Genomic DNA, 60,948 nt, shown 5'->3' with positions numbered 1-60,948 from the left:
GAAGCAGCTCTCCTTTAGCACTACCCAGCCCCATCTTGTGGCAAGGATCAGCAAAACCTCCAAGATCGGAAGGGACGTTCTGCTCGCCGTGTGGACACTGGCTGAATTGCCAGCAGCACTAGGGACGTGGTATCTGGGGCTGTCTTCCCCCGCCCTGGGTCCTTGCTGAATCATAGAATCATTCAGGTTGGAAAAGACCTCTAAGATCGTCTAGTCCAGCCGTCAACCCATCCCCATCATGCCCACTAAACTAAGTCCGTAAGGGCCACATCTCCATGTTTCTTGAACACCCCCAGGGATGGTGACACCATCACTTCCCTGGGCAGTCCGTTCCAGTGCCCAGCCTCTTTTTTGGAGAAATTTTTCCTAATATCCAACCTGAAGATGTCCTCTCTCCTCATGCAGCCCCTGTTCCAGCTTCCTGGCACGTGGTGTCCCTCAGCAACAATTTCTCAGGAGCAAGCCCACCGAGGGCTTGGTGATGCAGCACCTGCAAGCACTGCTGGCTACAAGTTTGGTGGCTGAGGAGGTGCCTGCACACTGAACAGGGAGTGGGAGATGCTGGTGCCTAAGCTGTTTTGCTCTTTCCTCCTATCCGCTCCTGTCCTCATGGGTCTCCTGTGCACGGCTGAAGCCTAGGAAGGTTCAACCCACTGCCATACCACCAATATCCACCTCTGATGTGTGGGCCAGCTTATGCAGGCAGGAGGCATTGCAACTGGGACAGCCCTCGTAACACATACAGTATAATTAAGATGCAAGTAACAAAACATTCTAATTTTTAATATTTTTCTTGCAGCATTCCGGTACCCCGCACAGCACCACGTCCAACCCTCCCCCCGCAGCCACCACACAGCCGCGCAGCCCGCGCCTCCCGCCCCGCCGTGACGTCATCTCTGCGCGCCCGCAGCTCCGGCTCTGTCGGCGCCGCCATGTCCTTGTGGCGGACCCGCCTGGGCCCGGCCGCCGCCGCTACCCTCAGCTCTGCTGCCCGCGGCCGCCTGCGGAGCGCCGTCTTGCCTGCGGTGAGCGGGAATCCGGGGACGGCAGGGCCTCGGGGGGGCGGAGGGAACAGGAGAAGGGAGGGGGAGGTGACCTTCAGCGCCGAGCTTGCTGCGTGACCCCTGCGCTGGATGTGCGCCTGTGGAAAATACGCCCGGTTTGGCTTAAGAGCGCTGTCAGCTTTTAATCGTATTGCTGTGTTGTCTTTCAGGCAGGCGTTCACATCAGCTCCCAGCGCCCTTTGCAGTATGGCTGGCTGGCTTACATACTGGGAGAGAGAACCTCTAAAAAATTCAGCAAATACAGTAAAATCTTCACAGTGGATGGCAACCTGTCGTCTGGGAAGGGCAAACTGGCACAGTATATTGCAGATAAATTAGGTATGGCTCTTTAGGTATGGCTTTATTTTCCCTGTAGTGTGCAGAGTAGCTGGAAGACTTGTGGAAGAAATGGACCTGAGGGTGTTGGTCAGCATCAGGCTGACCGTGAGCCAGCAGTGTGCCCAGGTGGCCAAGAGAGCCAATGGCATCCTGGCTGGTGTCAGAAATGGTGCAGCCAGCAGTAGCGGGTGGTGATTGTCCTTCTGTACCCAGCTCTGGTGAGGCCACACCTTGAGTTTTCTGTTCAGTGTTGGGCCCTTCACTGCAAGAAAGACATTGCAGCCCTGAAGCGTGTCCAGAAAATGTCAATGAGGTCTTATAGGGAGCAGCTGAGGGATCGGGGGTTGTTCAGTCTGGCATAGAGGAAGTTCATGGGAGGCTTTATCGCTCTCTGCAGCTCCCTGAAAGGAGGCTGTGGTGAAGTGGGGTCTGCCTCTCTCTCGTATAACTAACAATAGGGCAGAGGTGACAGCTTCAAGTTGTGCGGGTAGAGATTCGGATTGGATGTTAGGAACAATTTCTTCTCTGAAAGAATGGTCAGGCACTGGAACCAGCTGACCAGGGAGGTGGCTGAGTCACTGTCCGTGGAGATGTTCAAGAAATGTTTAGATGTTGTACTGAGGGACATGACTTACTGTGGAAATGGGTAGGTAGATGGTTGCACTGGATGATTTCAGAGATCTTTTCCAAACTTGTTGATTCTACGAGTCTATGATTTCAATATTTACTGGAATTTAACAGTGTCATTGTGATTGCATAGAAGAAGTTAACCAGAACATCAACTCTTGGCTAGCAAATTGTTAGATGGTGTCACAGTTAATATTAATGGCGTATAGATAGAGGCAGACTAAAGTGCTGATGAAACTTGAGGTGACAGGGATGTTGCCAGGTCATTGTAAATGACATTTTGATTCCAGTAATGTCCATTTACAGCTTCCGACTGTCATGAAGTCACCGAGGACTTTAAGAGGTTTTTGGGAGATGTTTTCTGTGATGTGCTCAGAGCATCCACGTTAATGGAGAACTAGTATGATAAAAGTTCTGCTTAAAACAAATGTTCAACTCACATCATAGAGCTGGAGCAATAAAACCTAATAATTGGGTTCCATCAGCTTTCTGTGAGGTGATAGGACAGAGGGCTTTGTGTGCTGTCTTCAGATGTTAGAGTAGACCTTCATACATAAATGAGAATAGGAGATGCTAATAGTAAGCAAGTACAACTCACTATTCTGATTGGTGTTCTCTTTTGAGTTTCTGCCTTTCTTGTCAGGAATGAAATATTTCCCAGAAGCTGATATCCATTATCAAGACAGGATCACAGGAGATGGACTGCTGCTGGATGAGAGGTTTAATGGCTTCTGTAACCTAGAGAGATTTTACAATGATCCAAAATGCCCTGATGGACACTCTTACAGGCTGCAAGCTTGGCTGTTTGGTAACCGTGTTTTACAGTACTCTGATGCATTGGAACATCTGCTCACCACAGGTTAGATTTCACACTGGATACGTTTAATTTCTGTGTTGAGTGAAAATTCTTCAGGTGTTTTTAAGTGTTTTGCTAGAATCTGTGTTTTGAAATTAAGACCCTTTTAGTGAGTGTGGTTGTATAACACATTTAGAAGAATACCTTGCACGTTTTGTGTTAGGACAGTGTCTTGTATTGTTTCTAATGAAGGAAATGCATACTGTTATCAGTTTCATTGGCTTTAAATGATAGAACCATATCAAAAAGGCCATCTTAAACATACCAACACAGCTGAGAGTTCTGTAGCCTTTTTAAAACTCCCTAAAACTTTCCTGATGACATCTTTTGTTCTGTCATTTTGATTTCACTAAGTACTGCTTTATGCTGGTGATTATAACAATAAATTTCTGAGTGTCTTCTGGTGTGAAAAGCTTTTCTCAATCAACACTGATTTACCTGTTGTTTGTGCTTTAGTAGAAGTGTTTTCCAAAAAATGATGAAGTGTGAGTACCAGAAAGCATCTTGAATGCAAAAATAAGTGCGCTGCTTAAATATATTAATCCTTACTTGCTGCAGTGCTAGGCAGAGTATGAGTGTATATATATTAGGCAGGCATATTTAACATGCACATCTTTGTTTGTGTGAACAGAAAACTCTTGCTCTTTTGTTTTATTTAAAATCTCTTAGGCAAGTTTTCAGAAAATTGTCTTCAAGAACAGCGCCGTCTGTAAATTTGAATGCTGCTGCCAGGGGTCTTTCTGAGCCCAGTCTGACTGGAGTCTGCTTTCAATTGCAGGTCAAGGTGTGGTGATGGAGCGCTCCCCCTACAGCGACTTTGTGTTTTTGGATGCAATGTTTAAACAGGGCTATATCCACAAACGATGTAAGTTACCTGCACGAAAAAGGGAAGTTATTTTGTCATAGATGTCATAATGTCATAAATAAATGTCATAAATGAGCCAGAGTTTAAAAAAAAAAAAAAAAAAAGAAGCCTGCTGGAAAGACTGACTACTTTAAATATTTGCTTTTGTTCATGGGGTATTTGGCACCTTGGTCTTTCTTTCATTGAAGACCAGTCTCAATCTGTGGGACTTCCTAATCTTTATTCAAGGCCTCAGTTCTTTTTGTATGTTCTGAGTATTGCTTACTTGTATCTCATCAGCTAGAGAGAGCCTCCCTTAGTAAGCGTGTGAGCATGCTTATGAGGATGAGTTTTCTATGTGAGATTTTGTCTGATATTTTTCCTGTGAATTTTCTATGAGATATCCTTCAGGCAGACCTTGATCTTGCAGCATTAGATGGGAGGTAAATCATGGACTGTTGGGATTTGGCCTGCTTGCCTTAGATTGCCAGTTACCTTTTGAATTTTGAAGTGTGCGGATGCTTTCTTGCCTGCACAAAGTGTAAGGAGGAGAATGCAAGACTTTAACAAGGTAATGGAGCTGTTCCTCCTGGAAGCCATTTTTAACATATTAAGGATGTAAAGGTGATTGCAAATAGTTGTTACGGTTCTATGAAGGAGAAATTGTGCTTAATCACCTAATAGTCAGCTCCATGCGGCAATCTAGCTCAGTGGATGAGAGAGGAGTGCTGGATGTTGTTTGTCTTGACTGGAGCCAAATGTCTGTGATGTAGTTTTGTGGAAACCTGAAGCTTTTGATGCACAGCAGCATGAGCAAACAGTGTGCCTTTGTGGAACAAAAGGCTACCAACAGCCTGGGTGCTGCATGAAGAGTGCTGTCAGCTGCTCACAGGCAGTGATGACCGCATCTGGAGTTTTGTGACCAATTCTAAGCTCTCATTTGAAGACAGACGTGGAATTGCTGGAGTGAGTCCAGAAAAAGGCCGTGAAGAAGGTCATCAGGAGCTTAGAGTGTCTGACAGAAGGAAAGGCTGAGAGCTGGGATGTTTTCATTTTTGCCTGGAGAAGGTTCTGAGGGGATGAGTGTAAATACCTGACAGGGGAGGAGTACAGAGATGGAACCAGGCTTTTCTCAGTGGTATTTAGCAAGAGAACAGAAGGCAAGCAGCACAAATGGGTTACAAAAAGTTCAAGTTAAACATCCATAGAAACCTTTTCTGTTGTGAAGGTGGTCAAATCCTGGAGCAGATTGTGCAGGAAGGCTATGGCAGCTCCATGCTTGGAGATGCTCAGAATCAAACTGGACACAGTCGAGAGCCACTTGCTCTCATTGGTCCTGCTCTGAGGAGAGTGAATGAGCCAGCTGATCTGCAGATATTGCTTCCAACCACAACCATTCTGCAGCTCTCAATTATGGATGCTGAACTTGGGCAAATACATGCAAGTCTGAAGTGTAGAAAATACTGATAAAGGTGAATCTTCATCTGACCCCGAAGTAAAATGCAATTGAGGCTCTTATTTCTGCCATTTCATAGCAAATCTGGCATTTTCCTGAGGTAGAGGTACTCATTCCCTTGTTTCCCTGACTGCCTTGTGCTTCTTGTCCATTTTGGCTTAGATTTGGGATATGTTGTTTTTTTGTTTTGTTTTTTAAACACATGATGTAAATTGCAGCTTTTTGCTGAATGAGTTTGAGGGTGCTTATAATGAACTTTGTCCTATTAATTTGCAAGCAAAGCCCAGTAATCCACAATTTAACATAAAATCTAATCAACAAATACCCAGTTATACCAAAATCCTTAATATTATTGGCAGCTTTTTACTGTGATGATGGGAATGGTAGGCTTTAAATTTTTTCACAGGCTCTTTGTGTTAGAATGCCTGGTGATGTTTTTAGCTGAGCCAGTGAGCTTTGTGGAGAGAAGCTCAGACTGCAGCTAGATTAAATGGAATTTGTGCTATTAATGCCACCTAAATGTTGAATTAAATGTTTCCCCTGACAGGTTCCTAATCACCAAACTATTACCCAAAGAATGCTTTAAGATGTTGATCTGGTAGAAGAATCTGGTTGTCCTGAATCCTCTTTATGGAAAAGCCTACCCTTAAGCTTGGTATATCTACCATGAAGAGGAAACTTCAAATAAAATAGTAGGGGGTACGATTTATTTGGAAATAGAATGTGTTTAGCGAACACAAGAAAAACACTCAAGAAATGATGAGGTATAATTCTCATGCTGTTTCTTTGCACTTGTTCCTCGTTTGGATTAAGTTCTGCTGGCTTTAGCTTTTGTGTTTTCTTTGCTTTTTAATGCAGGTGTTGATCACTACAAGGAGATAAAAGAGATCAGTGTTTGTGAATTCCTGCCGCCTCACTTGGTCATTTATTTAGATGTACCTGTCCCAGATGTGCAGAAGAGGCTTCAAGAGAAAGGAGAGGTAATTCAGGCTCTTAAAAGTTAGTCTTCCTAGCTGCAGTTTCAGGAGCTGCACTCAGGTAGTGTGCTCCTTGCTCTGGGATCTGTGCTTCCTGAGTGCCATAAGCCCCTTCTCCAGCTTCCCCAGATGACTGCTCTTTCAGACCTGTGTCGACATTAATTGCTTGTCAGTTCAAGTAGGGATGACCTGCAAATTCAGTTAGTTTCCTGAAACGAGGGCGGTTTGAAAGCTTGGTGCTTTGATGTTAATATAACAAAACTTTAAGCTAGCTTTTATAGATCTTTCGTGAGATAGAAAAACCATTGAGCTTCCTGGCCAGTCTTATACCTGTGAAGGAGTACAGCTGATTCTTGTCACCAGTGCAACTTCCATGTGAGCTGAGGTTTGATAGGTGACTTTATGTATTGTTATCTTCGACAGTTTATTTTCCAGATCCTCTGGAACTGTTGTAACTCGCATCATCAAGCATCTTTCAAGCTGCTTTTTAAATTCATGGCAGTGGATAGATACTGCTGTTGAAAATAAAAGTAACTGCAGTTCTATAGCGTTACCTCTTAAAATTTCTTATCGCCATATTACGTTACTGGGTTATTGAAATTATTTTTTATCAGAAAAATGGTAGGAGGTTTTTGTGTAATGATTAAATATGATGTTTGGTTTGGATTTTTTCCTTAACCTCCTGTGGTGTTTGGACGCATGCTTGTAACTGTTCTCAGATCCGTTCTGAGGGTTTAATGATGTTTACCTTATGCCTTATTCAATGGCTATAGAAAATTGTATTCAGGTGAGGTATTTAACTGTGGAAAGCCTGATATATTAAAAGAAAGCTTTGATTTATTACAAAAACCATTCTCAGGTCCCTTAAATGCTTGGTGATGTCGGCTTCTTGAAGCAAGTGTGTGTTGGTGTGCTGGGTTTAAGTCAGTAGCGTTTTGTTTCTGCCCATTTAAGAGGGATGCTGATCGTTGCCAAAGGGAAGTGACTTCAGAGCTGTGAAGTGGAAGGCTGCCCTGGCTGCTTTGTGGTCTGTGTAGCCTCAATGGCTTTGCCTGCTGCTCAAGTGGCTCCTTTCCTGCCCTCCAGCAGTTTGGACGCTGACTAAACGCGCCTCTACTCTTTAACGAACAAGGCACTCTTGTGTGAGAGAACTATGGATTTCTTTGTTTTAGCAACTTCAGTTCCAGAAATAGAAACTTAATGTATTGTGGGAACCTGCCCGTTCTTTGCCCCTATGAGCAAAAAGGTCAGCGGTGCTTTTGAGACATTCTGGCACGAATTGCTGGTGTAACAGAACTTCCCTAGGGCAGTGGCACCTGCTGGGCATTGTGGGGCTTGTTTGGGGATAGAACTTTGGGTTCCTGGTGGATGGAGTGTTTGTGGTTGGTATTGAGTACAGTTATTGCAGAGCTCTGGAAGAAGAGAAGCCTTCCAGTTGGCCCGGCTGGCAGAGATGCAGCACCTTCCAATGCGGTGGGCATCTTGGAGGTGTGTTTCCTATTTGAATAGTGGCAGGAATCGTGCCTTGATTTTAGGATTGAATTGAAGGAAGACATTCCGGTTATTTTGCAAACGTGACATTAAGGTAATATGTGTAGGAGATGAGGCTTGTGGTGAACTGTCTAACAGCTGGTAGGATATCCTTTAAATCCCAAAAGAAGATAGAGAAGAAAGTGGTTGTCCATGCAACTGTCTGAAACTAGAGAAATGGGATAACGTTGGCCCTCTTGCTGGAAAGGCAGACTGGGATGATCCTCTCCTTTCTTTTAGGTGATAATATATAATTTCCTGGATTATGCAAGTAGATAACTTTTCAAGGACTGATAAAATTTAAGTTTTGAGATTGTTTGGTTCATGCAAACTCTGGAAAAATGAGAATTCCCAAAAACTGCAATAAATTGTAAGAAAGCTTTTTGTTTTGCTCTTACATCATTCTGTTGAGCCTGTCTTTTCCTTTATTTACTAGATTCACTATCAGATCAGAAGAATCTTGCTCATGTCTAATGATTAAAACCATGGAGATGGCGGGTGTAAAGCAGTGATTACTACATTCTGTGACTCATTCCTTGGGGTACTCTTGATGTTTAAGAAACTCTAAATGCTCTGTATGACTTAACTCTTGAAACTCAAGTATGGTTCACTGAATAGCTGCTAATACAGGAGTGAAGTCTTGATAGATGGTGTAGGACCAACTTCTGCTTAGGCTCCTGTGCTGATGGGGAAAAGAAAATACACTTTCTAATGTTATTCTTCTGTTTTCTGTCTATTTTTAGCCTTATGAGAAAAAGGTGCCTGCTTCGTATCTCCAGAACATTGAGGATGCTTATAAGAAAACCTTCTTACCAGAAATGAGGTTAGCAAACCTAACTGCTCTGTCCACTGAGTCTTTGAGTAAAAAAATGTGTCATGATCCTAAAATCTCTTCAAACAGAAGCAAATAAAACCACATAATGTGAGATAATCCTTTTTCTGCTATGTGCTACAATGTGATGCCCTATTTATATGGTGCTGTATCCGTGGTATGCTGTCTGTGTATACTTGTGCATAGTTATTTCCTGCATCTTAGAAGCTTGATGTCACCACTGCAGTGTTGGAGTACTGAAAGTGAAATGTTTTTAGGAGCAGGTGGGAGGAATGTTGTACAATAGTAAATTCATTGGATATTGTTAGTGGAGCTGAGCCTGGATCTGTTGTGTGCCACACTTGGGATGTTACCTCCCCTAACAACTCTTCTCAGTTGTCACAGCTTTGGCTAATTTCTTGATGGTGATACAGAAGGATAGAGATAAGGGCTTCTCTTTCCCGTTTCTAGTTCAGTTTCTATGCCTTGTGAGGCAGACGCATTGCATCCAGGAGAGGATTCAGTGGACTTTGTTGATACTGTTAAAAGAGTGCACTGCTACCTGCCTTTACAGGCTGAAGTGCTTGTCTTTGAACTTCCCAGCTTTCTCTGGCTGGGAAGTGAGAATGTGTGAACTTGAGACTGTAATAATTTGTCAGCTGTCCCCATTCTTAAGAAATAGCTCTATCAAAAATCAAATTGCCTTACAAATATAAAAACATGTGAGTGTGAGCAGTCTTGCTATTCTGAGCAGGTTACTTTCTGGAAAAAAAGCTGTTAAAGGTTACAGAGTCAGGTCTGCTTTACATCAAAACTGTCTACTCATGCAAGACTTGTTTTGTTCATGAAATTGACTATTGAGTTTCATTTATTTAAGTCATAGAAGATCTTCAGGAATATTGTTGCTTGCTTGCTTCCTTGTTGCTTTCTTGCTTCAGCTCCATGGTAAATCAGTATAATTGTGCAATTGAAGTGGATAACTTAATGTTGAGCTTGTCATTCATACAGGGACAGAAGCTGTTGGTGCAGTATATGGTTAGCTGCCTCTAACCTACACAGATTAACAGCTGCCAGAAGAAAGTGGCAGGGAGGAAGGGTGGGAAATGATGGGACTGTCTTCTGCCCGAGGGCAGAGTAGGTTTGAATTTACTTGCAAGGAGGAAAATGCTGCTTATTCTTTGGATCAAATCTAGCCTCAGAAAAACACTGCGTCGTTCAGTGAGGCTAAACCTAACTGGTCCTGCTGTGATTTCAACTCTTTCCCCTTTGTCTGGATGTGGTCAGTACACTTGTTAAGCAAACACCCTCTACTTGGCATCCTCATCAGTGCCCAGGCTCACAATGGCTTGTCACATCGATCTGCGTGCTCAGGCCTGAAGGGAGATGTCTCCGTTCCCTTGGTGGGAGGAGATCTGCACATGTGAAACTTCAGCTGTGCCTGTCTCTGGACCTTGCTGATGACTTGCATGTTGCATAGATGCACACTGCCTTCAACTGCCTTTAACTGTTTGCTTGCTGACTTGCTCAGTGGTGCACCAAATGATGAGCATGCCTGGCTGTTACAGACTGTAACAAACTAATACCGGATTTCCTGGTACTTCAGTCTTAGAGTGAATATTTGGTGATCATAAAATGTGTGCTTCCTTTCTAGTCTGATATGCCTGAGAATGTCCTTATATGTAACTGTATCCATCTATCTACATATATATAATATTTTTAATGCATTTGTGAGCAGGCTGCTATGAGGCAGGTTCTTGGTGACTATGAACAGACAGCTTTTGTCTTTTGATTGATTTTCTGGTCCAGTGGTCTCAGATCACTGATGCTATCTTTCATATCCAATAGCGCTTCCACTGAGCAGCTGTTTTCACATAATGAAAGCCCTGATAACATGCAGAGTATCAAGTGATTTGATCTGCATTGCTAATGCAGCTGTAGTGTAAGGCTGAGGCCTGGCTTACCTTCTAATTTGTGACAGTTGAAACTGAAGGTGTGTGTTCACATCCTACAGCGGCTCCCTTGAAAGCAAACCACCCGTGTTCTTTTTGTGACTGAGGAGTTCTGTGAGGTTTCTGCTTTTTTTCCCCCCAAGCTGGAAAACAAACCCTCTTCAAACAATCCACTATTGGGAGCACCAGTTGAATGGCTGACAATGTAAAAGTTTGGGGCTTCATGTGAATAAAGGACACCTCGTAAGGAAACTGGTTTTTGTTAGCCAGGGCTGCTCTGGCTGAAAGATGATAATGCAGATGAGGAACCAGCTTGAACTCCTGCAACTTTCTATTTTGTTAGCAGTCCTGCCTCCAGCAGCACTGTTTACACTGCCAGCCTCGATTCTGATTAAACTTAGAAGTGACTTTTCTATGCTGTACAATTAAGAAAACAGCATGTTGCCTGCCTTACATGTTCTTTGTTCTACACATAGACCACACTGCCTCTGTTGCATTGGTTCATTTAGCTCAGACTTAGTAATAATGACGAATGAATGTATTATTTTCTTAAGACTTACCCACAAGTGTTAATGTGCACATAAAAATGGAAGGTCTGCTGAAGCTTTGGGTTGAACAGTTTTATGTTGTCAAGTAGATTGGGCAATTGTGCCGATGGTAACATCAGTGAAATGGAAACAGATTGGTAGGTGGGGTATTTCTATTTTTCTTATTGAACTAAAACTGTAGACATTGTGCAGGTCGTTTGTACAGTTTTATGTCAGGAAAGAAACAACTCACAGATCCAGCAGATCTATTGCAGGCTCTGGAAAAGATAAAAAAAGCTTTTGGTTCTGTTTTTGTGCTTTTTTATGTAATTTCTGCTTCATTTTGATGTAGAGGTGAGAAGATGTTAAAAGCAGTTGTGTCCTGTGAGCTCAACTTCTTTGTATTTTTTTTTTCCATTGCAGTGAGAACAGTGAAATTCTGCAATACACAGCAAGTGAGGCAGAGGATGTGGAGAAGGTAAAGAGTTTGCTGCTTCCAAAACAGAAACATGAAGAAAACACCTTATCTTAGATAACAAACTTAGTTAGCTACTTTATGCAATTAGTGCTTGCTGCTCTGTCAGTATTCTGGGCTGGGACTATGAGTGCTTTGCAGTGATGTTGCATGAGTGATTGCATTTTTGTCAGGAGAATGTACATCCTTCCCCCCATCCCTTTTGCCAGTATACCTGTCTGCCTGAGCAAGTAAGTTCCACTCTATTATTACTGCTAATTTTTTTTCTTCATAAGAATCTTTTGGCTCATTTAAATTATGCCAAGTGTTTCCACATCTGGATTGTTTTTCCAAACAAATCCTGAGGCACTGGAAACAGCATTTCCTGAGTCTCCGGGCTGTACATTATTTGTCTCTTTGGTATCACTCTTTGAAGTGTTGTGGCTGGTGGGATAGGTAAGGTTCTTTATAGCTTAATTTGGGAACTAAAGGCATTAACCAAGAAGTAAGTCACACTCAGCAGCCAGCTGAGATTCTTCCTATAAGCATAAAGTCTATTTCTATTGGCTTTTGCCACTACACAGCTTCTTATGATCCAGATTGGTACACAGGTTCCTTTGCAGTAAAATAGCTGTTGTTTGCGATAAGCCAGTGATGATCAGCTCTGAGAAGACAACTTGATAATCAGAGCTGTTGCAAAGCTGGTAACCCTGGGTTATTCATCTGTGTTGACTAGAGTGTGGTGTCTCTACTGTATCACCTTCTCCAAAGTGTTTTGCATGACACATTAACACTTGCCTTATTTCAACAGATGTTCTTGCTTGTGGAAAATAATAGTGGGGAAGTAGAAACTTTCTTTCTTCTTTTGAAATTTGCCTCTGTAGCTGCGATCCCCTCTGAAAACAGTCATTGGCTTTATGTAATTCTGTACAGATTGTGGTGGTTGTGTTTCATTGTCTGGGATGGAAGCGAATCCCTCAAAGTTCATTTGCACTCTGGAGTAGCAGTAAGGGTCTCAACTTAGCAAAGATCTTGGATAGTGGCCTTACAGTGACTTCCACCAGCCCCCTCTGCACCCACAGGTACATTCCATCAGGTCCCGTGCACTTATGGATGTCCAGATTGCTTAACTGTTCCAACTGTTCCAACAGTCCTCATCATCCAAGGCAAACTCTTCCTTTATCCCGACTTCGTCAGGGGTATGAGGCTCCTCAGGACAGCCTGTAGCAGTATAGACAGACAAAGAAGGCATTTAGTAACTCTACCTTGTCTGTGTCTTCTGTCACCAGGGCACCCACCTCATTCATCAGTGGGCCTGCATTGCCTTTAGTGTTAGTTTTGTCTGCAGTGGATTTGAAGAAGGCCTTTCTGTTGTCCTTGACCCCTCTTGCAAGCTTTAATTAAGATTGTTACTGACAACCTTGGCATTTGCAGTTGAGAGAGGTATCTGACTGCTTGTACCCGTGCTGAGCATATTTGAACATTTTGAAGCCCTGAAGGAGGTAACCTACTACTGCTTTCCTCACTTATGGATGTACTGGTCCAGCTGGGATGGAAGTAATCCTTCATTCCAGCTGTGACAGCTGACCCAAACTGACCAAAGGGGTATTCTGTACCATGTAGCATCACACTCTGCCATGGAGGGAGTTCCAAAGTAGCCTTTGCTTGAGGACTAACAGGGCATCCATCTGCTACTGTGAGCTGGTGAGTGATTGCCTCGGCATCACTGCTTGCTTGTTTTTGCTTTTTCTCTTCCTTTTTGTTTATTAAACTGTCTTTGTCTCGACTTATTAGCTGTTCTTGCTTTTGTCCTTCTAATTCTCTTGCTCTCCCACTTCACTTCCCACTGCCGAGCAGCGAGCAGCTGGGTGGGGGCTTAGCTGCCAGCTGGGATCAGCCCACCACAGCTGTGGAAGACTCTCCACAGCAGCAGTGAAACTTGGAGATCCCGAATTGTGTGTTTTCAGGTTTTCAGAGAGAACTGGTAATGGTTGGGAGTGATAGCTCCCATAGGGCAACAAGTATGTTATGCTGCTGTGGCCAGGCTACAGCTGTGAAATGAGGAGTAGTAAGAGAGGCTTTTTGTTAGGTCTGTAGATAAGAGCAAGTTAGGCTTGACTTCTGTCAAAGGGGCTCTGTTCAGTTGGTAGAGCTCTGACACTCATATCCACCCATGCTGGAGCATATAGTGACAGCATTACTTTTTTTTTTCTTTCACAAAGAAGCATAATGTTATTGTTACTGACTTGCATTTTTTCTCCTAGAGCCAGATGGCAAAGCTTAATCCTATGAGCAAGCGGATGGAAAATCTCTTGGCTCTGTGAGTGTAGTACATGCAGTTGGAGTCAGTGATTTAGTTCAGTTGAATCCTGCAGTAAACTTTACTCTCTAGGGGCTGACTTTGTTTGGAAGCTCAGAGTAGATTCTACTTGTGCAGTGTGCATTACAGTAGCATTCACCTGAGAGCCTTGTGTTTCCATGCATAAAGGTTTTGTAAAGCTGGGAATGTTGGTATGGACTTTGCAGTCCCTAAAATCCTTGAAGTGCAGTTAGTCATATAAAATAGCTGTTTTTGGAGTACTGCAAAAAGGGAAGTTTCTGAAAATGGAATATCTTTATAATTTTTAAATACCAATGGCCTTTCTTTGCCTTTGTTGTGAGATTTGACTTTATTTATGCAGATAGCTAACTGTGATCATTACAGGTGGACAGTTCTGATGTAATTCCTTCTGCAGTGCTTTCAGGAAGAGAAAATGGTTGAAGGGACTAAATGTTCCTATTTTTTCTTAGTCCTGAAATTTTATAATTATTTCTTGAGGGACGAAATTAGACAGGAAAAGGGTGAAATGAATGAAAAAGAAGAGGTCAGCATGTGGATAAGAATATTTGAGCAATTATTGTTAGCTTTTCAGGATATCAGAAGTAGGAGTTGAGAGCTGCGTTTCAAGAAGTGTGGAGGTGTTGGAAGAAATGAGAGCTTGTTTTCTTCTGTTCTTCCTGCACGTGTTCTGAAGTGGTCAGGATAAAGCCATTTGTCTCCTCCCCAGACTTCCTAGAAAAGTCATTGCTAGAGGTTTTATTTTAATCCTGCAGATCAGAGTTTGAAGTCTGTCTAAAGGTCTTATTGCTCAAGTCAAGTCTATGGAGCTCAGCAAATTTGCGTTGTGGCTGAGCGTAACAAGAGTGCACACTGATGATCCTTTTGTTAATTTAGTTGGACACATCTGGGATAGAGGACAGATTATTGAAGTCCAAGTCCAAGATGGGATCATATTCTCATTGTTAGATATTAGTTACAGAAACTAGGATTTTTTTTCCATTTGAAAGAATGACATTGATTCCCTTATGTCTGGGTTCAGTTTACCTTTGAAGTGAAAAGACTGGCGTTTGTAAATAAGGGATAACAGAAGGGAATTGGTTTTTGCTTAAAGGGTTTTTGTGTGTAGGCAGCTATATCCTGCTAATAGAGAGTGATGCTTAACTGTTAGCCAGCTTCCAGCTACAAATTCTTTACTGTGCAATTTGGGAACTTAATTTTGTATGACTTTATAGTGTAATAGTTTTTGAATTGCTTATAGAAAACGTGCAACTTAGAAAGAACTTCTATTTCTGAAGTGTCTTTTAAAAAGATCAGTTGGGGCTTCATATTGTAATTAAGATTGGTTGTAACAATTAAAGGATTTGTAAATGCTCAAGTGATCTTGGTTAGGACATTTCAAACCACATTTACATGAGAACAAAATAGTAAAAAGTTGGCTTTTTGAATTAAAAAAATAATTTCTGTTTTATTTCCCCTTTTTAAAAAAAAGTGGATATGAAGGGTTATGACTTACAAGCAGGACTGGACCAGTTCCAATTCCTCTGTACTTGTAAACAGTGTTTTGTATTATGCATTGATTTTATTCGGTGACCCCACCTTGTGTAAACTGGAGGAAATTGTCTAGGTGGGAGGCTGATGGCAGAGCAGCTCTGTACCACGTCCTTTGCCAGTGTGGAATTGCAAGGATTCCAAGCTAGATGGCATGAAGTTTTTGGTTGCAGCTACTGTTTGTGTGCTGAGCTTCTTCCTGCAAGAGTTCCTGGGGTTGGATCTTGCATTGCTCCTTGCACCCTGCATTTTGCTTAAGGAGAAACCTGATCTGGCTGACAGACCATCCTTTGTCCCATTACTGCGTTGCCTTCTGCTCTCGCTGGAGTTCTTCTAACAACAGAACTCACCAGATCGCCGTGAAAACCAGCTTAGAAATTGTAAGCTGTTTGTATTGGCTTAATTGCAAAGATTATAGAAAGGAGTCTCATTATTGAAAACCGTTTTTTCTGAATCCTACCAAGCTCTGTGGTATATTAAGACCTGATCTCTCCTGGCTATTGTTACGTGTTGTGCTGCTTAGTCAGGCCTAAATCATTTATTTGCTACTAATTCCCAGGAGGTGCCGATGCATTCCCTGTGAATTAAAAAGCTGTTCTTCTGGCCTGGTTGGAGGAGGAGGGCTGATGCCATTGTTAATGAGCTGCTGGTGAAGATTTCTGATGTGGTAATAAGTGTGCAAAACTAATTTGGGCATTAATTTCTTTTTTCCCCTCGACGTGGTCTGAGCCCTTTTGTCAGCAGCTCTATTATTAATCCTGTCATCAGCAGCAGTGGGGCAAGCTCTGCTGTGGAGTAAGGGAGTAATTGCTTTTGCATATCTAATGGGAAGTATGTTGGAAGTTTAACTTCTAAATTAAGAATAATGGACATTTGAACTAACAACATTCGTCTTTTTCTTTTGTAAAAATGATAATCGTACTGCGTCAAGCAGTTTGGTAGGAACAAGCAGTTTCCAAGTGTAATTTTGAAAACTCATCTAGATGCCTGTGGTGCAGCTTTCTGCAGTGTTTTTGAGGCCTGAAACGTGTTGGGTTTTTTTTTTCTGTCTACAGGTGAATTTATTTAACACAAGAAGTACGTTTCCCATGCTCTTAGCTATGATATCTCACTTAAGAACTTAATTATTTGTAAAAGATAAAAGATGGTTGAACAGCATTTTGCTTGCAATTTTAAATACACTTTGATGCTGCCACATATTAACCGTATTTTTCAAGTCTTTAATCAGCTAATTTAGTGTTCAGCAAATATGAAGGCTTCAGTTAAATGATGGTTCAGTTGCTCCTATCTCTAAGCTGCTACTTCTTGCCATAAAAATGTAATAGTGCCAGAATGAACCATTTTAGTTGGGACTCCTTTGTAGTAGTGTGTTTCTATTACCCTTCAGGTGGTAATAAAAGGGAGCTAGTGTTCACTGTGATTGTAGGGAATAGGTTACTATGGATTTGATGTGCAGTAAAGGATAAAAGCTTTTCTGATTACTTTATCACCTTATTACTGGCATCTGCTTTCTTTGTTGTCAGTGGATCAACAATATGTCATGAGGATTTCAGTCCTGACCTCAATAGCTTTTATCCTTTCCTTCTACAAGAGGCATCTGTGAAATGGTAGGAGTTGCCATGATCTATTCTTTCCCAAGTTGCTCTGAGGTTTTGTCTTAAGTGCATTGCCCTGACACTGGTTTGGGTTTCCTTTTAGCAAGTAGGTCATGTGTGATAACCTCAGGCTTGTGTTAAACAATTGCCCAATGGACCAGCAAAGATCCGTTTTCTGATGGAACAAGATTGTAAATGAAGCTCAAATACGGGATTGGAAATTCTGGTGATGCTAGCAGGGTGATTTGCTGAGGTGTTACTTGTTTGAACGGTTCTTGGTGTCAAATAGAGACTTTTGCCCTTCCTTTCTGCTCTGGATGCGTGTGAGCATGGTAGGTTTTCACATCTGATCAAATCCAAAATCTTTGGACTTCTGCTAATTCAAGAGCTACTCTATTCCAGCCTGGAGTGTGCCCCCATTTCTGTCTTGTGAACCGTGCCCAGCAACATCAAGGAACAGTTTCAGCTTTTCTCAGTCAGTAGACTTCTCCTTTTTGAAAGAAAACAGCCCTCCTATGCAGCACTAAGCATAATGATGTTACTTGCAACAGAAAGGGTTAAATTTAGACTCCTTTTCATTCTCTCTTTGATTTGCCTTTGGAGTGAGCTTGTGTTTTTTCCCTTTCAGTCTCAACAGCAGGTTGAAGAAGAAAGTTATAGATGGCGTAAGAACTTGGAAACGTAACACCTCTCCAGCCTACTTAATCCCAGCCAAGGCTTAGGCCAGCAGGCACTGTAGTGCTGGTCACTGTGTGTCTGTGCAATGCTCACAGCAGGGCTGCTACCTCCAGAAATGTGACTTGGAGATCATACTTAGCTTAAAATGTCTGTGTTGTTCGTACAGTTTTACCAGGGAGACCTTTTTACTGCATAAGAGTATATTTCAGTTACTTCATTGCCTGGAGGGGGCTGCTTTGACATTCTCATCAGACCACCTGTTGATATGATTTTTTCCTCTGATTTCAGGTAATTGAAGACATTGAGTACTTGAAATTTGACAAGGGCCCGTGGCTGGAACAAGATGATGTTTCTTTCCATCACTTGAGACTTTTGTAAGTATGATATCTTCCAATATTGTTTAGCACTGGATTTCTGGGAATCGTTAAAGCCTTGACCTTTTATAAGGTATATTTATATTTGCACAGTGCTTCATTTTTTGAAAAGTCAGCAGTGACAGTAGACTTTTTTAATACTGTTGCTGTTGTAAAATGAGTGCGGAGTTCTGTTGCTGCTAACCAGTTGGAGGAGAGACTTCAGGCAAACATCCCTTTCTATTAATGAAGTACAAGAATCATAGAACATTTAGGTTGGAAAAGACCTTCAAGATCGTGTCCAGCTATTAATTAACATTATCAAGTCCACCACTAAGCCACGTCCCTCAGGCCACAGCCATATGTCTCTTAAATGCCTCCAGGGAGGGGGCCTCCATCACCTCTCTGGGCAGCCCCGTCCAGTGTGTGACCACCCTTTCACTGAAAAAATTCTTTCTGATATCCTGTCTAAACCTCTCATGGTGCAACTTGAGGCCATTTCCTCGTGTCCTGTCACTGGTCTCCTGAGGAAACAGCCAGCCACCTCACTGCAACTGGCTTTCAGATAGTTGTAGTGCAGTGAGATCTTCCCTCAGCCTCCTTTTCTCCAGTCTGAACAATCCTACTTCCCTCAACTGGCTCCTCGTGTCTTGTTTTCTAGTCTCTTCACCAATTTTGTTGCTCTTCTCTGAATCTCAGTGTCCTCTTTGTAATAAGAGGCCTAAAGCAGAACACAATATTTAGGGTGTTGGTCTCACTGGTGCTGTGTAAAAGGGTCAATTACAGAATCCTTATAGTTGGAAGAACATCTGAAGGCCATCTAGTCCAGCTCCCCTGCATCAGGTTGCCCAGGGCCTGTTCCAGCCTTTCCTTGAAAGTCTCCAGGGACAGGGCATCATCCAAATGATTAGGCAGCCTGTTCCAGTGCCTCACTATCCTCACTGTAGAAGATTTTTCCCTTATATCTAACCTAGATCTACCCTCTTTGAGCTTGTAACCACTGAAACCATCTCCTCTTGTCCTATTGCCACAGACCCTGCTAAAGAATCTGTCCTTCTTTCATTAGCTCCATTTTAGATACTGAAAGGCTGCCATCAGGTCACCTCGCAGCCTTCTCTAGGCTTCTCGTTTCCCAGTGCTGCTGTTTGCTGATGCAAACCAGGGTGCTGTTGGCCTTCTTGGCCACCTGGCTGTGCTGCTGGCTCATTCAGGTGATTGTCAGCACCTTCAGGTTCTTTTCTGCAGGGCTCCTTTCCAGATAGTTTTTCCAAGCCTACGCTGCTGCATGGGGTTGTTGTGACCCATGTGCAGCACCTAGCATTTAGCTTCGTTGGCTGCCATGCAGTTGGACTCAGATGATTAATCAACCTATGCACGTCACTCTGCAGATCCCTCCTGCCCTCAAGCAGATTGATGCTCTTGCAGCTTGGTGTCTTCTTCAAACTTGTAGAAGGTTCACTTGATTCCATCATCTGTATCACTGATGAGGGAACACTAATTATGATTGACTACCAAACTCTGCTGGCAGCATCTTTTTGGGTCTGACCGTCTGGATAGTTCTTTACCTGGCAATGAGCACATCTGTCCAGGCCACAAGCAGCCAGTTTCTCCAGGCATTTCCCAATTACTGTGACCTGTGGTTCCTACTATTGGAAATGTATTTTGCGAGCTGGCTAAGCACTGTATACAGACAGGCATGCAGTTTTAAAAGACTATTTATGCACTTGACGTGGTGGTGTCACTGCTGCTCTGGCAGCACGGTGTTCTTCATCAGAGCTTGTTGACAGGGCCACCTTGTAGTGAGATTTAGGTGTGGTGCTGTTTAGATTGGCTGTGTTTAGAGTGTTTTTCTGAAAGTAATTTTTCAGCTGTCTGCTTTTTAGTATCTTCACAGCAGTCAAGAAGCTGGCTGTAGGGTAAAAAGGAAACAGCCAAACTTGGAAGACTGTGTGGAAGATAAGTGCTTTTGTGCTCTTTCTGTCTGACTTCCAGAAAATAATCCTAAACCAGAGCTTTATTCTTAATTTGCAGGTTTTTTTCCTTTGTTCTGTGTAATAACAAGCAAAATTGTAACATGCAGTAGTTCAAGGGTAGTGGTTTTTTTTTTTTCTTTTTTTTTTTCCTTAAAGATGTCTGTTTAATTGGGTGTGAAGAAATCAAAATCAGACAGTGGAAAGCTTCTTGCTGAAATAAAGTCAGATTTGATTAAAGGAATTCTTTGCAAGTACTCCATGATGATCTCTGTTCCAATTTAATTGTGGAGTGCTATGGGTAAGGTTGCATATGTCTGCAGAGCAATGTTGAAGGGAGACCTAGCCCTCAAACTTGAAGGGATATGAATCAAATCATTGACATGCATGTAAGCAAGTAAGTCTACATGCATTGCAGATGAAGCATTAGGACTGCCACTCTTGAGTCATGTTGATGAACAAAATGTTCCCTGGATAATGCCACATTAAAGAAAAAAATCTACACTTGGAAGAGTATTAATAGGTTTAGCCTTGACTGAAGTGAGATAAGCTTCTCATTTTGCAGAATAACATCAGACTGCATGTATGGGGTAGCAAGTTCAGTATAGTTGCTGCATTTTTAAAGCAAAGCTTAACAATTTTACAGTTGTGTTAGTTTCAGGTTCTCTCTCACAGGTTGGTGGAAATGCAGGGTTTTAAAGAAGCATACAGTTGAACACTTTTCTCTGAATTTCATAGAATTACAGAAGAGACCTCTGGCTCACTCTGGCACTTCTGCTCCAGCAGGGCACCCACAGTAGGTGGCTTTCAGAGATCTGCGAGGAGGAGACCCCATAACCTCTGTCCTCTCTTTGGTGTTGTGGGTTTTTTTTGTTTGTTTTTTTAAATACGTTGATGAAATCCCTCTGAGCCTCCTCCCCTTCTCCAGGCTGAACAGTCCCAGATTTCTTACTGCTTTTCCTCATAGGAGAGTCGCTCGGTCCTTTCTGCACCTTGGCTGAAATCCTTCAAGTCTGCCCAGTTCTCTCTTGTCCTGGTGGGCAGAACTGAACCCAGCACTCCAGGTGTGGCAGAGCAGAAGGGAAGCATCCCCTCCCTTGTCCTGCTGCCAACACTTGGCTCAGTGCACTCAGGACACGATCAGTCTTTGTCTCAAGGGCACTCTGCTGGCTCCTATGCAGCTTGGTGCCCACCATTCCCATTCCTGCAGAGCTGCTCCCACCTGGGTGCCAGCAGCATGCCCCACTCTTCCTCTTGTTGTGCTTAGAATTTCAGGCTTGATTGTGATACAGGCACTGGAATAGTAAGTTAAATTGATTTATTCTGCGAAAAAGAATCCTGTACATCTCTTTTACTCGTTTGTGCTGTTACTTCAATTGTCTCCTAATATCAGCAATACTGTTGTGCCTTTTGTCTGGCTTTTCTACCAAGGGCTGAAGGTGTATCACAGAAAAGCAGCTTTGAGTGGCATCTAAGAGAAATAAGTCAGGATCTGAGTGCCCTTTAAGCATCTCAGAAGAGTTTTCTGTATGTAGTAGTTAAAAGATACATCTGGTGGCTTACATCCCATGAAGCTATGGAAATCAGATTTCCTTTGAAAGGAGAAAATACTTTTAAGTTACTGTTTTTCCTGTAGCTTCACACTGGTACAGGTATTAAGAAAGGATTATTGTTAATTGTGGAGTGTGGGAGGGAGTTAAAAGAAAGCACACAAAGAGTGCTGTATTAAGATATTGTATGAAAATTGCGCTTTGTAACTGTGGAAAAGAACAAATAGCATTGCTGAGGAGTTAATTTTTCGTTGAACCCCGGGCGATGATGAGAGGGTTTCCTTTACAAGACCTGTCATTGCAGATAATAAGAAATCACTTCTTCTGTTGGCAGCGTGTGGCTATGTTACTGAGCTCTCACAATGCAACAAACTGCTAATTTAAATGTTAATATGGTTTGAGTTTTACTGCTAATGCTTGCCTTCAGAATAACACTGTCAAGATAGTGGTTTTGTGTTCAGAGGTTTGGTGAAAGCAAAACTGTCCAGGAAATGGTGAGCAGCTTCTAACTCCTTGTGAAGATGTACACCAAGTAAGAAAGAACCTGAAATAACCTTGCACAGATGCCCTGTCCCCATTTTAGTTCCTCTTGATGGAAGGAAGCTTTAATGGTGCTGTGCACTCCAGCACACACACCAGCACCTGCTGCCCTCTCGTGTTCCTGTTAGGCTGCAGCAAGGGTTTGGCTCTGCTGCTCTGTGTTCTCTGCTGCAGGGATGCTTTCACTTCTCCCACCTTCAGCTCTCACTTGACACATCTGGACAAAGGGGAGTTGATGGGTATTGTGAGGATGGCTTTTTAATTGCACGTGTATGGGCCCTGGCATATGGAAACCCCCATCAGGGCCTCTCACTTCTTCGGTAATGCAAATAGTAAGCAAGCTAATCAGACCAGGGAGCCGCACCCATATAAATCAGTTGCAAAACACATCTTTTATCTCCTGCCTTGCCCTCAAGTCCTCTCTCCTTTGCCCTAATAGAGAGCAGTTTGATCATGGGATTGAGGCATAAATTGCTAAAAGGTTAAGAACGTGTGTGTGTGTGTGTGTGTGTGTGTGTGTGTGTAAGCTGGAGGGTTCTCCCAGAGAATGCTTTCCATGTCTTTCCTCCCTTCCAGGCTCTGAGTCAGAGGAACAGAAATCATTCTGTTGGCTTTTGGGAACGTCCCAGGGATTTCCCATGTTGCTGCTGCACTGCCTTAAGTCTGTTTTTATCTGTGCCCTTCCTGACAGAATTGTCTGACCGTGTGTGTGCATTGCAAAATAAATAATGTTTTGGAATAAGTAATGTTTTGAAACAAGGAGCTGTAGGTGGTGTGGTGTCACCTGTGTTAATGTGCCAGCAGGTGAGCGAAACACTGCGTTTCACTTGTCCTGTTTACAAGTCCCCAGCTAGATCTGTTACATTACTGCAGCTCCTTCAGAGTTTGTTGTAGCAGAACGTATTTTTAATGACTAAATCTTCAGCCACCATTACTTTCATTAAAAAGGGGTAGGTATCACCATTTCTTTTATCTTGACGAAAAGGAATCAATTGTCATTTGTAAATAATCTATCCAGGAAATAGTTTGTCACTGTCATACGTTCCATTTAGTTCATTAATTACAATTGGTGTGCTACATAACCTGTGTAGTAAATTGCCTGGTATTGTGTTTGGCATTACAGCAGAAATATGTTTTGAAGTTGTTACTGAAAAATCTTGTGCAAGCAGTGATTGGTAATTCTTAAGTTGTGTTAATGTTCCTTTAAGTACTTAAAAGTGTTGCAGACCCAGCTGAAGCTGGGCTTCAGTTTCTTTTCTGTTTGTTTTGCTCTGATGAAATGACATCTTGCAGAGGAGGGAAGAAATGAGGGAAAGCAACTCTTCAGCTCTGTTTCACACCATTAGCAAAGGAAAGGCACATCCATTCTGGATATGTCCATGTGATATCAAATAGGAGCACCTGAAGTGATTGTAAGCAGTGTTTTTATAACTCCTCTGTCACGGAGACCCAAAAAATCTCATAAACCATCCATCACAGAACTTCTGGCACTGCTGGGAACTGCTTCCTTAGCACCTTTTGTCCTTTATGCTTCCACTGGAACAACTCTTCTTTGTCAGTTTTCCTTTGCAGCAGCTTTCTTGTAGGTTGGAAGCATTCTTATTGCACCTTCTCACCTCTCACAGACCTGCTTTTCTTGGAAAGCTCTTTGTTTTTCTTTCCTGGCAGTGATTGTGCCTGTTCACCAGGGAGTGGCCACGGTTCACTTCAGGCAGGGCATGCTGGCACTGCCTGGCCAATGAGTCTGTTGGTCTGAAGGAGATCTGCAACTCATTGCCCTGCCATTGTGAAGGTCTGAAGCGAGTGGGCAAGAAGAAAATGGCACCAAGGGAAAGACAGGGTACAGGGGGACATAACCTGTTGCTGTCCTGTGTGCCTGCTGTGTGAGCTCATCAGCAGAGGAGGTCAGTGCAGTTGGAGCTGGATGCAGGTACCCATGTGGCCATCTCTCCCACCCAGCCAGTGTGCCTATGGCATGAGTCAGGAGTGCTTCTCCTTTCCCCTGCTCTCGCAAGCATGGGCTAAGCTGTGAGCACACCATGCACCTGCTGGCTCTCCCATGTGCTGTGCCCTACCCATTGCTGTGGAAGGTCTGGGGTAATACAGGCATGAGAGCAGAGGAAGGAATGCCACCTGCTCACTCACGTTGTCCCCAAGCAGTTACTGTGTCTCAGATTTGAAGCTGATACCAAGGTGTGTTCAGGAGAGCTTTTTTTCTTTCCTGCTAGCTTCCATCTGCCATTTCTCAAGTTCCATACATAAGCAGAGAACTTAGCTTGGGATGTTTTATGTTGCTGGCTTTAAGCCTTTTAGGCCAGAGAATGCTTTTAGGTATGGAAAGTATGGTTTTCTAATACTGAGTATTGTGTCACTTGCCATCACTTGATGCTTGCGTGCCATCAGGGTTCTGCCAGCGGCCTGAAAAATGTGTGTGTCCTTATTGTGAGCTGCTTTTAAAGGAAACAGAACTTCCTGCTTGGAAAAAAGGCAGGTTTGTATCCATCCTGGCTCCTCAGTGCCACAGGGTGTGCAAAGTAGGTGTATGTAGAGGCTTCTGGAGAAGCTATAGCATAGCTGCACGTGTGATTGCAGTGTAGCCATGGGAAGAACTCTAGCTAATAGGATTCTGGACCATTGTAATGGTGAGCTGAAATCCGGTGTTCCTGTGGTGTTAGCACTGTGCAGTCACTTGCATGCTCACGGTGACAGCTGCAATGTCATGAGTAGGTAAAGTGCACTTTGGTAGCCGTGTTACTGCATTATGCTTTGAGAAGATATGGTTAAGTGCCTGACAACAATAAACAGTGGTGCTTTTGTACTGGGGGACAGAGAACGCTCAGGGAACTTAATAGGTGCTTGTAAATGCTTCCTGCTGAGCAGTGAATTAGTTCTGGCAAGCAGATGTGGTTTTGTGGTTACAGACGTTGTTGTGGCAGGTGTCTTTGGGTGGTGCTTTTATTTAGTATGCCAAAGTATTTCTGAAGGTATAAAGCAGAGATGAACCTGGAGAAGCCATCTTTGGCAGCAACAGGTTTGCGTGTGTTTTCTGTTGTACAGCATTTCCTTTGGAAGCAGCAGTACCAAGAGCAAAGGATTGGTAAGAGCAGCAGGTTTTCTGTCTAGGTCACCAACTAAAATAAATTGTGCCTGGTGATTGTAAAGGGCAGTTCCTATTTGGCTGAGGTTCCTGAGGGAATAGATTAGTCTGCAGGCTGGTTGACTGCTGGACTTGCTTTGTTCCCCTGTCAAAGTATATTTTACATATGCCTGGACAGACTTTATCTGCGTTCTCCTACAGGCTTGTCAGGTCCAGAACATCTGCTGGTGTTTGGCAGGACGCTGATTCTCATATTTCTATAGGACATTTGTGTGGGGAAAAGACATGGAAATGTTTATTCACCAGTAAATAAGTGGGTATTCCACAGGATGTGCTGGTAAGGCTGAGCTGAGAAAGGTATTTAAACAGTGCCTGCAAGTAGTCCTCTTCACTGCTCAGCTCAGTGTCTTCTTTGCTACTTGTCTGTGCTCTCTGCACAGCGAAAGCACATGACATCAGTACTGATCTCAGGCACGGCTGGAGGGTGGACTGTTCCTAAGGAGTGAAGAGTTGATAGCTGAAGGGCTGCTACCTATTCTTTTTTGTTTAGTTAACCATGGGCCTGAGACATAGCTGGTGCACAGGTGCTCTGCTCTAAATATACCAGGACTCTAGAATAAAACCATAATCGGATTGCAGCTCTGGGCGAGCTTTTCCATCCTCAGTTATCCAAGATCTTCTGGAGTGGAAAGGATTGGAGGAGACCGTGGGAGGGCCTGTGTTCACACGTCATGAGAACAGCTTTCTTTGTACTAGTGAGGAAGCAAACGAGGGCTCTTCCTCCTAGGTTTCAGCGTGTTGAATGCCATGGGGTTTGTCAGCTTTGGTTTTCTTCTTCAGCTGAATGCTCCTGCTACTTGTTTCTGTCAGAAAGCTGTCCCTGGTAGGTGCAGTTCGACATCTGCACTGTGCAAAGGGACGACTTAAACGCAACGTGAACCTCACTGGATTTGCCATTTGACTTTTTGTGTCTTACAGTGCAGAGCCACAGATCTCCAGAGTGCTTATGGTCACAGTGTGTCATCCACAGGCTTCAGAATAAATATGAGATGCTTCTGCTTTTGTTTGCCCAGCCAGTTAGAAAATACTAGACTTAATATTTGTGTAGATGCTAGAATAGTTTATAGGGAATATCCTTGGTGTTGGCCCTGTAAATGGGCATTTATCCTTTTATCTCTTCATCTCTTACTGAATTCCTGCATTTCCTTACTGACTGGTCTGCAGCAGAATAGCTCACAGTGTCAGTATGTCTTAGCAGTCTCATTTACTATTTGAAACTGTGAGGTAAATTGCTAAGCTTTGCAATTTAGGGGAAAAAATGCTAGAGGGCAGTTAGTTTCACATTACCTCGGGGCATATGTTTCATTTGTGCCTGTCAGGAAATGCAGTTTACCAGAGACTAACAACACAATTATTTGAATAGTTCTCAAATTCAGAACTTGGTCGTGGCTTGCAGTAGAGGACAGCAGATGTGTTTTTCCCCAGATGCACATAGGTGGCACTGTTGATCTGCAAATTAATAGCAGTATGCAGAAGGTGGCTTTCTAGCAGTTTCTCAGACCCTTAAAATTTGGGATATTTGGAAGTGCTGGCTCTGGGTGCTGTAGATTTTTTGGGGATCCTGCTGTTTGCACCCTTTGTCACTAACTGTCCTACCGGCTGCTGCAGCAAACTTCCCCTGATTGCTCCCAGGTGGGATGCTGGGGATACTGCCTGCTTCCAAACATCTGTTTGTCTCAGTGCCCTTTAAAATGAAAACTTTAGGAAGAAAAGTGCTATCTTCTGATAATCCTTGTGAGGATTCATTTGTGAAAGCAACTGAAACAGGAAAGGTAATTAAATGAAGTTACTGTAGATTGTGGACTTTCGTAGCACCAGCATTTTCACCTTGTTCAGGTATGAAGGCAAAAAGGTGTCTAAGAGGAGGTTCTCAGGTGTGGCAGAGCCTCTCTGGGGAAGGTAAAACCTTGGGGAGGAACTGGAAAAGGAAGAAGGTGGAGCAGAAACAAGCTGGGGGCAAGGAGGGACGGGGCTACGTGTACATCGTATGCTGAAAAGAGGGAAAAGCTGTCAGAGAACTGCTGAACAGCGAAACAGTTCTTTGTTATTCGGTCAAACTCAGAACTGTTGTTGCAGAATCTGGACTAACAGTATTTTTCTTATCCTTGTTGCCCCTCAGTGTTCAGGACAAAGACGGAGTGCTGGATCCTGTAGCTATCCCTCGGTTCATTCCAGAAATCACAATCGGAGGCGCTGAGTACGATAAAATCTATTACGAATTTCGATCGGTGAGTAACCCTGGAAAGGGAGCACCTGTCCAACAGCCAAACGACAGTGCCTGCAAAAGTGTGAGTGCATTCACCACTGTCCTGTGCACAGCCTGCGTGTTAATCTCACGTACACAGATGCACGTTTCAAAGAGAGAGTTCTGGATTTTGCCTGGGTCCCCACCTTTTTTGAAGTCTAGCTTCTACATAAGAGGAATAATGAAACAAATGGTTTGTTTTGTAAGCTGATTTTCTTTTTTGATCTTTAGATGTGGACTAAAGGATAAGTGGTTTTCCTTTGTCTTTGTTTCTCCTGCCCTGATTAGTCTCTGACCTCTGAAATCTAAAATAATCCTTTGAGTCAAACCAGAAAATTGGAAACCCATGGCGACTAAAGAAGGCTGCTTATAAAACCCTTGAGGAGGGGGTGTTTTTCTGAAGTGGGCTGAGGAGGTAGGAACATTACATTGGATCTCAGAACTGTTGTTGCTTTAAATAGTTTGTTTCTGTAAGCGGGCACACATCCAAAGCCTGTTGTGGCCCAGCACTCTCATACACCTCATGCAGGCTCCCACACAATGTTTTAATTAGCTGCTCGCCTTTCTGATTCTGCAGACAATGGCTTCCAATTGACTTAGCACTTTGTCTTATCGGTTATTGTTGTTCAGCTGGCATGGGGTCCTGCCCTACCACGCAGCATTCTCCTAAGGGCCAGGTGTTGTGAATTCTCATCAGAGAAATTGTGGCACTGATGGCAATTAAGTAATGATGATTGGACAAACAGAAGTTGCAGGTGATGGTTCATTTTCAAGTTGCGTTGAAATCTTCTGTGGTTGCTGGGTTTTTGTTTATTTCCCTCGAAATCACAAAAGGAAAGGAGGATCTGTATGAGTTGTTTCTAACCATGCAAATCATGATTTGCGCTTGTCATTTTTCTGGTTGTGCTTGTATACAATCTCTTAATAGAATTAAAACTGTTCTGTGGGCTCATTTGGAAGCTGAACTAGCAGCGTTTTCTTCTCGAATATTCATAGGGACTTCTGAAACAACTGTTAGCAGAATTTGTTCCTCCTCGGTTAATTGCGCAGTGGAGAGGCTCTGTGTTCATGCTGTGCTGCCTCGTTTGAGATGTATTCCTTTCACCTTGTAAGGGGGGTTAACAATAAGGGTTAAAGCAGCAAAAAGCTGCTTTAGCTACTGTGGTTCATCTGAGCTAGCAGTTTTGTGCTTTTTAGTGTGACGTTTTGAATCCCAAGCTTCAGGCTCGGTCTAAGAGTTTGTGCAGTCCTTCACTCCAAGAGATGTCTATGTGTGTGCAGCACATACTTCAGAATGGCCTAGTGCATGCCTTGTTGCCAGCAAGCAACATCCATCTGTGCTGATGGTGCCTTTCTTCCCATAGATGATAGGCTTTTTTGGCTGAAATGTCACCTACCAGAGGAGCTGGGAGTTGCTGAGGCTGCCTGACGCATAACTAGGACCTCAGAGCTGTGTGCTGGAAAGCAGGGGGGCTACTTCTGAAAGCCTTTTTTTTCCCTCCAGCTGTATGGCAGCACATTCCTCTCTGTGTTGGCATGAAACTGGGAACGTCCTGCCTCCTCAGATAGCTGCCTTCGGGGAAAAGTCACTTTCCTTGCAGCAAAGGGGTGCTTAGGAGTAGGTATGTGAGTACCTGGGGAAGAAAGCTGGGATTTTGGATTGCTGTGCTCGATGCCAGTTAGTTGACAGCAGGAGCCTGAGCTTTTCATTGCAAAAAACATTGCCAAAATAAAATCTCCCATCTGCAGGCGTGCTTTTAGGCCCTGATTCAGGGAAGTAGTATGGAAAGTGATAATGTCATTTGGAATAAAGAGGAGTCATGTGTGATTCACAAAGCGTTCTGTTAAATCCAGTCAGTGCCGACTACTATTTATTTTTTTCTCTTCTGGATACTTAAACTCTTGTAAGCCCTCAGGCACGGGGAACGTGCACAGTGGAATAGATGTGAAGCATTCACCTAAGCTACTAGAAAGGTGAGCACAGGGCCAGCCCCACGTGCTGTTTAATGTTCTGAGAATCCAATTATTTGTGCTGAAACCTAAGAGCTGCATTTTTCCTCCAACTTTGCTTAGCAGACGAAGTTGTGAGTTTCTGCTTGCTTGCATTCAGAGGTAATGCAGCACGACACCAAGCAGCACAGACAGGAGAAGCAGATGAACTGTAGACACAAGTCTTGGCTACGAGTTTGCTGGGTCTGATGGGAGGGAATCTCAGCTCATAAAGCCTTGCCTTGCCCGTGTCTGTGCACAGATGGTTGCATCTCTGCTACCACTCTTGCGTTTGAAGACAGATAAAGATTTTAGGCTCACGTGACTTGTAAATAAAGGCTTAATTATGGTGTAATTACAGAACTTGAACTTTTCCTTGTGGGAAATGCATGCTTTTAAAGTTAGAGTAATGATGTTTACCAGATAAACACAATGATTTGTGCAGGGGATTTTTCTTCCTCGGCAGTCCTGTAACTAGCTATACATCCCTGCTCGTACAAATAGCCAACTAAGTGCTGTGCTTTTCAGAGCTGCGTGCACACAGTTCATGCTGCCTAATAACAGTGGTTTTCAGGGATTTTCAAATTCCAGGCAGAAGCTGGGTTTTGTTCAAAATATTAATTAGTCACAAGCAACTGAGGAGGAGGAGGAAACACTTCTCAGGGAATGAGATTTGAGTACATTTTCCTTTCCTCAAAATCGCGAGGTAACCACATACAGCTCTGAACACCATAGGATTGCTTTTTATGTATATCCTCTTAATTTCTTCTGTAAATGTTCTTTTTGTATGTGAGGAGGTGGCTTTCTGCCTCTTCCTCTTACTGTGGAGTCATCTGGCAGGGCTCAGACGTTCTGTTCAGGCATTCATAAACTTCTAAAGATGCTTTTCTGGCACAGGAAAAGTAACCTTTTAGTCAGGGTATGTAGATCAGAGATAAGCATGTTCATTCTTAAGTGAAGCAACATTATTTTAGGAACTGTCAGACTAGTAAAGGCTTGAATGCTGTGGTTTTTTTTATTTTTTATTTTTCCACAACTGCTGTATCTCTGCACTTTCTTCCAGCCGTGCACAGAACCACAGACAGTGCTCCAAGCTCCGTGTGCGCCATGTGAAGCTGGAGCACATAGGCAGATGTGTTTGCAGAGAAGACAAAACCAAATGATTCTGTGTAATGGAATCAGCGCACTTAAATAATGTACTTTTGTACTTCATGCTCCCAAATTGTGTCGGCAAGTCCTACCTCAGTCTCCTAGGGATGGTGAAAAGAGGATTTGTTCAGGTGCATGCTCTTTGCTGTCTATATAAAAGTGCAGCTGTCTGAGCTTCATAGTCAAACTGTCACCTACTTTTTTACCTCTGAAAACGAAGCTGCAGAACTTTACAATAATGGTTACATTGCAGATTGCAGGGAAATTATCAATATTTCTTTTACCCAATCTTTGTATTTGAAAAGACAGTGAAATAAATTAATGAGGCTGCTGCTTATGGACAAGAGTTTGGAGTCAAGGGCTTGCTGGTGTTCACTTAGATATCAGAGTGGAGAATTTTTTGCTATAACAGGAAAGTTAAGTATTTAATATCTGATCTTCTTTCCCATGTCATCATTTCTAATTAAAGGCATGCGTGTTAGCCCGCTGGCTCCAACCCTGGTTTGTGCAGTCACTTTCCTCTATTTGTCCAGTGCCTTGCCCCAATGTTTTTAAAGAGTGATCTAAGAAATCCTGGAGAACAGGGCTATTTTCAGCAGAGTGCTATAAAACACAGCTTGCATCCAACACTCGAGGGTTTTTGTTGTTTTTTTTCCATCCTCCCTCCAGGGGGTAAGAACGTGCAGTGGGAGTATTGCATCCTCTTTCTAGCTTGCTGGGATTCTTTAAGTGCATGTGTGGGTGTGAATACTAAAGAAAATGAACAAATGCTTGGGCACATAAACTCTCTCACCACAAGACAGGTCCATGCACCTAGAAGTTCCTTTTGTAATAAAGCAGATCTTTTATCAGAATGTTTTTTATCTTTTGTTAGCCGGAGCGATGCAACTGGAAGAAAGTCAGGGATGTGTGCCTTACCCTTGGAGCAGGCAGTTTATGAAGAATTCTTTGAAGAATGTATTCCACACTCTTGAACTACCTTCAAAGATGCTTTCTATCACAATATGAGTTCGGGCTCCAGTGAGTGCGTGTGCATAAGGCTTGCTTAGAACAGTGTTAGTCGTCAGCTTCCCATCTGAGGCATCCTCTTGCTCCTGTACTGAATTGGTGAACCCTCTGCTCCTCTCTCTTTACCCACATACTGCTTTTCCCCACTGTGCAGTGTCTGTTTGCTGATCCTGGGGATCCCTTCAGCTTCCATCCGGTGATTTCTTGCCTTGATCATTCCTGTTCTCTTCCAAACCAAACTGTGCGATGTCCCTTTCTGTCATGAGATGAAATTTGCACTCTCGCAGTGTGTGAGGAAAGCAGAGACAAAAGTATTGATCCTTCAGCTATCCCTCCATCCGCTGCACTCCTCACATTGTGTTTGTCTAGTCAGTGCAGCTCCATATTGTGTGAAAGCAGTGCAGTGAGCTTTACTGTGGAGATAACTCTTGTGGGGTGCTACACACCTTGGCCTCTGGCCGGCCTCAGATTTTACACAGGTTTCTTGTAGCAATTAGTCACTTTACATATGCATATGCACACATACACATAATCTGCTCTGTGTGAATAAGTAGAACTTCACAGAAGTTATGGTTTTGGTTTTTTCCAGAATCCTGTAGCTATTCACAGTTTACTTTGGTAACAAGAGTTGGCTTCCATGGTAGTCTTGCCTTTGCAGAATTAAGGAGTTTAAGATATTCTGTCTTCTTTTTTTTTCTTTTTTTTCTATGTTTGTAATCCTATCAAAGATGGATGCCATGGTAACAATCTTCTGTTTTTCCTCTCCTGCCATTTTTCTTTTTTCTTGTCTTGCCAAACTTTTTGTTTTTTAGACCAAGGACTCCTGTTCCATTTCTCATTTTTATGGAGTTGTTTGACAGTTGTAATGCCCAGCCCTATCTGCTTTTGGATTCAGGAGGGGATGAAAACAGGCACGCAATAAATTAGGAAAAGCTCAATTTATTTTTGCTGCTTTATCTCTGCAAAAATATTTTTAGCCATTTCTAAAATAAAGGAAGATGTTGCCTAGCTAGATAGCTGTAGGACTACAGGAACCCGAGGAACTACTAAAAATGAAGGTTAATTAAGTTGTTTCTGAAGGTTTTTTGAGAAAGGGTAGGAAATAGGTGCATGATCTGCTCCTGGTTCCTTCTCACTGGTCCTCCTCTGTTCTCATCAACCTTAAATATGCATGGGAAGCGTGAGAAGTTTGAATAGCCCCTCTTCTGCCTTGGAACTATGCAGCTTTTCTTCCCTGCTTACCTTCAAAGATAGCATGGGCAACAGGCAGAGATAACCATCCCAAATATGGAGGGGAGGAGGACTTTGAGCCCCTTGAGACTGTCAGATCTCTGGTTTTGCTTTACATGCCATGCTGTCCCAAGCGCCGGGTGCCTATCTGAATCCAAAAGGCAAGTAACATCCCACTGCTATTAAAATAATCTGCTTTAAACTTGGCACTCTAACATTGAGTCTTGTGAAAGGAAACAGTTTTTTGGGAAGCAGCACAACCTTACCCTCTGAAACCCTCCTGTCCGGTAACATAATAGGAACGCGGTGTCCAAGGTAAACCTCTGTTAAGACATTAAGAGCAAGCAAACAAAAAAAAACCAGCACATGAAAAAATAGTTGGGAAAAAAAGATATTTGGTTTATGGAGGAATGGAGGAAGAAGTTTCAGCCGAACTTCTTCCATTCTTCTGCATCTCCCAGGTTTCTTGTACTGAATATCATGCTCTAAATCAGGAGATGGCTTTGGCACATGTGTACTGAAGGTGCTTGGCTCTGCTTCTCGACCTCCCTCCCATCCGTGCATTGCTCCAGCTCCTTGGCGTAACATCTCCACGGGTCTTAAAGCGTGAAGATAGGTGAATTTGAGTTGTTGAGCTGTAGTATGCCATCTTCCTTTTCTCCTGATAGCACCCTTCTAGTGAGAAGCACTCTAGGGGTTTTTAATGTACAAATGGTGACCAAAGAGCTGCTTTCACTCAGGGTCACAGAATGGGGTGGATGGGACCTTAAAGATCATCTAGTTCCAACCAGAGCTCTGTTGGCAGTCCTGTTGTAAGGAGCTTTTTGCACTGTGCCTGCCCAGTTAAAAAAATGGATCTACACTTAGCTAAGTCTTTGTGACTCGAATTCAGTTGCTTTTTCCAACGATAGACAGTGGACCCTGCACTATGAGCTGAGTAGTTGGTGTTCTTAACATGCCCCTTCCTAAGGAAAAACAAAGTATTCTGCCAGTGTGGAGTACACACAGTGTGGAGTACTGTTGCAAGTTGACACTGGAAAATGACTGCAGTAAAATATTTAGCCGTGCCCTGTTGCTTATTTACTCTTGGCTGTCTTGCAAAAGCAGAGCTGGAGATACACATTAGATTGTTTATGGTGTTTGTAGTTGCTCGAATTGCAAGTCACAAATTCCTTTCTACAGATTGGATTCCTGCTGATACTCAACTATCTGGTTTGAAGTGAAAATGCTTTGGCTTTAAAGAAGTAAGCCATGTCCTCCTTATGGACACTTATCTTTCCATTGGATCTCTAATGATTTCTCTGTTTTTTGTTGTTGGTTTTTTGTTTTGTTTTGGTTTTTTTGAGAGTTACGTGTTGGTTTTTGGTTGTTTTTAAATGAATGAATGAAGGGCAGGAACCACTGAACAATTTCACTACATTGTGTCTGTTTTAACTTCAGTCCAGTAAAGCTTTTGAGAGCTGTCTTACTCAGGCTGTGGTGAATGCTCACAGCACTAAGGAAAGGATGGTAGGAGCCACGCTGTAGGCAAATGTCTGTCTTTTCCAGTCCTGTGGAAATCAAACTGTGCACCTCATGAATGCATGTTTATAGGCAGAAGGGAAAAGAGTGGTGATTCTTTCTTGCTCATGGAGTGTTGGAAAAGAAGACAGATTCTAAGCTTATGGATGTAGACCTTTTCAGGCTGTTGAAACTCTCCAGAGCTCTACCTGTACACGTCTGGTTTGAAATGATTTTATTTGCCGTGGCTGCAGCATATAGCAAACAGCTGGCTAAAACTGTTTGCTGCTACTCTGCAGCATATACCACTTTATAGGGCTTTTCATCACATTTATAGCTTTGACAGGCACTTCTGTGGCAGAGTTCTTAATTTAACTGATGAGATGATCTTGTTTTCATCTTTTTACTGATGTTCTTTTAAAGTTGAGCAGTTTGATTCCTCTGAGCCAGTTCTACCTTTGCTGGGTAGAGCTTATTTCATTAGTTCCTTTCTTCATACAGTGGTTTTTATAGCATACTTCTTGAGCTAATCCCTGCTGCCAGCTCCAGGTTCTGCAGTGCATCACAGCAGACCAGAGCTTGATTCTCAGTCTCCTCCATTTTCTTACAGTGAAAAAATCCACTATCCAGCAGTGTTCCTGCAGGAGCTGGCATTCACCTCCTGAAGCTGCTGGGTCACTCCGGAGGGACATCTGCTCCCAGGTAGTGGTAACTACTTGGCCTTTCCTACTTTTCAGGTGAAAGGTTGTTACTGTCTGCATTCTGACACTTGGTATTGAGCAGACATGTGCTCTGTAGGTTTGTGCTGATGATGCCAGGAAAGGGTTGGGTGGGATTTGTCTCACCCTAAGTGCTGCTACTCTTATATCCTTGGAAATGTTTGGTAGAGGTCATGCATACCTCTACAGCTACTTGTTGCTGTTATTAACACGTTGATTAAGTTGTACTTTTTCTTTAGTCTTAAAGTTTTATTTGAAGGTAGAGAGCGTGGAGCAGTCCTTAGAGTGTGCCAGCCACTTGACAGTGACGTGGCATTGCTGCAAGTTCAACTAGGAAACTTACACTCAATTTCAAGTCATGGTAAATGAAAGTCTCTTCCAAGTATTCACTTGATCTCCCATTGAGAGACTGAATTTTTAGTGTCCTTCAGCAAGAGATCCATCTAGACGTCGGCTTTGTTTATTGGCACCTGTATCTTATACTGGAAGTAGTAGTCAAATATTCAAGTCCTCTTTCTGTTCTCACAGCTACTGGTGAGTTTCATGGAGCTGTGTCCCGTCTCCCTTCAGTCACCTCTTTTTCCAGCCATCACCTTTTCTGTCTGCCATAGTGGCAGCTTTGGTGCTGGCTGCTTGTTCCCATCCCTGCCCTTGTATTGGCTCAGCAGCCAGCAGGCTGGGAGCTTCAGCTGGCGGAGAGCTAAGGATGCAGGGTGGAGTCTCAGCTTAGCCAATTGCTGGCCCCAAAAGGAGCACATCCTACAGCTTCCCTGCATCTCCATGTTTGCCTCCCACCACTTCTCTTTGCAGCTGTCGGGTATGCATTTGGCCGAAGGAACTCATTGAGTCACTGAAAATAAGCCAGCCAAAAGGGGTGCATAGCTTCTCACTGGGTGAGGGAGATGACTGGGCTTGTGGAACGTTACAGCAAGCTGCAGAGAGGGTTGGGGCTGCGCAGCAGAGAGGTGAGATGATGATGAGTACTATAGGCTCCCTCCCTTCTCTTGATATCGAGCTGTCTGGTCCATTCAGCCACCCTGTGCGTGGTCACTGATGCTTTTCCTTTGTGTCGGTACAGGCTCCTCGTGCCCTGAGCAAATGCTTCTTCTAGGAGGAGGTGGAGGGCAGGCAGAGCACCGCAAGAACGGGAACAACTCCCATTGCAGTGTTTCTCCAGATGCTGAGTAGACCGGCCTTGTACCTTGTTGTGCAGCTTTACAGTGGATGGTTCTGAAAGATGTGAGCTTTCAAGGGCTCTTCCTCAAAAGTCGTCTCTGTTGCTTGTATCTAAGATAGATATTGCACAGAACATAAACTCACGTGATTCTGCTTGCTAGGTAAAAGGAAATTCGTTTATATGCAGTTTCCTGTCTGCTTGGAAGGCCCCTCAACATACCCTGAAACTCAGCTGCTTTTGCCAAGGCCCACTGTGAATGATGGAGTATGGATGAATACTTATTATAAAAATTGCTTTGATGTTTTGCATGTCTTTAACCAAAGGCACATGTGGAATTTGTTTTGGACAATGAATTTGAATTCTGCTGGGATTGATATTGTGTTGTTTTAATAGGGGAGGTTTCCCCAGGAATGGAACTGTAAAGCCCTGTATGTTCCCAGAGAGCTCCTGTTGCTTTAATAATCTTGTTATCTGGGAATCTCTTAGGTATCAGAGGGCCAATTACGTGCTGCCCAGAGAGGACCAGGGAGAGATGTTTCTGTGCTAGAATTAATAGACACAGGCTGGTCACAGCAGGTCTTATGCCCTGCCTAACTCACCACTGTAAATTTGTAGGGCAGGGATAGTAATCATTTATTTCCATCTCACATCTCCTCTTTGCTCAGCAGGAGTAACTCTTAACAGGACAGCATGGTTTCTTCTGATGTTTAGACAAGACATTAAAGACAAGTTGAAATGAAATACCCTAGAAAAACTGATGAAGAATGACTTGTAATAGCTTGTGACAGGGCAGGGTGGTGGATGGAATGTAGGAAGGAAGTAGAAGTCTTCAGTTAGCTTGATGCTTTGTAGAAAGAAGTCTGTTCTGACCCTAAAATAAATAAAGAAAAAAAAGATGCCTCCACCTTACTTAAAAGAGGCTTCAGCTTGGATTAAGTAGCCGTTATCATGGCCTGAGCATAGATTTCATCAAGACAGCTCTCTTAAGCAGGATGCTTGCCCAGTTTCTTTGAAAGGAAAGATCACTAGGACATGCCAAGGGTCCTGTGTGGAACCAGGTTTTGTGTGGAGCTGGGTGGACAATCTGTGCTTAATTAATTGTAAAGAGTGTGGCTGATACATTATTTTGCTTATTATTTTGTTCATTTTTTATTATTATACCTGCATCTCTTTTGCCTGTAGGATCACACTTTATAGTAGTTGCCCAGCGTAAGGTATTGATCCTTTTGCTGGGAGTTGTGTTATCCTGTGGCTTAGTTACCTAGTGGGTACAGAGCCTGGTTCACGTTTATTCAGGCAGCAGCTGCACTAAAATTTTGCCTTGCTTTAGCAAAACGAGTTGCTAAGAGATGGTTCTGCTGACCTGCTGGTGCAGCCTGCGCTCTCCTAGCTGCACAGAGCACGTGTGCTGCTTTGCTGTATTGGCAGGCTCTCTCTCACAGTCCTGCATGCTGTGTTAGTAATCTCTTAAAATGGCTGCTACCTAAACAGCCTCTTTCCCCAAATCTTTAAGGCTGCCAAGAATGACTTGGCACTTGTGATGCTGCCCATGCGTGGTCTGCAGGGCTGTGCCTATCCTCTTCCTGCCAAATGCTATGCCGTGCTTTGTCTGCAGGTGTGTCTGTTAGCTGACCTGCTGAGTCTCCAGGCATGGACTGTATTCTTAAGTCTCCCATGTCCTGCCATGCCCAGAGCTGCTGTTCTTCAGCTCTAGGCCTGGATGCTACTCCTTGAACTCCTGCATGCCAAGAACCCATATGGGCTACTGTCATAGAACCGTGGAATATCCTGAGTTGGAAGGGACCCACAAGGGTCACCCAGTCCAACCACAGCCCCATGCAGCACCTCCCAAACCCAACCCCTATGGCTGAGGTTGGTGTACCAGTGCTCCCTGAGCTCCAGCAGCTCGGGGCTGTGCCCACTGCCCTGGGAGCTGCTCCGTGCCCACCGCCCTCTGGGGCACAGCCTTCTCCTCACCCCACCATACCAGGCAATGCAGAGTGGAACAGTCCCTTCCCTTGCCTGGCTGGCAGTGCTAGGCCTAATGCGTCTCCATTTAGACTTGTCCTTATTACAGCTTGCTTTCTCTCCCTGGTGAGGATGCAGACCCTCCAGCTTTCCTAGCACATCTGATGTCCCAGATGCTGCAGCCCATTCAGCCTTTCCTTCTGCAACGTGTTTCTTGGTTTACTTGGCCTGAGCTCTAGCATAATGTGTCTCCAGAGGCCTGTGAAACCATCCATAATTCCTGACATGCCATCCAACAACACGGCTGACTCTGAGGGTCCCCAGCCCAGTGCCATTGTTGTGGTTTAACCCAGCTGGTGGCTCAGCACCACGCAGTTGTTTGCTTGCTCCCTCCTTTCACAGTGGGATGGGGGAGAGAATCAGAGGGAAAAAAAATTGTAGAAAAAGTCAAACTTGTGGGCTGAGATGAAAACCTTTGACTAAGGTGGAGAAAAGGAAAATGGTAATTATACGAACGTATCTAAAAGTGATGCACAAGCAGTTGCTCACTACCCCCAGCTGATGCCCACCTAGCCCCTGAGCAGCATAACTGAGAGAGATGAACTCCCATCCATTCAGAACTCCTTCTTGATGTCATGTGGTATGGAGTGTCCTTTTGGCCAGTTTATGTCGGCTGTACTAACTCTGTTCCCTCCCAGCAACATGAGCCCTTCACTACAAATGGCCTTGGCTCTGTACAGCACTGCTTAGCAGGCAACTGTAAATATCAGTGTGTAATCAACATCGCTTTTCTCCTAGAACCAAAATGCAGCATCTTACCAGGCACTCTGAAGGAAACAATTCCATCCCAGCTGAAACTAAAGACTTTATTCCATACCATGTATGACCAGTTTGAGTCCCACAGTTTCTCCACGTTCTAACTAACTACCATCAGCTCTCTTATGTGGCATCTTGTGTATAGCAATGGGTCAGAGAAGAAGTAATGAGACTGCAGAATCAGTGTTTCCATGAGCCCTGGGCTGGGAACCAGTGGCACAGAAGGGTCAGTCGTGCTAACCAGCAAGTCTGCAGCAGTCAGCTCCCAGAAACCTGGAGGGTCTGTGTGGAAGAGCTGCTGCTTGAAGCTCAGTGTGGTTCTGAGGTTGCAAGTGAAGGTTGTTGCTTAGGTCCCAAGGTACCTGTGAAATCTGTATTGGTGTGGTGTTGAGAAACTTCAGTTTTTCTAGCAAGTAGTGGTGTCTGGCCGTGCTGGTGGAGATGGGCAGAGATTGCATTCTGCTTTAGTGAAGTTAGGTTCAGCTCTTGAAGGCTAAACATGCAATTTCATTTGAATGGTTTAATTTAAATGTAGTAATTAGCTCAAAATTTCATGCGTGAAACTTATGCGTTTAATAGTGTGTGTCTGTTCTGGCATGAGATTCTACTGACTTATACAATTCTTTTACTGTGCACCAAGATTAGAGGGGTCATCTCTAATTAAAATGAGGAATGGCATACAGTGGTAGAAATGGGTGAATCCAGATGGAATGTGCTTTTCTGTTGGTGAGAAATTGGCTTAGTTTACATATAAATGTGTTTATATACGGTATTGAAATAGTATTTTCTGTGTGTATTCTCTATTTTTCTCTGAAGGAATTAATTTTTCTACGAATACCAGTCCTAATTTTGCAAAAAAAGGCGTATTTCCTTTTGCAGATAACACAGGTCGCTTCGTAGAGAATCTGAAAACTTTGGTAAACAGCAACAAAATGCCTGATTAAAGTTTCTGTTTTCTCTAGCTTCCTGGCCGCAATTATCAGAAGGGCTACAATGCTGAAGTTGGTGACAAATGGATCTGGCTGAAATGAAATCTGCCTCGCTCGGGAGCCCTAACGGTGATCAACCACAGCACTTGAGTGGAGAAGAAGCTGAGTTCAGAGTGTCTGCTCTGCATCAATTCTGTGTAGCACAAAGGAAATGCTGGGTAAATCATCTTCCAGCTACAGCATAAGAGAATAGACTCCTGGAAGGCAAATGCAAATCGCCTCGTTCTGGTTTGTTCTTCCCTGCTGAATTCAGGGTGCTTTCTCTGTGGATGCTTGATAGTCTGTGTGTAATAGAAAAGTGGTATTACAGGAGCAGACTTAAGATCGATGCTGAACTTCTTCATCAAGACTGTGGCATGCTATTATACAGAATTATCGTTGTTTTCCTGAATGAAGAGAAATTAAACCTGTATCCTCCTGGTTCTCACAAAGTTAATTTCTTGCTCTGTCATGCGCGGTGTTTTATTTGCTTCATTAGAAGAGAGCACCTGCTTAAATAATGCACTCACATCATGTTCTGAAAGCCTCTTACCAGACATCAGTATCAAAGCAACAAAGCACAGGGAGAAGTTTTTGAGAGAAGGCAGAAAGTTTTCTTGATGCGAAGAGCAAAATATCTGTGCTTGAAAGTAAAACAAACAAAAACTGCAAATAATTGCCAGCAGTTGTTCTCACAGCTTCTTCCCTTGAATGGAAACCATAGATCAAAATGTTCGTGGGATATAAAAGACAGAAGTAATTACTACATTTGTAAGTCCCTGAAAATCCAAGTTCTTTCTTTTTAAATCTATGATTCATTTGGTATTAGTTAGTCACACAAATGAGGCACCTTGGCATTGGTTCAAGCACTGCTGTCCGGATTTGGTCCTCAGAAATTCTGTGCTTCCAGCAAAGGGCTGGCTGAGCACTGCAGTCACCGGACGGAAGCGCCGTCAGGCATCCTGGCCTTCAGGGCAGTGCCTTGGAATTAAGCAACCAGGTCTAACCCGTGGGCCAAAACTAGGATGGAAAGAGCCCTTTAATGAGAGCCGTGGGGGATCAGTTGGGTGCCGAAATAAATGAACAGTGGGGTACAAAAGTCTCCCTTCTCACCGATCTGCGAATTCTCTTTGCATCTTTTATGGCTCCAGTTGCGTTTCCCATTGTGGAAGGACCGACCCCTTTGGTGCCACTGAGCCACCCTGTGCTGATGCAGCTGGTGGATCCTCGGAGAGGGGCGAGCGCTGGGATGCAGTGCCAAGTATGCGAGTGTGAAACAGTTGTCCTCAGCCCCCTGAAGTTCTCTGGTCTTGAGGCCTGGTCAGCAGCCGAGCTGCTCAGCGTGGTCCTCACACTGCTCATTGCGCTGCCAGCTGCTGCCTCCTGCTCCTCACAGAGCAGCCCATAAGGGTTTGTGCCTTTCTTGGTACCTTGGCACTCTTGACCACAGATGTGGTGGAAATGAAGCCTGCCTCGCTTGAGGCTTTGTGCATTTTCACCTTCTAGACCTGTTTGTGTTCCAGCAAGGCCACGTGCTTCCTCATCCCATGCCTTTCCCAGCAAGGTGTGTCCTGGTGGTTCAGTGCCTGAGAACCTGAGCCACTGATGTCTGTTCCTGTGGATGAGATCCTGCTAGCTTTTCTTTAACTGTCTCACAGCAGCCAGTAATGAGTGTGGAGATGAACAGAACATCTGCTGGGGCTTTAGATTCCCTTTGGAGGAGTCCGGCTCTGTTTTCACAGGTGTCCTCCATCTCAGTGTTGCTCTGTTTTCCAGGTGTTGTAATTCGCTTGGCAGTGGACGCAGTGTCAGAACTCTTAGAAGGGCGTTCTGTGCTTTGCGTGTGGTGCTGGCGCAGCTGTTGAGTTTCACTTTGCTGTAGCAGGGCACGACGTGATGCAGGGCGTTTATCAGAGCCTTCCCTGCCTGCTCCAGTGGGCCCGAGTTCAGCTTTGGATGTGAAGGAGTTGAATTCCAGCGTTGGCATTATGTGGCAAGTGGTGTGGTATGACAAAATACATACGGGGCATAGTTTTAATCCAAGTTTTCACTCTTTTTCAAAAGTAAAACTGTTCACAAACTAATTCTGTGAAGGAAATAACTTTCCCTCCCCTTGCTGTGGGAAGGAGCGTTAGCTGTGTTTTTCTCTTCCCTCCTTCCTACTCCAACACTTCAAATAAAAAATCTCCTAGCGAGCCAGCTGTAAAGTCTTTTGAGTTTCTAAGACTATTCTGTGCCAGTTAAATGAAACTGTCTCCAGTTCTTTATTAGATTGGAAAAGATAAAATGACTCAAGTCCTCTTCACACTACTGCGTAGGTACATATGTGATATTATCTGCAGTCTGCCTTGTTATCCCCAGTTCCCACTGCCTATATTAAAGCCTGGGGAAGCTTGCCTCTTGCCCGTCATGTCCCATGCTTGATTCTGCTTACTTTCCAAAGGCACGGGGAATGGTGTTGATTCATCTAGAGCCATCTACCCCACGTTATGGGCAGAGCCACCGGGTTTCCCAGCATCAGCATCAGTCCAGCAACATCCACCACCTTTGGTTCACTGCCCACTTGCTCGAGGAGGGTGAAAAGAAAGAAAGAGGAGGTGGGAAGAGGTCCTGCCACCAAAATGATGGCTTGGTACGCTGCAGCCTTGGGTGAGGCTGTGATGGTTGCCTCTCGGCCTCGGGATCCAGTGCTTTCATGCCAACACTTGTCCTGCACTAACAGCTCGGCTTACCGCAGCTCAGATTTGGTCTCCTAACCACCCCCTCTGGCCATTGCTGTGGTCGGTGGATCAGTGTCTGTGCTTTCCCAGCACATCCTTTAATAGCCTCCTTGCCAGCTGGGTACAGCTGAAGCTGCCCAGAGTGGAACCAGGGCAGCCTGTGCTGAAGGTACCTGCAGTGTCTGAGCCCCTCGTGCTTTGCAGCTCAGCGTGAGCTATTGATTCCTCTCCTGCCCCCACCCACACCGCACTCTTCAGCAATGACGTCTGGCCCAGGGCTGCAATTAAGAGATCCAATGAGTTTCTTCTTCCACTTCCTCCTTCAAGGTGTAACTCTTGCGTTTTAATCGCAGTGAGGTTTAGATGTTAACTGCTGCTGAAATTCTGTGAAAGCAGAGCCTTTGCTGCCGAAATTAAATCAGAGGATGCACATTGCTGTGCCCCCACCACAGACGCAAACTGCAGTGAATCTCTTCTGTTGAAGAGCTTGCTGAGCAAGTGTAATTTAGATGCACAGCCAATTCCAGCTGGCTTTGAATGCTGTTTACAAAAGACTGGGCAAAATGAATCATTTGTGCAAAAGTTAATGGAAGCGAGTGGAGCAACGGGGAGGTGGGACTGCACACCATACCTTGACGAGCTGCTTTTCAGGAATGTGTGTACCTCAGGTTTATTGCAAGCCTGAAAGTCTGTTTATGAAAATACTCAGAAGGATCCATATGCACTAAAGCAGACCTTGGAGGAGAAGGAGGTCTGGAGATGAATAAAAGGGGTTGCCTTTCCTCCATAAGTTCCTGGCTACCTGTTCACTTGCAGGTGATCTTGGACAAGCTCCTCATGGGTGCGTGGCCCTGGGAACCCCATTCCACATCCATATTGCTTCCTATGGTCCTGCTCATCTTGCTCACTTGTGAAATGAGCCTTTAGTTCAACACCAGTTGAAAGGTAGGTTGGGCATCCAAAACTGTGTTCTCCGTGAAGGCTGTGCTTGGTGAGAGCAGCCTAGAGCCATACTCTCTGCAGCAGATTTAGCCTGACCCTTCATCCCTTGATTCCTTTCTTCCATCATGAAGGGGTTTGGGTCTGGTTCCTCCTGCAGCTTTGCATCTCTAGCTGCCCTTCCTGCTGCGCTGGCAAGAAAGTGCCATGTCTCCATCTCTCTCACTTGGGCAATGGCAACCCAGCAGCACTGTGCTCCAGGTTTGGAGTTGTGGATTGGAGATACCCACTGTGCTAGAGGAAGGAGCTTGGGTGCTGTGCTAAGGAGCTCTTCTGAGAAAGGGAAACTTTTCCCCTCGCAGTCATTCCGTAAGATGCACTTAATTTGATCTGACCCTTTTAACCTTGATAAGAGCACAGCATTCCTTACATAGCTGCTGATCAGATAGCGTCACTGCAGGAGCAGTGCGGGCGGTGGGATGGCATGAAACCTGCCAGTTCTGCTCCAGTTCCCAGCTTTAAGTTGTATTTGCCAAATACATACGCACAGCGAGATCAAAACAAAAGTGTTGCCTGCCGGTGCTGTGTAATTCCTCTGCTGGAGCCCAGCCTAGCTGCTTCTATCTGATGGGACCACTCCCGACTGTTTGATTCCTGCTGGGCTTCTCCACCCTGCCCTGCAGAGCTCCAGATACAGACAGTACCCAGATCTTGAGAAAACTTTGTCTCAGTTAGCTCAGTGGCAGCCAAGTGCCTTTGGAGATGGCTGGGCTTTCTGTTCATGGCACAGACATAGTGATGCTTGCAAAAAATTGACCAAAAGTAGGCACAGTCCATCCAGCCATGGCATGGTTGGCCTCTAAGCTGTACCTGTTTGCCAGCTCCTGGGACCGATGAGGTTGATTTTTATCCTCAGGATAAAAAGGAAGGGTGTTCAGGAGCCAGTGGGATTCCAGCAGGTGAGATTGGTCGTTATAACAGAGGCTTCATTGACTGCCTTCAGATTCTGGTTTCTGCCTGCTTACAGGGGATCCCTGAGCATCTGGAGGAGGAACCCCTTTGCTGCTTCTTTGCTGTGTTGGGTGTGGGTGAAACTCAGACTCCTGTTGTCCTCAGAGCCCGCGACAGCGGTGTGAGGTCTCCTGGCTTTGGCTTCCTGCAAGCCCTGGCTGCCACTTCCTATTCCAAAGTTTCCTTATCCCAGAGCAGAGTCCTGATCCCACTGCAGTGCTTGCAGCAGTAGCATTGCCACTGGTCTGTTACGCTTTGAGGATTAACGTTGATATATAGAATTTGTTTTCATCTTCCATTCAGAATGAGAGCAGCCTGATGCTCGGGTCAGTGTTGGAGCTAGTGGAAGCAAGATGTGCAGATGGAGACTGATGTTTTGGACTTCTAGCCTATTCTGTGTGGGTAGGACCATGCCCAAAGCGTGGCACAGCCTTCCTCTCTGCTCAGCCTGTGCTGTGCAGTGTTGGCCAGGAGGTGAGCAGTGGGGTTCCTGGCCCCCAAAGGGCAGCAGAGCTGTGCCACTGGGGCAACCCAAAGCCACCGTGATCTCACAAAGTCCTGTTTGCTTCCCCCTAGGTCCTGGCAGAGCTGTGAGTACACAAAACCCCACTCAGCTCCTCCCCATCCCCTTTGATTTCCCTGTGCATGGTTTTATGTGCAGAGCACATCCTGACCAGTAAATTCTAAACAAAGTGCGGGGCAACTGCATGAGCCTCATCCAGATCCTCTGGTATTCCCATCTTGCTGCTTCTTTCCCAGCACGTCCCATTAGGTGGCAATGCAGCCTGTTCCTGCATGCGGCACCCGAGGATGAGGGCAGGGAGTGTGGGGCTTCAGGCTGGGGTCTGCAGGCTGCACTGGGACGGGCTGGTGGCACTGAGGCTCCACTGAGGGATGGGAAAGGCACTGGAAATCTGTGCTGCCTTTCTCAGCACACCGCCCCAGGCCTGCAGGGGATGGTGGCACCTGCAGTGCCCTGGCCAGGCTGCTTGAGCTCTTGCTTAAGAATCGAGCAAGCAAAGAGCTTGTCTGGCCAAGTGCCGGCATGCCTGGCTGCGGTGGGGACTTCCCAGGCAGCATCACTCATGGACCAGACGGAGCATCGCCCCTGGAGGTGCCCTGTGCAGCTGTGGAGGAGATGCCTGGGTGTGGGGCAGGGGCTGAAAGGTGGGTCTGTGGTGCTCTGAACTGGAGCTGGAAGGCGGCCCTCGGGCTGTACAAGCTGAGCATCCCGTGTCTCCTATGTTCCACGGAAACATTATCTGGAGATCAGAGCGCTCCCAGGTCCGAATCTCCAACAGAGCGGCGTTTGGCAGCAGCGCGGCCAAAGAGAGTAAAGTCAGGTTAACGTGTGATGCTTCATTGCCGTGTAATTAACTTCAGCTGCTTTTGAGCTGAAGCAAATTACCCTCAAAGCCGGTTTGTGTACCAGGGAGAACTTTGAACTGCGGTCCCAGCCCTTTTGTAGTCAGGGAGGGAGCAGCTCCCGGCTGCGGCTGCAGCTCCGTGTGTGGCTGCAGATGAGATAACGCGGCCCCAACCGCCCCATTTGGGGTGCAGCTGCTTATTGGCCGCAGGGCCAACCCACTGCACACAAAGCAGGGGTTGCTCACCCCGACTGTCACTGACCCCGGGGCACGGGGAACCACTCTGCACCTCAGGGAGCTGCGTTCTTCTTGGCATTTTGTTGTGTTTGCATTTTCACCTCTCGCCTCCAATGGTCACGGCGCAGCCTGGCACCTCGTGCACAGCCCCATAGCTCAAGGCTGGTCCACACCCTCTGCCTGTTCTAGATCCCCGTGCTGGGGATCTGCTCTGAGAGAGCAGGAGGCCTCCAGCTGGCTTGTCTGGGATGCCTCAGCCAGGGGCAGCCTAATTGGCTGTGATAAATTACGAGATCCTAAAAACGAATGAAGATGGGAAGCTCTTATGCCAAGGTCTCGTTGCTGATAGGATGCAAAGCAGATGCACCTGGAGCTGGCACCCAGAGGGGCAGGCAGTGGCTAAAGGAATGCAATCAGGAGAGGCAGAGAGGAAACCTCAGCTGAGCCATAAGCCCCGAATGTCCTCGGTGCGAGTGCTTCGTCCCCTTGAGAGGAGCAACTGGGCAGGGCAGGGCTAAGCTGGGTGATGGTGAGCATCCCACCGGGGCTCACAGCCTTCGGGTCGGCCACGTGGGGTAAGTTCACAAAGAGGTTCATCGTAAGGCAATCTGATGAGAAGCAGTATAGCCAAGTGCTTCCCATTCCGTGACGCACGTCCGAATCTTAATAGAAGCTGACAGCCTGACCCTGTTACCGAGTTCTGGCCAAATAAAATCATCCTGATAGTTCCCTGGAGAAAGCTGCCATGGCTTTAATGTCTTCTCAAAACATTTCTCTGAGTGCCTTTAAAAAACCCCTGCAGTTGGTCAGAGCTCAGAAAGCAGTGTCCCCCACTCTGGCACCTCACTCCTGCATGAAACCAGGATGGCTGGAGTTGTCCAAATGCACTCACTTGTGTTTCAGTAAATTAGCAGCTCATTTTTTTTGCCGTGGCAGCTCATTGCTTTGAGAGGCAGCACTTCTCAATTGGCCACATCTGTGCAGCCTACAGCACGCATTGGACCTTTGGCCTTTGGATGTTGGCATGGTTGGATGGAGCCGGGCACGCCAAGATCGCATCCTCAGAATGGGTGTGATGGTGGGGAGGTATTTACCCAGAAAACAAACAAACCTTCAATGCCATCTCTGCTTGAAACTGCCACCATTTGGGTCCTGCGGTGTGAGGACCAGCAGCTCTCCCAGTGAGTCCCTTTGACACGGGAATACAAAGCACCAGCGCTCAGAGCAGAAATTGGCAAGCACCTGCATGTGGGTTTTTTTTTTCTTTTCTTTTCTTAATAGCCTTTTATTTATTAAGCTACTTTGGGGTCTGATTCACTTGCTTTGCTCGATATTTATTAGTGCTTTACCTGCCTTGAACTGGGGAGCTGCAGGCACTTTGATAAATGGATTGCCTTTCCTGGAACGATGTCTACACATCAGCTAATGGGGATCTTCCAGTTCCCTGGTGTGCCTGCCAAGACACCATCCTGTAGATCAGTGGTGGCTGAAAGAACAACCCCAAGCCCAGCTTGCTCAGGCACAGACCTCCCCACCTGGGGTGGTTTGTGGTTGTGCTGCCATCTGAGCTCTTCGTTTAACTCAGGACTGTCCCATTTTGGAAGAGATGGGAGTGTATCTGGAGCAGAGGAGGCACAGGGGAGACCTTATTGCTCACTACAGCTCCCTGAAAGGAGGCTGTGGTGAGGTGGGGGTCAGCCTCTGCTCCCTGGTAACAGTGACAGGATGAGAGAGAATGGCCTTAAGTTGTACCAGGAGAGGCTCGCGTTGGACGTTAGGAACAATTTCTTCCCAGAAAGAGCAGTGCTGCAGTGACACAGCTGTCCAGGAGTGCTGGGGTCACCATCCCTGGGGGTGTTCCATAACTGTGGGGATGTGGCACTGAGGGATGTGGGAGGTGGGGGGGTGGGTTGGGGTTGGAGTTGGGGATCTGAGAGGTTTTGTCCGCCCGGAATGGTTCTGTGATGCTATGATTCTAGGAGGGACTGCCCTGAATGATGGGAGAGCAGAATGTCCTTGTATCTGCTGTCATTGTGTGAACGGCCCCAGGGTGGGGTCTGGGACCTCCGTGTCAGCGGCCTCACGGATGTGATCACAGAATCACAGAACTGCTCAGATTGGAAAAGACCTTGAAGTCCAACCTCTGGTTAGGTTAACCAGCCCTTCTGCAACGCCTCACCTCTGCGGGGCATGCTGCAGCGTCTGCAAAGACTCGGCTCTCCCCTCAGCGGGGAAATCAGCTGGGTCCCTTCCTTGCGCTGCGTTTTCCCTCTTCCCCTCGGCACGAGTACCCCGATCCGGTGTCACAGCTCCGTATCCACCCCGACGCTCTGTGTCCATCTTCTGCCGGCAGCGGGGCGGGCATCGGTGCGGGTGCTGTTCTGCGTCCTTCCCCCTTCCTGCAGCCTCTGCTGCGGGGTCTCTGCCACTAAAGCCATAGGTGAATCTCTTACAGCAGCAAAAAGTGAAGGAGCGTTTAGCAGCTCGTCAGCTAGCTAACAGCTCGGGACCTGGAGATGCAATGCGAGAGCACTCCTAATTAGCTGCTGCTTCGCTTGGGGGTGCGGAAGGGGATATTCCTTGGAAATGGCTGTTCCGTGGGAGAGGTGACGGAGCTGGATTTCACGTCCCCTGGGCTGGGGGCTGCAGTGGAATCACGGCACTGCGCCGCAGTCACCCCGAGCTCTCCGCAACGTCGGGAAGACCGCAAAAATAAACCGAGGTTAAAAACAGTCCCACGTGCCCACTGCCCGCCGGGGGGAACGAGGGGAATGCTGAGGTGAAGCAAAGATCGGAGCACAGCCTTCTTTCTGGGGGTCTCCGCTCTGCTGCACCCCCGCAAGCAGCCGCCGGCCGGAGCAAGGCGCTGCGTCCTGCTGCTCGCAGCCTAGTGCGGTACGTGCCGCTGCTCCGTCCTGATTGCAGGTGGAGTTACTGCTCGCCTGCAGAGGGCAAGGAGAAAAACTGCTGTTAGGCTGAGAAATGGGGAGGTCTGGAGCGGTTTCCCACAGAAAGATGCCCAGTCGGGATTAAAGATGTCACAGGGTAGGGACTCCACCTCAGCCCTCGCTAATTCATAACATATGTAAATGCACCTCTCCCCTCTTCTTCCATCTTTTGCATTTCTTGCAGCTGCTGTAACCTCCCTTTCTGCCCAGCTGAGCTTGAGCAACTCTCTTGGCCAGACCTAACATTCTGAACGCAAAAGGAAGCAGAAGAATTCATCTTCACTTGCAGCAATGGGAAAAGAAAGCCTTAATGGCACTGGAATGGAAGCACAGCCCCACCTAGGTTTGCACAGGCCGTGGGAGCTGGCAGCTGGGGCTGGAGCATGGCCGGTGACTTCTGCCTCTAAATGCCATGAAGTGGAAGCAAACGATGTGTTAAAAGTATAGAAAGCAAAGAATGATAGAATCACAGAATAGCCTGTGTTGGAACGGATCATCAGGTTCAGCTCCTGGCCCCACACAGCACCACCAAACCCAAACCCTGTGTCTGAGAGCTGCTTGAGCTCTGGCAGCTCAGGGCCACACTCACTGCCCTGGGGAGCCTGTTTCCAGACCCCCCTGGTGAAGAACCTTCCCCGACACCCACCCGACCCTCCCCTGACACAGCTCCACGACATGCTAGCAGTGGGCTGAGGGCAGCATCGTGGTGGTGCGCGTGGTCCCTCAAGCTGCATGCCTAATGGGAGGCATGGGGGTCTCCGTACAGCCCACCACTGTACCCTTCCCACTAAGGACTAGGAACAGGGAGCTGCTCGGGACTGCCCACAGACGCTGGAGCTGACAAACAGCAGAAGCTACGTGCTATCAAGCTATTGAAGTTCATCCTGCACTTTGTTGCTGAGGAGACAGGGGCAGCAGTGGGAAGACCGAGAGATGGGATCATTTATAAGAAATCAGTTTATTAAACGCCTCGTCTCATCCTCCCAGATCCTCTTAATTTCCTGTGTTCCGACAGAAGGGAAAGCATGCCAGGGAGAGCAAGCTAACAGGGCACAAGCAACCCTTTCCACGGGTTGAGCAGGTCAGAGCACAGTGCTTTCCTAATGGTAGCCAGACTAGTTAATATGTGAAATCCAAAATGGGCTGTGATTAGGTCTGGTCCTTTTGGATGCCACAGCCTGCAGCACCTCGTCCCATTACAGGCCATACTCAGCTGGCCTGTGCTGCACTTTGTGGACCCATTCAGTGAAGGCAGCCCGCAGCATCCCTCCTCATCTCTCTGTGTGCCTTTCGACCACACGTGGGAACTGCAGCCAAAACGTGGGCTCTGGAGGGCTGCATTACCACACAACTGAGCAGGTTGGGCTGTCTGCACCTCAAGTGTCTCATCTGGGTTGCATTACTCATCTGAGTCACTTTACTCAGCGGATTTAGGAAGAGAAGAAGCTGGAAGTACCGATTTCTCTGCCACGATGGAGGCCGGGCAACTGGGGAGGTTAGCTAGGATGAACCATCGAGGTCTGGGCAGAAAAAAATCAGTGCCCATGACAGAGAAAGGGAAAGATGTGTCTTCAGCTCTGCTCTGCACGCACAAAGAGAAAGGCCCAGAGCCCAAGACCCCACGTAGGTAGCTGCATCTGCGCTGTACGGTCGCTCTTCATCCATTCCCCTGTGTCTCTGAGTCTGAAGACATCTGCTTTGGCCTTTATGTCTGGCCCACAAGAAACATTAGAGTACAAATGGTGGTAACTGCTTCATTTCCAGCTCTGCCTTCCACTCCAACCCCCCGATCTGCCAAAAGAGCACGGGACAGGTGATGATTTCTAGAACAGATTCAATAGGAGCTTTTGATGATTACAGGAACATTGTAAGGAGACCAGAGACAGCCTGGGCTTCCCTCCGTTTCTCTCTTTTTAATTTTTTTTTTTTTTTCCTAAAATAAATGTCAGCCTCCTATCTGGCAATAGCCTGAAGAAAACAGAGAAGGAACATGACTCACTCACATTATCCAGGCTCCTCATGCATGACACACAGAAATGAAGAGAGGCTGAAGTCATGGTTGCCCTTGGCATGATCCACCTGTCTGAAACCTAATGTGAGTTTATTGAACCTTGGTGGAGACCGAATCCAATTTTTTTTCTTCAAATCTGTTCTTTACAGGCTTTGCATTTTAGGACCTCGGTAAAAGCAATCTTTTAAACTGAAACAGAAGAAAATTGGTCATTACAGCACATTTCTTTCCAGGCTGGCACGTGTTGGAAATGTTCTTAATTAATAGCACAACGGGAATTAAAACGAAAGGGAAATGTTAGAGCAAGATCGTGGACAGATGTAGAGGAGGAGCCCATGAAGGAAGATGTCCACGGAGTCTCTCCCACCACACAGCCTCCAAACTGTTCCCAGGGGAGAGCTGTGGAACCAAGCCCTGGCTCCATCAGCCCCCTGCTGATCCAAGCTGTGACGGGATGGGACAGTTGGGTGCTGCTAATGTGTGAGCGTGGGACGAGGAAAGGACAGGAGCAGACAGCCTGGATTTAAATGGGGAAGTGGTGTGGTTCTCCTGGTGCATCTGCCAGGCCTGCCTGCCTAATGAAAGGCACGTCTTGGTTTCTGGCTGAAAATATCTCAACTGGGTGAAACGGGATTTTGCAAAAGGAGGAAAGGCAAACAGCATAGATTCATAGAACCATGGAATGGCTTGGGATGGAAGGAACCTCGAAGATCATCGATTTCCAGCCCCTTGCCATGGCGGGGCTGCCAACCACTAGACCAGGCTGCCCAGGGCCCCATCCAACCTGGCCTTAAACACCTCCAGAGATGGAGCACCCACAGCCTCTCTGGATCATGTATTCCAGCACCTCACCACTCTCAGTGAACAACTTCCCCCTGACATCTAATCTAAATCTCCCCTCCTTTAGTTCAATGCCATTCTCCTTTGTCAAGACCATCTACCAGGACGCCCTGGTGTTTGAGGGCTGGAAATGCCTCTGCTCAGTCCCACGCGGACAAATGAAGGAGGAGAAATGGGGAAAAGAGCCCTTTGACACCTTCTCGTTCCTGGGTTTTTATTAGCATAAACTTTCCTCTCAATGCAAAGTGCTGTTTTTTTTTTTTAATGTGTCGTCTTTGTTTTGTTTGCTTGGAGAGAGCATTGGCACACACTCCAGGAAATTAGCTCTTAACTAAAAGCATTTATGTAATTGGGGAGGGAGGGGGAGGTGTGTGGTGTGCGCTGACTTTGGGGAAGTTCAGTCTACAAAAACAAACCTCACTAACTACACTTGGTTCTGATTAAGGAAGATAAATCTGTCAGTGAGAGGCTAAATTTACTGAGAGTGTAACCTCCCCCCCGTGCCCCACCAGCGATGGTCAGGCTGCATTTATTTCTATTGGGCAAGCTCCAGAAAGCGCTGCGAGGTGAAAAACAATCCCCAGAAATGTGAAAAATGTGAGATGAAGTGGTGGTGGCAGAAGGGAGAGTAGGGGGAGAGAAGATGGAGTGGCCAATAGCAACGTGACGGGTACAATTTCAGCTCCTTTGCTGCTTGCAGGGCTGAAGTAAGGAAGCACAGGATGCAGATGCTTGTGTGGAAAATGCAGCAAGGCGAATCCCTGCTCCCCGGCCCCCTTTGAGGATTGCTGCAGGCATCATCTTGCTGATGGCAGAGCTGACGGAGCCATGACAAGGCTAAAATGCAAGGGGGTGCACGCCACCGGAGCCGTCCTCACCACAGGCTGCAGAGGCACCTGCCATCAGGCCAAAGCTGGCCTTGGCCAAGACTGGATTCTCTCGTGGTTGGACTTGAACGGCACACTGGGACAAGGAGAAGGGACTCATAATGCAGTGGCTGCATGAGGCTGAACAGAGGAAGGGAGGAGCTCTAGAGGGACCAAATAACAGCAGACCCGAAGACACAAGGCGGGTCTTACTGTTGGCCAAGCAACAGGTCCCTGGTTATACCAAGTGAGGAGTCAGGAGAGCTTTCACTTTTATTCAGTGAAAGCCATGACAGCTGGCTGAGAAAGATGCATTCAGTACTGCCTGCCTTCATCACCTGCATTATCTTCCAGGGACACGAAACTCTTCGTCACATGCCACTGGCCAGAGCAAGCCTGTTTTGGAAGTACGAGCCTACCTGCTGTCACCAGATGGTCTTAGCCGTGTGTGGCTTGAGACACATGCCAAGCATGCCTGATGTACTGCTGAAGTGGCTGTTCCTTTTCATTTTCTTGATGGTTCACTCTCTTTAAAGCTTTATTTGCATCCTGTAAGGAAGTGCTTTTGGTCAGACTTGGTGTCTCCTCCTGCAGTCAAAGTGAAGGATGTGTTTGGCCCTGCCAGGGAAGTGGTTTGTGCGGAGAAGTTCCCATCTGCCACAGAAACAGTGAACCACAGCATGGCAAAGGCACTTCACCCCTGTGCTAATGTGCACCATGCTCACGTGTAATGCCCGCTCACAGGGAGGGAAGGCTATTGTACTCACACTTCCATGGGTTCACAAAGGTGTCCGTCTGTCTGTGCCATTATGGCAGTCATTCCTTTGGTAAACTCCCCAAGAAATATGCTGGTTACCTCATGGATGAAAGTACACAAAGGCCGAGTTTCCTAACAGGCCAGTGAGAAACGAAGAGGAATCCACTGCACATTTTCCCCATCTGTTTTAGGGGCCATCACCCTGCCCTCTCTAGGAGGGACAGAGGGACAGACCTGAGAGGAGGCTGTAGTAAAATGAAAGGAATTGGCCTCTGCTCCCAGTTAATGGTTATAGGATGAGAAGTGATGGTCCTAAGTTGTACCAGGGGAGGTTCAGGTTGGACGTAAGGAAAAACTTGTTCTCAGAAAGAGTGATGAAGTATTGGCACAGGCTGCCCATGGGAGTGGGGGTGTCACTGTCCCCAGAGCTGTTCAAGAACCGTGGGGATGTGGCACTGAGGGATGTGGCTAGTAGGTACGATGGGGATGGATTGACAGTTGGACTAGATGATCCTAGAGGTCTGTTCCAACCTCAGTGATTCTAGGACACCATCACTGATAGCCCATGGTCTCCAATCTGCTGTCTTTGGACACTGGGAAAGATATGCATCTCTCATCACGCAATCTTTCCCTGGCATGCAAGAGGCACTTGTGTGGTTGAAATTTGCAAATCCTAATTATGCAAATCTGTCATTTTTTATTGATTAATTGATGAGTCACTGTGCACCACAAGCCAACCTATTTGGCTCATTTTTCTTAGCTCTCTATAGCAATGTTTTCTTGTGGAAGAAGTTCTGGGAGAGAAGAAAAAACTTGCTCAAATAGTCATAGGCAAATTGAGACTCCTTACATTTGAGCTTGCTGCCTGGTCTCTTCTTAGAGAAGAGAAAGCCTTACTGACACCAAGAGGAAGGCTTGGTTTTCGAAGAGCCCATCACAACTCGCTGAACCACTACAGTGTTTGGCAGAGTTTGATGACAGTATGGTGGATCTGTGGATCCCTCAGGCATCCAAAAAGCCACCTTGTTGTAGATGAAACATGAGAAGCCCAAAGGACACGTTAGAAAAAAAAACAACAAACAATGAACAGACCAAACAACACATTGGGGCCAGATGCTTGGTGAGCGTAAAGTGATGCAGTGCCGTTGGATTTGCTGAAGCTGGGTGGACTTCTGCCAGGTGAGGATTCTGCTCTGCCATCAGCTGTTGGAGCACTCCAGTGCTGTTGTGTTCCAGTAGCTTTGGCTCTTTTTGATGGACTATGCAATCTATACCACAAGGACGTTTTTTTTAACACGCTTTGCTCTGCCAAAATAAACCCTCTCTGAGATACAGACAAAAAAGGCATTAATAATATTGGCATGTACTCTGGCTGCTGCGTTTCCTCTGACTACCCCTCGCTGGACCTTGATAAGCTTGATTTCTTTGTCACTTTACCTCCTCCTTAATGAGACTTTCACTGAAATGAGCCGGGCTGGGATCCCGACTACAAGAAATCAGAGCAGCTCTGTTAATTGATGTCCTTGGAGCAGTTAGCCCAGGGAGAGCCACTCCTGTCCACGGCAGGAGGCAGACAGCAGGCAAGTCTGGACCTTGCCAGAAAACGAAGGCACCCTTGAGCTCAGGCATTTATGTGGCACAGGCTGTTTTGCCTTTCTTGGTGCACCCTGTCCCTGCAAGGCACTTCAAGTGCAAGGAAGAGGAAATATTCACCCCAAGGGACGAGGCTTGTGACCTTCTTACACGACACCACCGCTCAAGGACCAAAATCCTTCCTTGGGCTCGAGCCAGAGACAAGGGTGGTTGGTTCGTGTCTGATGCTCCCCCGTGCCCTAGGAAGGGGTGTGTGTCTGACTTCAAGGATTGCCATTAATCAGTGCTAAGTGTGCAATAATACACCTATCACCCGCTTCCCTCTTAAATCTTCCCCTTCACAGTTTCACCTCTTTTCGTGTCCTCTGTCAGACTCTGGAAGCACGTAACCCAGGCAGCTTTCCTGTCAGTCCTCAAGTAAACTTGGTTGGTTGTTTTAAGTTTTTGTTTCTCACACCAAAAGGCCTCTGCTCAGGTGATGTGGTTTTACTGCTGAAGGTTTTAAAACAGGTTTGGGACAGATGAAGTAAATACAGTCAATGATCCAGGAAATGTCTTGCATGCATTCTGACTCTTCTCTTTCCAGTTGGGGCACTGGTTACAGGAAGACATGCGAGGACATTCTTAGCCTCCATTTGAGAGGAATCTCCCATTTGGTTTCTATTTGTTTCCTTGCTAACACACAAGAAATGCTTGGATCTGTGCTGCTGTGGGGAGAGGAGTAGCAGGTGGTGCATCTTTCCTGCAGTTGTATTTGCAGGGCTCAGCAGAGCATCTCAGTGGAGCTCAGAGAAGTTCCTTCCCTGGGCAAGTCATTTCTACAGCATGATGATGGTCAGAGGCAGTTTGAAAAGAGGTCACAGAGACCAGGCTACGGTTAGAGTTCAGAGGAGCTTGCCATGTATTTGGGGAGGAAGGCCTCATTTAGAAATGTGACAAGAAGGATATCCTGCCCCCGCCATGCCTTTTTGCAGAGGAATCTAATCTGGGTGTTGGGTCTCAGTTTAGCACATCCCTCGAGCATGAGTTTGGAAAGCAGCAGGGAGTGGCAGCAGGGCTGGCTGTGAAGGGACCTGCATGAACATCCTTGGGGCGGCCCACTGAGGCAGGAAGGGCAGCCAGGACCTTCAGCATTCCAGCTGAGATACGGGATACAAGCCTGTTCTCTTCTGATCCCATGTATTCTGGGAAGAGACCTAGGTGGAGGCCATCTATGTGGACTTCCTGATCTCCCCAGCCTCTCTGGCAACAGCAGCTGCATTAGCATGCGTGAAAATGATTTACAGCCCAGCCTTTATGCTCACATCTTCTCTAGGTGAGGTGAAGCAATGCAAGTGGGGATGCAGTTGTCCCTTCCACCATGCAGAATAACTGCACTGAAAGGTCCTTGATTAATCACAGGGAATATTACAGAGCTTTTCTTTAGCAAGGGAGTGGAAAGAAGGACCTGCGTGGGCTGCTGCCAAGGCTTCCAGCAGGGTGAAGCCACGCTGCTATACCTGGGGAGGGGAGCAGAGCAGCCTCACAGCCCCTCACCAGAGCTGCTACCGCTGCTATTAAAAAATTAACTATGAGGTTTAAAAAAAAAATAATAGCAGCCAACCCCCGCATGCACATTTATTGTAATTATCCAACAATTTTGTAATGGATGAAAAGCATAGAAGGGCTTGGGAGCAGTTAAAAGTTATACACAAGTCTTCTGAAGATGTAAGAATGATTTTTACTAGAACTGGAGAGTTTCATGTATAATTACTGCTCTTTGCTACAAGGGCTCCTGCTGCAGAGGGGATTCCCAGAGCAGCACAGCAGCAGGTTGTGCCTGATGCTCTCTTATCTCTGCTCCCCACCGCTTGCATGGGGCTGAATGTGGGCCCTGCTGCTTGATGCTTTGGCTGAGCCAATGCCTCGGGCTAAACAGTACAACCTCCCACCTACTGTCTTGGTTTTCCTTTCTCAGGTCTGGTGGGACAGTGTCTGTCACAAAAGAGGCCATCTTCATTGATGAAAAAGCTAGCTGGGCTATTGAAGGAGTCAGCCTATGGGAAATCTTACTTGCTGCCCTGTTTGTGTAGTGGGTGTACAGCTCTAAACCATGGCCTTCAGCTGCCTGGTTCTTTTGGCCTGCTTCTAGTCTGGGGCAGCCTTTAGGCAGAAATGAAAGTAGGAATATATAGGTGTGGAAGGTAAGGAAAGCCTTGGTAGAAGAGGTTCAGGTCAGGGAATATTTAAGCAAACTGCACATTTGCAAGACCGTGGGGCCTGATGGCAGACACCCACAAGTACAGAGGTAGCTGGAAGATGCCACAGATGTCACTGTGAGATGACTCTCCATTTTTAATTAATTACAGCAAATGCTAGGAGAGCTTGAAGGCTGGAGGAAAGCTAATGTCCCTCCTATCTTCAGGAAAGGCAAGAAGGAAAACCCAGAGAACTACAGGCTGGTCAGCTTTATCCCCATCTCTCGGAAGATGATGGAACAGCTTATCTTGGAAAACACTCCCAGGCATGTAAAGGAGAAGAAAATCACCAGGAGTAGTCAGTATGGCTTCAGTGAACATAAGTCATGCCTGATGATAATCTTCCACAGTAAAATGGCCAACCTGATGGAGGAGGAGAAAGCAGTGCATATTCTCTTCCAGGTCCTCACTGAGGCCTTTGACAGTACCCTCATTAGATTCTCATAGAGAAGTTGTTGATGAATGGGCTGGATGGATAGACAGCGAGCTTTTAGACAGGATCAAAAACTGTGTGAATGGCTGGGTCCCGAGTGTAGTGCTCAGTGGTGCAAAGCCTGCTAGGGGGCCAATAATGAGTGAAATGCCCCAAGGGTTAATACTGGGTGCAGTAACATCTTCATTGATGATCTGGAGAATGGAGTAGAGTGCACTCTCCTGAAGTTTGCTTAATACACCGACCTGGGAGGAGTGGCTGAAAAGCCAGACGGCCACCCACAGGCACCTGAACAGGATGGAGGTGTGTGCTGACAGAACATTATGAAGTTCAAGAAGGAGAAAAGCAGAGTCCTGTACCTGGGGAGGAGCAAGCCCAGCACCAGGAATGGTGGGAGCACCCAGATATGAAGTGGGTTTGCAGAAAAGGGCCTGGTGGACACCACGTTGAACATGGCCCAAGTGTCCTGGGCTGCATTAGGCACAACGTAATCATCAGGTAGAGGGAAGGGATCTTTCCTCCTTACTCAGCACTGATGAAACCTCATCTGGAGTGCTGCTCGAGTAGGGGTTAGACTAGATGACCCCAGAAGTCCCTCCAACCTAAACAATTCATTGATTCCCACTTCTGTGAAGAAAGCCTCGTAGGGTCTGCTGAACCCTGCAGGATGCCATGCTGCTGGGCAGTGAGAATGTTACGTGTACCTCCTTGATTGTGGACAGAAATGTTTACCTTACTAAGGAATCTCTGGGCTTGGAGGCTTGGCATTAAAGGGATGTAAGAGCAGATGGTTCCATTTCATCTCATTCCCACCAAGCTGTTGCTGAGTTGCTGCACTGTAACTCCCTCTGAGCGGAGGGCTGCTGGGAGCACAGCTGTGGTTCAGCTCTCCCACCACCTTGGCTCGCTGGCACATTTCCCTGATAAATGAGCTGATATGTTGAGGAGCAGAATAGGGAAGAAAAACTATTGCCCAGAGAGCACACAACAGCTGTGATCTTAATGTGGGCCCCCTCAAGGCTGAAGCACTCTCTCTCTCCATTGGGGAGAAGGTCTCACTTGGTAAGGGTCTGCGGCTTGCTCCTCTAGACCTCAAATCCTCCAGTGTGCTGGAAGAGAGGGTGCTCTCCTGCTGTTTGGCTCCATGGTCGGTGATGGGTCTCAGCCCTCTTTTGTCAGGCAGGCCAACAGTCTTGGTTTGGGCTGCTTTGGTTTTCACTGCCATCTGAACAGCTTTGCCCCTGGCCAAAGGGTGTCAGGGACAGCTTGTGCCCCCAGGCCAAATTTACTGACCCCACCAGCAGAAGGCAGCTGCTGAGAATAACAGGCAGGTAATTTTCCATGTCCATCTTGGACTGCATATGGATAAAATTACGGAAAAGGGAAGACTGGAAAAGAAACAGGCTGTTTCTGCAGGAACAAATGAGTGTATTGAAAGAGAAGGGGAGGGAGGAGAAACTCAGTGCTTTTCCCAGCTCCCTTGCAGACTGAGTGCAATGTCCAGTGCCCCAGCTACCAAATGGTCTCAATTTGCTCCTGCGTCAAATGGAGTTGGTTCTCACTTGGCTGGGGTCTTGGCAGGGCCATGAGGATGCGTTTCATAACAGCAGCTCTTGTCAAGAACAACAACAACAACAGCATCAAAAACCTGTTGAAACTGTGCTATGCTCAGAACAGAAAACACATGCAGGGAGGAAAAACTCCCTCAATGAACAAATCGATGTAATTAGCCCTGACAAGCTCAGCAAACTAGAGGCAGCCAAGTGGTAGAAGAGGAGAGGAGAAATAAACCAATATCACTTTGTAGGCACTTATAAATGGGTCATTAGCTGACTTTGAACAGAATGTTCCTTGCTGGGGAAGTAAGGGGACAGGCCTGGCTGTAGGAAATATTGCAGAAAGCCTGGCAGGGCTTCCTGCGAAACAAGCCTTCTCAAGATGCCGGAGGAAGGTCTTGTTCTGCTTTTCCCCCATTATAAGGAGAGCTCCTGGGATTTCTGCCTTCGTGACTCCAAATAAGAGAACTCCCAGTCAGCAGTACCTGCTCCTGCCCCGCTGCCTCTGCCACCCATACCTGTTCTCCCCTCGAATGGACAGGGTGGCATGGAAGAACCCTTGGGATTTTTAGATGAAATGGTCAAAGTTCAGTTCCTGCTGTTTCTGAGCTCTGCAGGGAGGCTGGAATTACTCTTCCACTTCGTAACACAAGTGCTGTAAGGAAGGTGGCACTGCTGAATTTTGCTTTTCCTTGTCTTGAACATCTCCAAGCCTCCCTTGATAAAAGGGACAGCGTGTTCAGAAGCGGCTTTAAAAAAGGGAATGAACTGAAGAGATAGGCTTGATTGCTGTGGAGACCATCAGCCTGTCTGATAAGAGACTATCCTGTGTGGCCATATCAAGGCCTTAAATCTGAAGCTCAGCACCCCGGGAGCAGAGACAAACCGTAGACTGTTGAATGTATGGGCTACTTCCAGCATCAGCATTTGGAGGGATGTTCAGGCCTGGAAGTTTCCATTGTGTACTGCTGTTTAATAGCCATTGTTAGGTCTATTGTCACAAAGTGGATCTAATTCTTCTCGAGCTTGCTTATAGTCTTGGTTCCAGTCCTGCAGCAATGAGTTCTGCTGTTTTCCTGTGTGCTGGACTAAAAAAGATGTTTCCTCTTGTGGTGCTGAACCCTCTGACTCACACTATTACTGTATGTCCCTCAGGCCTCGGGCTGTATGGGGTAATGGTCGACTGTTCCCTCTCCATTTGGATGATGGACAGTACTTCTGGCCATCCTTCACCATTCTTTTCCTAGAATATCCCTTTTGACTGAATGTAGAAATCTGGATGTAGGCATCTCATTGAGTAATAAAATCACACACAGACGTCTTGTGCTGTTTTGTGCTCAGTTCTGCCCTCAATCAGTTTGCTTTTTGGGTCTATTAGGAGCCTGGTGTCTTCAGATTCATCCATGGTCCAAAATCATCCACATGTGGCAGAAGCCTGCCTGTGTTGATGCGTGTTTTTGATGTTTTTTTCCTTTGGTGCACTACTTTGCATATGTTGGTATTGATTTCACCTGTTATTTTCCCTGGGCTCTGCATCACA

At 45.8% G+C, this 60,948-nt stretch overlaps 1 protein-coding gene across 1 annotated transcript; it reads left to right on the top strand.

Annotated features, from left to right (window-relative positions):
* The first annotated feature begins 894 nt into the window (after positions 1 to 894).
* Positions 895 to 40,350, top strand: NDUFA10 (NADH:ubiquinone oxidoreductase subunit A10). Its single transcript, XM_052675410.1, has 10 exons — positions 895 to 1,025; positions 1,214 to 1,382; positions 2,653 to 2,868; positions 3,644 to 3,730; positions 6,024 to 6,145; positions 8,416 to 8,495; positions 11,383 to 11,437; positions 17,843 to 17,928; positions 27,244 to 27,352; positions 39,888 to 40,350. Exons 1-10 carry the CDS (start codon positions 933 to 935, stop codon positions 39,954 to 39,956), a joined length of 1,086 nt encoding a protein of 361 aa, XP_052531370.1. The 5' UTR covers positions 895 to 932; the 3' UTR covers positions 39,957 to 40,350.
* The last annotated feature ends 20,598 nt before the right edge of the window (positions 40,351 to 60,948 follow it).

Source organism: Tympanuchus pallidicinctus, unplaced genomic scaffold (assembly GCF_026119805.1).
Source record: "Tympanuchus pallidicinctus isolate F22 unplaced genomic scaffold, pur_lepc_1.0 scaffold15, whole genome shotgun sequence".
Lineage (NCBI taxonomy): Eukaryota > Metazoa > Chordata > Aves > Galliformes > Phasianidae > Tympanuchus > Tympanuchus pallidicinctus.
This window is presented reverse-complemented; position numbering and strand designations above follow the sequence as displayed.

Bases quoted from the DNA above. Each gene is read 5' to 3' on its own strand.
- NDUFA10 (XM_052675410.1), top strand. From the start codon at position 933: ATGTCCTTGTGGCGGACCCGCCTGGGCCCGGCCGCCGCCGCTACCCTC. The intron at 1,026-1,213 runs GTGAGCGGGAAT...GTTGTCTTTCAG, and splicing joins GGAGCGCCGTCTTGCCTGCG to GCAGGCGTTCACATCAGCTC. The intron at 6,146-8,415 runs GTAATTCAGGCT...GTCTATTTTTAG, and splicing joins GGCTTCAAGAGAAAGGAGAG to CCTTATGAGAAAAAGGTGCC.